The 70,196-nt window shown below is 52.6% G+C and overlaps 2 protein-coding genes across 3 annotated transcripts; both read right to left on the bottom strand.

Annotated features, from left to right (window-relative positions):
* Positions 1-7,380: 7,380 nt before the first annotated feature.
* On the bottom strand, positions 7,381-42,658 carry LOC148217954 (uncharacterized). The gene is made up of 3 exons (XM_088158331.1): positions 40,982-42,658; positions 40,631-40,897; positions 7,381-7,889 (listed from the first exon to the last, which is right to left on the bottom strand). The coding sequence occupies exons 1-3, from the start codon at positions 41,634-41,636 to the stop codon at positions 7,381-7,383; spliced, it is 1,431 nt and encodes a 476-aa protein (XP_088014457.1). The 5' UTR covers positions 41,637-42,658.
* A 6,473-nt stretch (positions 42,659-49,131) lies between these two features.
* Positions 49,132-55,158, bottom strand: LOC148217955 (class I histocompatibility antigen, F10 alpha chain-like). 2 transcript variants are annotated; one of them, XM_088158355.1, is made up of 8 exons: positions 55,015-55,158; positions 53,109-53,372; positions 52,573-52,845; positions 51,183-51,455; positions 50,986-51,090; positions 50,854-50,889; positions 50,703-50,734; positions 49,132-49,595 (listed from the first exon to the last, which is right to left on the bottom strand). In XM_088158355.1, exons 1-7 carry the CDS (start codon positions 55,088-55,090, stop codon positions 50,709-50,711), a joined length of 1,053 nt encoding a protein of 350 aa, XP_088014481.1. In that variant the 5' UTR covers positions 55,091-55,158; the 3' UTR covers positions 49,132-49,595; positions 50,703-50,708. The 2 variants fall into 2 exon arrangements, with proteins under 2 accessions (XP_088014481.1, XP_088014480.1); XM_088158354.1 differs by having other exon boundaries at positions 49,132-49,609.
* Between the last annotated feature and the right edge of the window lie 15,038 nt (positions 55,159-70,196).

Below are 70,196 nucleotides of genomic sequence, written 5' to 3' on the forward strand. Positions count from 1 at the left end.
GATTCATCAGAAACTAGCAGTGACCTTGCAACCCTATTTACAAGAGCTGGGACAGTATAGCCGCGTAGCCCGTGAAGCACTGCAGCGACCGCCATTGGACTGGGCCGATTGGCTTGAGATCCACGCCTACAGGGAAGAACAGCCCCTCAATGACCGTCCATGTTGCGCATGTGGGGGGTCGTGGTGTGAGGCTTGGGTGGCTTTAAAGTGTGGGCGCTGTGGGGACTGCTCATGGGTAAGGCAACAAGGAGTATATAATTTATGGTGTGCAAAGTGTCAGGGTGAAGACATAAGGCGTTCAGACTGGGGTACAGCCCTAGCGGAAGAAGCAGGGGTACCATATCCACAGCTCCAGAGTGTGTATGAGGCACCAGAACAGCTTATGTTAGCTTGGGCCCGATGGGCGACTGCTAAGTGGCTCTGGAGGCAACGCATTAACGCCAGATCTCGCATTGTTGCTGCCAGGTGTATGCATAAAGTGCCACATCTGCCTTTCCCTCGGGTAGGGCCAGTTAAGCCAGGTACTGACCCAGAAGAAGTATTAGATCAGTGCATAGAAGAAGTAAAGCAGTGACACATAGCAGCAGAAAATCCAAAGTATAGAAGGAAGAAGCTACGTAAGCAACGAAAATGATATTCATCACACTGCTTATGCTTACTAACTTTGCTTGCACAAATGCTTTTCCAATGGAGCACACACCTAGAGAAAATGTATGGGTAACATTTGCTAACATAACAAAGCAAGAATCAATCTGCTTGAGCTTGGGGGGAGCGCAGAATCCTTTCAAAACTTGTCTTGTAGGATTGCCAGTTTGGAAACCAAGAGAGTTTGCAGGGTATCTTAATGATAGCAACCTACCTACAAAAGGGGATAACGATTTGTTGCAAGGTTGTACTTTCCCTAGTAGTAATCCCTCACAACACGATGGATGCTGGCAATGTGAATTTGTCCTAGCTTTAGGCAAAACCTTAGCCTCCCCTCCGGAAGAGATTGACCTCTTCGGAAGCACTAACGCATCAATGGGAAGAAACACAGGAGGATGGTTTAGTTTTATGCCCCTAGAAGACAAAAACTTTGCAACCCTTGATTCAGCCCTTACTAGTCTATCAACAATTCACACTCAACTCTACCCCAAATGTAACGGTAGGTACATCACAAAGGCAAGAGCACTACCCCCAGGAATATTTTTAATTTGTGGGGATCGTGCCTGGAATGGTATTCCAGTGAGGCCACAAGGGGGACCCTGCTATCTAGGGAAACTAGCCATGTTTCACCCCAATGTAACTACTCTCATGCAACTTGCAAGCAATGCAAATAGAACAAAACGCAGTTTACACGATCTTGACTGCACCAGCATAGGGCAACCACACTTTTGGAGTGACTTTAGACAGGTAGCAACTGCTGTACTCCTCCCTCACGCAGCAGCCAGGAAAGCTATGGCCCTAGCCGAACAGTTAGGGTGCTGAGCAAAAGATGAATTTAACACCACCTCTCAGGTGTTAGACATGATGGCCAGGGATGTCTCAAGTGTTAACCATGCAGTACTGCAAAACAGAGCAGCCATTGATTTCCTACTTCTAGCGCAGGGACACGGTTGTGAGGAATTTGAGGGAATGTGCTGCATGAATTTGTCTGACCACTCTGAATCCATTCACAAAAAGATACAAGACATACAAAACAGATTACATGACCTAAAGAAGGAAAATGGTTGGGACATTGATGAATGGCTAAAAAGCCTGGGCCTTGGAGGATGGATTCGGACCATCATTAAGTATGCTATCATGATCTTAGGCGTATTCTTATGCTTAGCTTTGTTACTTCCTTGCTTGATAACTTGCTTGCAGAATTTCATCCAAAAAACTGTTAGCAAGGCTTGGCATACTAATCTTCTCGCTCAAAAAGAAAACGGGGGAAGTGTAGAGAGCCTGGTGCAGGAATGGCTAGAAGAGAGAGGCCATAGTCAGATCAATTTAGTCAGGCTGACAAAGCAGGCCTCAGCCTCAAGGGCACAGTAAGAGGGAAGGCACGTAGAATTGTGATAAGATGAACAAAGACAGACTGTAAAAGAAGAACTAGAAGAACTCTGTTAGCCATGAAATTGCAAAAGTGTAGCTACAAACTTAGACAATCAGCATAGTGACGCATATGGCAAGGCAACCAATGATGAGCTTAGCTTTTGCAATATGCATGAGCTAATTAAGCACTGTATTTAATCGCCACTCTAATTATCAATAAACGAGACTTTGCAGATGACCGAATTGGTGTCCGTGTCTCCCTTCTCCGACATACTGGGATCATACTGGGGTGACTAGACTTATACTGGGAGCAACTGAGACCATGGCAGGGGAAATGGCTTCATAGAAGGTGTGACTGGGTTCATACTGGAAGTGACTGGGGCCACACTGAACTCTTACTGAGAGGGACTGAGAGTGAAAGAAACCATACTGGGAATGACTGGGATCCTACTGAGAATGATTTGGAACATACTGGGAATGCCCAGGATCATACAGGGGGTGACTAGTGTTATGAATGATGTTCTATTTTTTCCAATTTATCAAGAACAAGATTAAATTTAATAGTAAGTTTTTAATAGTAACAAAATGAATACAATCAAAGTATTGGAGATGACAATTAAAGTATTGGAGATGAAACAATCAAAGTGCATATATTTAAGAATGTATAAAATTTGGCAGTAAGTAATTTAGTATAATTGAGGTTCGTATAAAGCATAAGCAAAACCGACCGGGGAGGGGCCCCCCTCCGACCGGGGATACGGGGAGTGGCTCCCATTCCTCACGTACCAAAGCATCCAGGCTAACAATCCCACTTATATACTGTAGGCTACAGAAGTTTCTAGAAAGCTCCTCCTAGTTTCTATTCCTAAAATTTACGTAACTATACTGCACGGGGCATGCTCTACTAATGGGTTAGGGGGTCTCTCATCCTTTTGAGAGTCTTATTTCCGATGAAGGCTCATCATCTTCATCAGTGACCGAGATGTGACCTTCAGGTAGCACAGGCGCCCTGTGTGACTGAGCAGATGTTTTCCATAACATGACTTTAATTGAGTCCCATGCCTGGAATCATCCCATTTTGGCCCATTTCAAGGTCGAAAGTTTCTGTTTCTAGATGCTGCTTGTCTGACCTACGTCCTTCTACTATTCTTGTCTGACTTTCTTCCAACCTCCTTCTTCGACTCCCAACATCTGGAAGATGTCTTTTGTCCTGTCTCACCCATCTCCCCCCTCACTCTGTAACAATTGTCTTCTATTGATCTAAATATAATTTTGTTAATGTAGTTACAATTTAATTAGCACGAATCACATTTATCACAAGCCTCATCTGGGAAACCCAAAATCCTTGAGAATTCTCACTTGGGACCACCCAAACCCTCCCCAGAACTCCCCAACCCCTCCCCCACCCCTAACCCCCCTTTCCTGTCCCCAGCTGTCCCCCCCTGCCCTCCCCTCCAAGCTGGCCCAGATGAACACCACATGGCGCCGAGCCCTGGTGGCCCTGGTGGCCCTGGCTGAGGCCTTGAGGACACCGAGCACCGTCCCCACGGCACTGGCTGAAGCCAAGGTCACGCTGTATCAGGCCCAAGTAGCCCTGGAAGAGCTAAAGGAGTCCAGAAAGGCCAAGGTGGCCCCGGCAGTGGCCCAGGGGACCCTGGGGGACGAGGACGAGCAGGAGCTGTGGCTCCAAGGGGTCCTGGCTGAGGCAGCAGTGATGATGATGCTGGAGCAGGAGGAGGAAGGGGCACAGCAGTGCCAGAGCTGGCTATGGGCTGGGCACAGGCTGGCCATGGGGCTGATGGTGCTGTGTGCTTCTGTGTGTGAGTAAAAACCAGTATGGACCAGTATAGACCAGTATGGACCAGTATAAACCAGTATAGACCAGTTTGGGTGAACTGGGCTCTGGGCCGGGCACAGGCTGGCCATAGGGCTGATGACACTGTGTGTCAGGAAAAACCAGTATAAATCAGTACAGACCAGTAAAATCCAGTATAGACCACTATAAACCAGTATGGACCAGTATAAACCAGTATAGACCAGTATAAACCAGTATGGACCAGTATAGACCAGTATGGACCAGTATAAACCAGTATAGACCAGTTTGGGTGAACTGGGCTCTGGGCCGGGCACAGGCTGGCCATAGGGCTGATGACACTGTGTGTCAGGAAAAACCAGTATAAATCAGTACAGACCAGAAAAATCCAGTATAGACCACTATAAACCAGTATGGACCAGTATAGACCAGTACAGACCAGTACAGACCAGTTTGGGTGAGCTGAGCTCCAGGCTGGGCATGGGCTGGCCGTGGGGCTGATGGTGCTGTGTGTGAGTATAAACCAGTATACACGAGTATGGACCAGTACAGACCTGTACAGACCAGCATGGACCAGTAGAGACCCTCCCCTGTCCCAGGATGGGGACACTGGGCTGGCACTGGGAGCACTGGGAGGGAACTGGTTTGGTGACATTGAGATGGTGACATTGGTATGGGGCTGGGATGGAACTGGTGGCACTGGGACACAACTGGGTGCACTGGGACAGGATGGGGGATATTGGGATGGGAGAGGGACACTGGAATGGAACTGGGAGCACTGGGCTGGTGACACTGGGACAGGACTGAGGACACTGAGATTGAACTGGGGACACTGGGGTGGTGCCATGGGTGGCACTGGTGACGCTGAGATGGCACTGGGGACATTGAGACAGGACCAGTGACACTGGATTGGTGACACTGGGACAGAACTGGTGGCACTGGGATGGAACTGGGGACACTGGGTTGGTGACAGTGAGCTGGCACTGGGAGCACTGGGCTGGCACTGGGAGCACTTAGCTAGTGACACTGGGACAGGACTGGTGGCACTGGGCTGGTGACACTGGTACGGGTCAATGATGGGGTGGCACTGGGCTGGCACGGGGACACAACTGGGAGAACTGGGACAAGAACACTGGGACAGCATGGGGGACACTGGGCTGGCACTGGGAGCACTGGGAGGAAACTGGTTTGGTGACATTGAGATGGTGACATTGGTATGGGGACAATGGGGTGGTGACACTGGGAGGGAACTGGAGACACAGATTGAACTGGGAGCACTGGGATGGTGACACTGGGACACAACTGGTGGCATTGGGATGGAACTGGTGACACTGGGACACAACTAGGAGCACTGGGACAGGGACACTGGGACAGGATGGGGGACACTGGGATGGACTGGAGACTGGGAGCACTGGGATGGTGAAATTGGTATGGTGGCAATGGGGCAGTGACACTGGGCTGGGAAGGAACTGGGAACACTGAGCTGGTGACACTGGGACAGGACTGGGGACACTGGGGCAGCTCTGGGGGCGCTGGGGTTGAACTGGGGACACTGGGCTGCTGACAGTGCGACTGAACAGGTGGCACTGGGATGGTGACACTGGGGCAGCCCTGGGGACACTGGGCTGGTGGCTCTGGGGTGTCCCCGGAGCCACTGCTCAGGTGCCACTGTGCTGGGTCCCCATGTCCCCGCAGTGTCTCTGGACTCGGCGCGCTCTGCCCTGGGGGTGGCCGAGGACAGTCACCTGCTGCTGGCCCTGGGCACGGTGGCCGTGTCGTGCCAGGTGGCCCTGCAGGCCTCGGTGACATCGTGGTGACACCTGGCCAGCAGTGCCCGTGAGCACCGGGCCATGGCCCAGCATCTGCGAGACCGCACCCAGCAGGTGGCGAAGGCCAGGGCCAGTGCCGAGGCGGCCGTGGCCACCAGCAAGGTCACTGCAGATGTCCAGGGGTGGCTGGAGACGGTGACATGGCACCTGGGGTACTTGGTGGATGCTGTTAACCGGGACATGGTGTTGACACGTGGGGGACACGACGACAGGGGGTCCCCAGAGGTGCCTGGGCCCTCGGGGACATCATAGTGGCCTTGGGGACATCGGTGGAGGGACACAAGGAGGTGACGCGAAAGCTGGAGGTGGCCCAGAATGTGGCGGCAGGGCAGGGGTAGGGACAGGGTGGGGACATGGAAGTGGCACTGTCACGCCGAGGGACACTGGGGACCTTGGTGTCCTTGCCTTGGGGACATCAGGGCCACCCTGAGGTCGCCTGTCCTGTTTTGGGTCACTACAATGTCCCTGCAGTGTCCCCACGTGACCGCAGTTTGTCCCCCTGAATCCTTAAAATCCGGAATAATCACGGACAAAGGCGCTGTAACTAATTAAAGTTACAAAGTGGTGTGTTTATTCACCGGCACGGGAGTCACCTCCCAAAGGCGTGACCGCCCCGAACAAGGTTCTTTGCCCTCTATTTATTGCCCAAGATCTTACATACAATACATGTGCATAACCCCAGCACCTCCCATCCCCATCCCATATTAAAATGAGCCCATTCGTCCTTCACATGTGCGCAGTTCTTCTCTTGAATTGGGTCGGTGCTCTCGAAATGGGTCAGTGGTCTCAATGGATGAAGTCAGGAGAGTCTTCATCAGGTCTCTGTGATCCTCTGGCACGATCCAAGGCCTCGTGCTTCATGATTAACGGTTTATTATTTTATGTTCTTCTATACCTAAGTTCATAAAAGCAGATAATTATACCAATTAGCTCTTGCCTAAGCATCAAGTAATTACCTACCTAACTTACATCTTGGCCATGGAAACTCCTTCTACCCTTAGCAAAAATCTTAACTCTTTCAAACCATGATTCAACTCTCCATGTCTGTGCCCCACCATGTCTTTGTCCCTCCGTATCCACACACATGTCTCAGTTCAGTGTCTTTATTTTCACCCGTGTTGGTTGTTTTAAAAGGATGAAGAGAAATGAAAAGCAAATCGAGGCCAAAAGAAAAGGATTTCCGTGTCTGTGTGAGCTGAGGTCCTATGTGCTTGAGTGAGAGGGAAAAACATTTTTTGGAGGACTTTCTACCCCACTGTCTCCAAAAGCTTGGTCATTGCCTCAGTTCATCACCATTTGGCTGCCGAAGACAATCTTAGGCAATAGGAAATGAAAATCCTGGAATCAGTGAGGTTGGAAAAGATCTCCAAGACTGTTCAGTATTCCTGGATGCGAACAGGAGATAGGATTGAACGCAGAAGATTTTCTGGGGATCAAAGTCAACAAATCTGCTCTCCACAAGGAATTTCCAATGCCAGTTTGAGCCCTGATGGGCGTTCCTGCCCCTGTGCTCATCCAGGTGCTCACAGGGAGACAGGATGATGCAGAGACCCCCCCCCCAGCCAGGTGTCTTCCCAACACGGATCACCAGGATCACGGATCACCAGGGCTGTGCCCAATGGGGGTCACTGGGGATCATCCAACACCGATCCTCCCATGGGGGATGGAGCTGGAGCAGAGCACGAAGCTCTTCCCACACTCGGGGCACTCACAGGGCTTCCCTTAGTGGTGACTCCGTTGGTGTCGGGTCAAGACTGAGTTGTCTGAGAAGCTCTTCCCACACTTAGGACACTCGTAGGGCCTCTCCCCAGTGTGGATGCGCCGGTGGACAGTGAGGGTGGAGTTGTGCTTGAATCCCTTCCCGCAGTCGGGGCAGCGGAAGGGCCTCTCCTCTGTGTGAATCCGCTCATGTCTGATCAGAGTGGAGCTTCTCTGAAACCTCTTCCCACACTTGGGACACTCGTAGGGCCTCTCCCCGGTGTGGATGCGCTGGTGGTATTTCAGGGCAGAGCTCCATCCAAAGCTCTTCCCACATTCCAAGCAGGTGTAGGGCCGTTCCCCTGTGTGGATCACCTGGTGCTGCATCAGATAGGAAATAGTGCTGAAGCTCTTCCTGCATTTCCCACACTCGTAGGGCTTTTCCCCAGCGTGGATCATCTGGTGTTGGATTAGCTCGGAGCTCCACCTGAAACCCTTCCCACATTCCAAGCACTTGTGGGGCTTCTCCCCTCCACGAGGCTTCTCCACCAGCTCTGAGCTCTGCCTGGATCTCCGGCCGCCTTCCCGGCTCAGGGAGGGTCTTTCCTCCTCGCAGCTCCCTGCGCTGGATTTGTAGCCCCGCTTCCTGTGGGATCCCTGGGACTTGTCCTCCTCCTCCATCCATCTACGCCTTGGGAATGACAAATCCTGGTTTGGAGGAAAACACAAGAGAGCACCTTGGGCTGAGGGTTCCTCCTTCCCAAGTGCAACTCAGGAAGTCATTGGGCATCTTGTGTCTATAAGAACCTCCAAAACACAATGATTCAGCACAAAAATTATCCAAACATCAAGACACAGATCAAAAACTCCCCAAAAAGCAAGTTTCAGCCCAAATCCCCTCCAAAATATAAAGATTCAGCCCCTGCAAAAAACCTCAGCCCCAACATTTAGCCCTATAAAGCTCACAAACACGAAGATTCACCCCTGTGAAAATCATGGATCATCCTCTTCGGACACTTGCTGCATGTGGGGGGAGCAACGCTCCTGGGGCTGTGGGAGAGGCTACAGATACAGGGAGGGGTGGAACCTTGTGGTGTTTCCCGTTTCTGCTACTCCTCGTCCTCATCCTGTGTCCCTACTGCCCCTCAGACTCCTCTTCCTCCTTCTCCTGCACAATCCCACCTGCTCCTCCCACATGCATCATTTGACCATTTTGTTCTTCAACCCTGCTTCTCCTTCCCTTCTCCTGCTGCCCCCAGGCCCAGCACCCACTGCCGGCTCCCTCTTCCCCCCAAACCCACAGCATCCCAGCGCAGGGGCAGCGATGGAGCTGGGGCAGCTCGGGCTGGGGCAGCGCTGGGCTCTCGGCCGCTCCCGCCCGCACTCGCTCCCCACTGCAGCCGCTGCCGCCACCACAGCGCGGGGGGGCCCGGCCTTGGCGCTCCCCCCCTCCCACCTCCCCAAATTCCCATCCAGGGGGGCGCTGGGGCCCGGGCCGGGCGCAGGTGGCTCCAGGTGGGCAACGCTGGGAGCTGCGGCTCTGCCTGGACACTGCTGCGTCATCACCGCCGCGCGCTCTCATTGGCTCAGCGCTGCCCGAGGGGCGGGGCTGCACCAAGCCGGGACACCCTGCTCCAGGGGGGATGGCCCCAAAACGGGGGACCCCCATGCAAGGAACAACAGCAAAGGGTCTCTACAAACACAGGCTGCGAATCCGCTTGGACACAGGGCCGGGGACGTGGACATAAGGAAGGGACAGCAGAAGCCATCAGGGTCAGAAAATGTTATTAATTGACCACACAGACTGCTGCTCAGCCAAGGTCCTGCTCAATTCATGAACTCCCAGAGAAGAACAAAGACTTAAAAGAGTCCTGGCCATCGTTAGCTACACAAAAGTGGCGTGCATATTAAGGGAGGGATGTAGTAGGTGCATTGGGAAGTCTGTACCTCTCAAGTACTTCAGCCAAAGGGGAAATGGAGAGGAATATGAGGAAGGGAAAGTTAGGATGAAGAGGAGGCTGTGTTCTCTAAGAATCGCAGACGCCATGGGAAATGGCCCATGGCCTCTCCCTTTCTTTCTAAATGAAATTACTTTTACAGGACTCCTCTGTCTTCTTTGTGCACAGAATCCTCTGGTGATGTGAATTTTTCCACACTTCTTGGGACTCGGCCGGAATTCCTTCCCCCATCCAGGGCGGGGGCAGTCAGTGAAGCTGAAGGTGCCTCACCCAGTTTTGGTGATCGGCTCCCCTGGGTGGCGGCAGCAACGGGCATGGATTGGGTACCCGAGAGTGACCAGGAGACAGACGAGTGACAGATCAGGGGGCTGGGAAGAGTCGGCAGCCAGAGAGCACTGAAAATCTCAGCAGTGACTACAGTGGCATCTTCGGGGACTAAACATGGCAGGGCACCCGTGGAGGGTACAAAGGAAAAGCCAGGAAGGGCTCCTGGCCAAAGGGATGATGATCCCAAAATATCTCTGAAGGGTCCCTTGGGAGCATGGTGAGGGAGTCTGCACATTCTACCAGAGGTAATCACGGACATGGACACCCAGGGGCGCAATAAGGGAAGTCCAGAAGGGATTGGTACAACACGGGGATGGATGGTGTTGGTGTGCTGGGAAGGGACTGGGTGAAGGGGAGTGTGCAGGAATATGGTTCAGTCAAGATGCAGCAGGAGCAATCTATGTGGGAAGAAAAATAATGATGGAAAAGAGGAGGAAGAGAAAAATACTGAGGATGGGGATGTTTTTCAGCAGGCTCTTATCCTCCAAAGTTGCCAGCTGATGCAGATCCTTTGTATCCCCGGTTGCCAGGACAGGCACACAAGGAGGTCAGGATTGCAGGGGGTTTCTCTGTGCTGGGCAGCGGCAGGAGCGGGCGCAGAGGGGCGGCACCGGGAGCACGGGCTGGGGGCCTGTGGGGAGCTGCGGGGCCGGGCCGGGGCTGTGGGGCAGCCGGGGCTCAGCGCCGGGCGCTGCCTGAGCCCAGCACCCCCCGGCAATTGCAGGCCCGGCAGTGGCCCCCGGCCCCCAGGAGGCTGCGGGACGCCCCGGCCGCTGCCCGGCCCCGTGGAGCTGCCGGCCCTGCCCGCCGGGGGGGCCGCGTTTGGACACTGCGGCAGGACAGGCACCGGCTCTGGGATACGGGCTGGCCACGGCAGCCACAGCACAAGGAGCAGCAGGACAAAGGAACAGCTGGGAAATGGGGATTGGACGTGCAAGCATCCAGATCAGCTTTTAAGCATTTTCCTTGGGTCACTGCAGAAAGGAATGATTTAGCAGAAAGCTCAGCAGCTGTCAGAGGATGAGCACCCCCAGGCACTGAGGGGCTGCAGGAGGGGCAGAAGAAGCCCCTGGAGCACTTGGTCACAAAGACACAGCAGGGGAATGCAAGAAGGGATGAGGAAAAGGCCAAGGGGAAGGCAAAGGCCATGGCAGAGTTTCTACAGCCCCTGAGGGATGAACCCCAGGGCTCAAGGGGGCCCCAGCACCCAGGGGCTCTCACATCCTTACACCATCTTCAACCAGGTGCCCTCCTCACACTGACACCATTCAGTCCTTGATGGCAAAGATGCTTTCTGGGGATGCCCACTTACACAGGATGGTAAACTGGATTTTGCCTTTGAGTGGGAACAAGAGGTAGAAGGGAAAATGAGAAAGACATGGACGGTCCTTCTGCAGGGATGCAGGGAAGCACCAGCCTTATTGGGGCAAGCCTTGCAGAAAATATCACAAGAATTTACCCAACCCCCAGGGATTGGGTTAATGCAGGATGTGGATGACTTGCTGCAGAGGACAAGAAGTGGTAGAAGAAGCCTCTGTGAAATGGCTGAATGTTTAGGCTAAAAAGCATTTTTGTCTATTTGAAATAAAAGAGGAAATGATGGAGAAAAGGGTTAAATATTTGCGACATATTTTGACTGAGTGTTTGTGGTGTATTGGCCCAGAGAGAGACCAGGGAATCTCAGAAGTAATCCAGGACTAAAAAGCAGGTGCAAGAATTCTGAGGATTAGTAGGGAATTGGAGAACCTGGATTGAAGATTCTCTGCTCTAGCCACAACATTGTATGACTTTTTAAACTCAAATATCCTCAGTGTTGTGGTATGGACAGGAGAAAAGGAAAAAAACCTGAGAAAATGAAAAATAACAAAATGATTGAACCACCAGCTATGTCTCCTCCAGACTGAGAAAAAGAAATTTGAATTCTATGTGTGTTATAATTGTACATTATATTATTGAGTTTTTGCAAATATTAAAATGAATGCCATATGCTGGAAAATACTGTTGTATGAACATAGTTTCTCTTAGTTCTGCAATTAACAAAACTTATAAATACAAATAAATATACATAAATAAACAAAAGTTATAATTAGTTTGTGATAAATATATTTTTGTTCCAGTATAATGTCATAATCTTATGTTCATGTAACAAACTTGGAGAATGGCAATAAAGATAATCAGGAAATTCTTCACATTCTCGGAATTATGGGACACCAAAACCCCAGGAAAGGAAAAAATAATGATTTACAGGTTGGAGGGGAATGATTCTGAATAATGCATGAAGGTCTATGAATATGCAACATGTTGCTGCATTTAGGAAGTGTTTTCTGAGTCAGTGTGTGCCCTTGGCTGAAGGCCAAGCATCCGGCCATTATAACCTTTGGCCAGAGCCAGGGCAGATATTCAATTATCTCCCTTGGAATCGATCTTTGCAATTCCTTACCCTGGGAATTCTCCACCTAGTGCGGGCTGGAGATAAGGGATGGATATTTCAAGCAGTCTGTGGCCAGAATCCTGTCTCTTGTGAAATCTCTGCCACAGGAAGCTGGGCTGGCACAGAGCCTGCCTTGGCACTTTGCTGTTCACAGCATCCACCCAGGACTCTGCCTCTCAATTACACTCACACACTGGGCTGCCTGCGATTCCATTGTTGGAAAGTATACCAAATTTACATTTTTTTACATTTCATTTTACTAGTCAGGCTCGGTTTGCCTTTCTCTCAGGAAAGAAATTTTAAAAGGTTTTTTTAAGGGATGTGGCACCACTCAAGAGAGATGAGTTTAACATCTCAACAGACTGGGAATAGCCCAAAAGATACCAACAAAGATAACAACATTCAACAAAACATCAAGGAAACATCAGCAAACATCAAGGAACACCCACCCCAGACACTGCCCCTGGCCCAGATGGAGACACCTGGTCTGGAAAAGACTGAAAAGGAAATCCAGGAATGTGGATCTAATTAACATCAGAAGAGGAGAAATCCATTTGCAATAGGAAACCAAATACTAAGAACTACACAACTTTAAAGCAATGAACACTAAACCAATGAATTTCATTGGGTTCCTACAGTAAAAAGTTTAGGAAAAATCTAGTAAAATTCACATCTGATGGAATGAATTTCTCTGCACACCCGGGCTATGTGTGGATGAAATTGTTTCTGTTGCACATCCTGACCAGGATCAAGTAATGCCTTAACTCTCTAACACTAAAGATATTGCTGGAGAGTTTTTATTGTCCCTGCCGTTTCAGTGACAAGATTACACCATGAGAAAAATTTTTCACATTAATCCTACTTTTAGATTGACAGTTAGGTTTGGGCCAGTGGTGTGACCAGCAATTTTTACTCCTAGGAGAAGAGGCAGAAAAGACTTGATTGCATTGGAATATTTTTCTATATATTTGTGGTGGCTCTTAATGACGGCAGAATTTCGGAATGGATCTTTAGAAGCTCACCTTTAAGTTGCATTTTGCAAACCTAGAAGAGTATTAATGGTGAGGCTTTAACGCATAAACTGTTAATAAAAAATCGATAGAAAAAAAATAAAAAAGAAAACTAAAGCAGATTGTGAGGGTGGACGTGTGAATCACCTAAAGGCTGCTCTGGAAGAAAATCCTAGTTCCAGGCAGCCAGGAGAGGAGTTTTAGAAATGCAAATTAACATTGCTCTGGAGAAGTGTGGACAATGCCCAAGGGCCTTCTTGCCAGGGGGAGGAATTTCCCTGAGTCCATCTGCCCCTCACCCCCAGCTCTGCCTGCTTGCACAGATGGAATTTGCACAACTAAAGGCAGAGCCCATAGTGAGGATATCTGACTGCAACAGAAATTGGTTAAGCTGCAAAGGGAAACAGCAAACGGAGAATATTGAGCAAATTTCATGAAAAAAGGTGTGGGGGGGATCATCCCTCTCCCCAAAGCAATGAGGTGTTTTTGCTAGTCCAGAGAAATCACTTGGGAATCCAAACATTTTATCATTTCTAAAGATAAAAGTGGTCAATTGATGCAGCCCTGGCTGGAAGGAGCACCCAAAAAAGGGAAAAAGATGAACGGCCACCAGAACAAATGCTACAACACCATGGACCAGCCCCTGGGATCCCTAACGAATTCATATCAGGACACAGAAAACCCATCCATAATTTGAGTGGCATAATTAGGTTAAAAAGTATCCTTGAAATAATAACCAAGCAGACAGCTCCAGCTCCTGACCTTCCTGCTGACCAAGCCGCTGAAATGAGGAACGAGACATTTCACCATGGGATGGAAAGAGATTATCTACTTACAGAAGAAGGAGGAGTTTGTGGAAAATTTAATGACGCAAACGGCTGTTTGCAAACAGATGATAACCGAAAAGTGGTTAAACAGATAGCAAAGGAAATATGAAAATATCTCGTATTCCGGAGAAAGGATGGGAATGGGACAAATTTTCGTGGTTCCCTGGAATACCATGGCTTAAACGAATGCTCTTCTTCCTCTGACGTCTGTAGTAACTCTCAGCGTTTTACCATGCACGACACCTTGCACCAAAGAGGATGCAGGAAAAGAAATTGAGTCAATGGAAATTAAAAGTTAGTAAAGGCAATTCTTGAGAATATGAGAAAAGGAAGGATTGAAAGCAGTAAGATTAATATCGTAGTAGGAGTGAATATTAAGAGGGACATGCAGTAGGCGGATCGGGAAGTCTGAACCTTCCAAGTATCTCAGCCAGTGGGGAAAGGGAGAGGGAGACGCAGCCTGGAAAATGAGGATAAAAAAGGAGGATGCGTTTTAGAGACCGCATGGCAAATGCCGCATGGCCTGTCCCTTTGTTCACGAAGAAAGTCACTTTTACAGGACTCCTCTGTCTCCTGCGGGCACACAAACCTCTGGCCACGGGAATTTTCCCGCACAGCCCCGGGCACAGGGCAGACACCTCTGTGCCACCCACAGCAACCGGGACGAGCCAGCGCTGCTCCGGCACCGGCTCCTGCCGAGGCCCCAGCGGGAAGGAGACCGCGGGCAGCCGCTCCCGCAGCGCCCTCAGCCCAGCGCCAACACGGGCCGGCACCGGCACAACCAACCCGCCAGAGCCCCCTGCCGCCCCCTCGGCCCGCAGCGAGCCCCGAGCCCCCGCACAACCGAGCGCGGCTCCCACCTGCGCTGGGGCCGCCTCCGAGCTCCGCCGCCGCCTGTGGCTGAGGAATTCGATGGGATGTGTTGCCTTAACCTTTCTGACCACTCCCAGACCATCTATGCCAGCACTCAAGCCCTCAAAGAAGGTGTGAATAAACTTCGGGTAGATAATGGGTACGACTGGCTGAACTGGCTCTTAGGGCACTGGGGACTCACTGGCTGGGTCAGGAATTTAGTTAAAATAGGTTTGCATGTATTAGGCATCATATTATGCATTGTAGTAGTTATTCCTTGTATTTTACAGTGTGTTAAGAATTTAATAGACAAATTGCTGAAGAGTGTATTTTTAGTTAAAAGAAACGGGGGAGGTGTGGATATGGGTAATGCAAATGAGACTGATAATACTGCAGATTTAATCAGCAAATGCAGCCTGACAACGAGGAAGCCTGGCAAGAGCAAACAGAGACCTGACTGCAAGAGGACTGGATCAAGTCTGGGTTATGGGAAATAAGATTTTACTAAGTCCCAATGTAAAGTTTGTCTATGTGAGAGTTTGTCTATGTAAGGTTTGTCTATGTGATTGCAGTAAAATATTACCAGCCTTCCTGTAAATGGTATATAAGCACATGTAGTGCTCAGTAAAAATTGGATTTTGATCACCATTCAGTGTCCCCTTCTCTCTCTCTCTCATGGTCGATAGTTCAAGTACTCCCAGTGGGTTCCTGGAAAGAGAATGGCGGCAACATCTACTGCCTGCTACCCCCTCTAGGCAATATTCAACTGTTTCGTTCACAGACTCATCTTCCAGCACTCTTAGTGGGGTCAGCAGAGCCACTTCCCACTGGTGGGGGCAAAGAGCACCCTCTGTGCCTTTGTGGTGGGAGCAGACAGTGTTGTCTCAAAGGAAAGGTCAAAGAGAGACCAAGCTGGACCTCTGCCTCCTGCCCCTCACCCCACAAGGGAAGAAGGGCACAAAACTGAGCACTTGTAAAATTTTTTTCTGTCCTGTCATTTCCAGGAGCTTGACTAGCTCGACGGAGAGGATTCGAAGGATTCCTTGAGGATCACTGCCAGTGCACAGCACACATGGCATCCCTCACTCCTTACATCATCATGACATGGAGGGGTAGGAACCAACAACAGCCCTACCCCACTGCTCCAGAAGCCAAAACCCCCATGCAAGCATTTCGTTATGGCCTTCTTAGAGAACCACATTGAGAGGAATGTTGAATTTTTTCTTTACAAATGAGCTGTGGATCTGCTTGTAAATAAGGCTAGCACTGAGAGATAAAAGAAACAATGGGATGGATTCCACTGATTGATGAATGGAAAAAGATATTTGCCTTTACAAACAAACTGTAGGGCTGCTGATAAATGAAATTGGATATCGAAAGATGAAAGAAGCAACGGGGGAGAAAACTATGAATTCTGTAAGAATTAAAAATTAAAAGGGAGGGTTATACATTAGAGGGGAATTTCAGGTATCAGGCGTTCCGGGAAGTCTGTGCCTTTCAAGTACCTCAGCCAATGGGGAAAGAGAGAGGGAAATGAGGCCAGGAAAATAGGATAAACAAGAGGCTGCGTCCTCCAAAAACTGGAGAGATCCCAGGGGAATGTCCCATGGCCTCTCCCTTTATTCCAATAATGTCTCCTTTTTGGACATAAAACTCTGGTGTTTGAGGATTAATTTTCCTGACAGAAAGAACTTGGGGATTCTTACTTGCACAAGCACGTGCTGTGCCTCAGTCATAAGTGCCTCAGAAATATCAGAAGTGTGTCTTCTTCAGAGTGTGGTCACAAGGGTTCAGAGTTGGAGCCAGTTCTGCGGGCAGGCTGATGAATAGTCTGGGGCTCCTCTGCAGAGCCCCATTCATTCTGGGGCTGCTTTCTGCTGGTTCTGCTGGACTGGCTCGAGTGAAACACACACCCAATTAACAGCAGTTAAATTACTCGGGCATGAAACAGTGGGGAACAGGCAGAGCAGTGAAGGGCAGCATGGACCAGTTGTTCTGGCAGGTCTGACGAGGTCTGGTTTGATACAGAACTCTGCTCCACCTGCGACACTTCCACTTGCAGTAGATGACTGTTCCTCTTCACAATATCCAGCAAGGCAGGTCAAAGACACTTTTACCATTTTCATCTTCAAAAGGGAGAGGAAATCAGCAGCAAACATGAAGTAACCAGTCAGAGCTCCTGGGCAGAAACAAAAGAACAAAGAGTGATGGAAAAAAACAGGTGGAGCAGTGATCCTTATCTGTGTGGGAGATATCCTCTGCTAATGGGCCATCTGTTAAAACCAGGTGGGGCAGTGTTCTTTATCTTTTCCACAACCCATCCTTCCTCCAGGGAGATATCTTCTGTTAATGGGCCATTGAGTGCCACTGCATGACTGATAAAATTCCATCATCCCATTGGGAGATGCTCCAGCCAGGGGGAGGAGCCAAGCCTTTCCTACCTAGATAAAATCTGAGATTTGGAACACTAAGGCAGCCCTTACCCACTGGTTTCCAGAGGACAAGAGCTACCAGACCTTTCTACAGCATCACTACTACAACAAGACCACTTCATCGGGACTGCTACCACCACCCTAACTAGCGGGGTGTCAGGTTGTATTCTGATTCTGTCAGTTGTTTTCTTTTCTACTGCTGCATGTATTTTAATTCTCTTCTCTTTTTTCCTATCAAATTGTATTTCTGACTTGGAGTCTCTCACTGGTTTTGCTTTCAAACCAGCACAATTTTGGAGGGTATTTTGGCTGAATCTTGATATTTGGGGAGTTTTTGATCCGTGTGTTAAAGTTTGGAGGATTTTGGATGGGAATCTTGGTGTTTGGGAGGTTATTACAGACACAAGATGCTCAATGACCTCCAGTGATGAACTTGGTCAAGGAGGAGCACACAGTTTATGGAGCTGTCTTCTTGTTATTTCCCCCTAAACCAGGAATTTTCATTCCCCAGGTGTGCGCAGATGGAGGAGGCAGAAAAGCCCCAGAGATCTCTCACGAGGAGGGGCTGCAAATCCAGCCCAGGGAGCTGCGAGGAGGAAAGACCCTCCCTGAGCCGGGAAGGCGGCCGGAGATCCAGGCAGAGCTCAGAGCTGGTGGAGAAGCCTCCTGGAGGGGAGAAGCCCCACAAGTGCTTGGAATGTGGGAAGGGTTTCAGGTGGAGCTCGCATCTGATCCGGCACCAGGTGACCCACACTGGGGAAAAGCCCTATGAGTGTGGGGAATGTGGGAAGAGCTTCAGAGACAGGTCCCATCTGATCCGGCACCAAAGGATCCACACTGCGGAAAAGCCCTACGAGTGTGGGAAATGTGGGAAGGGCTTCACAACGATTTCTCATCTGATGGAGCACCAGGTGATCCACACAAGGGAACGGCCCTACACCTGCTTGGAATGTGGGAAGAGCTTTGGGTGGAGCTCTGACCTGAGAAGACACCAGCACATCCACACTGGGGAGAGGCCCTACGAGTGTCCCAAGTGTGGGAAGAGGTTTCAGACCAGCTCCCATCTCCTCCGACATGAGCGGATTCACACAGAGGAGAGGCCCTTCCGCTGCCCCGACTGCGGGAAGGGATTCAACTGCAACTCCACCCTCATCAGGCACCGGCGCATCCACACTGGGGAGAGGCCCTACGAGTGTCCTGAGTGTGGGAAGAGCTTCTCCAGGAGCTCTCACTTGACCCAACACCAACGGAGGCTCCACTAAGGGAAGCCCTGTGAGTGTCCCGAGTGTGGGAAGAGCTTCGTGCTCTGCTCCAGCTCCATCCCCCGTTGGGCAGAGCCCTGGTGGTCCGTGGTCCTGATGATCCCCATTGTGTGGGGGGAAGTTGTTGGAGAGATTTCTCTCTCTTTTCCTTCTGTTGCTATGATTTGATTGGGAATAAATTCCCTCGCTGTGCCCACGCTGTGTCTGTGTTGCCCATTTTGCTGTTTGGTGTCTTTGCTTGTCCCGTCTTAATCTGATCCTGGAGCTCCTGGTTAAACTCTATCTTCCTTTGCAGCTGGAGGGGCAGGGTCAGAGTGGCTTTGGTGGGTGCCTGGCATCAAGCCAGCATCACCCAGGCCATGGGCACCCCTGGGATCCCAGTGTGGTGAAGCATTCCCCCACTCCTAGAGAAAGTGCCCACCCAGACTGAGGCTGGGATGAAACATGGTTATGACTGGAGCCCACTCTCTTGTGACCCTGCCAGCAGAAATCCAAAAGGAGACCTTTGAGCTCTCCTGGGCCACCGTGGGCTGTGACCAGCAGTCTCCCTCTGAGAGGCCTCTCAGAGCCAGCAAACCCTCGGCTTTGCTGTGCCTGGAGGATCGCTGAAACACGACGTGTCCTGGGCCCATACCCTCACTGCTCAAGGCCCATCCTTCGGCCAGTGAGAGATGCAAAATCATCTGAAAGGAGGATTTCACTGAGCTCTCGGGGGAATTGCCTGCACTGACTGTTCCTGTCTGTGTGTGTGCCCCTGCACATTTGCTATAGCAAATCTGGGAGAAATACAGCTTTCCTAGATGTGGAAGTACTGTGGATATCTAAGTTAGGCCTGTAAGCAAGGTTTAGTTATAGTTATGAACTTACTTTAATGCTGTAAGTGTTAAATGTTTTGCTAAGTTTTTAAATGTAATCATAAGCTAAGTGTTGTTCTTCCATTAAATTACTAAGTACAACATGGAAGTTATAGCTATAAGTTAGGTTAAATGCTGTTAAGTGTTAGTGCTTTTTTGAATTGTTAATGTTAAGTTATAAGCTAAGTCAGGTATTAGTTCATTGTTGTACCTCTGTTGGATTGCTGGGGCTAAGCTATAAGTTAAGTGACAAATTAAGAGAGAAGTTAAAGTGCTGCTTAGTGTAGATTAGTTTTTAGGCTGCTCCTTTTAATCCTTGCCTGCACTCTCTTTTGTTCCATGCACCTAAACACAGCACACACCCACCCACACTCCCCTAGAGAGTTCTCAGTTCATTTCAGTTTTGGTTGCCTGGATTTTGTTTGGTTTTGTTGTTGCTTGTTTTCCCTTGTTGTGTCTCAGCTGTCCTGTAGGCAGTAGAGTAAATCTTGCCAACAAACTTGTTGTATTTTGTCGCTCAATATTAAATCTGACTTTTGTTCATGCCCTTGTCACCGATTTTTAAGCGATCTCAAACGCTCTCATTCATGACAGCACCACAATGTCCCGCATCACCGAGGGCCCTGACACACGCCCGTGTCACAAAGGGCCACCCCCGGCACCCAAGAGCAGAGGGACAGCCTGGAAGCGGCCCGGAGCAGCCCCGGCCTCGTGGCCTCGTAGCCCCTGGCGTGGCCAGAGCCCTGGGAGGCTTTGGCCACGGTGGGAGCCGGCAGCCCCAGCCCCGGCCTGCAGAGCCCTGGGGCTGCAGCCCGGGCTGGCCGAGGCAGGAGGAATTGGCCGGGCCGGACGTGCCAGGGCCTTGTGGGCAGTGGCTCCGTGTCCCGCGGGAGGCCGGGGACGAGGGATGTCCCTCAGGGCTGTGCCCGGGCACCGGGGCTCGTCAGTGCCTCGCTCAGTGACACCCAGGGGCACCGAGCGCAGCCTCGGCGCCTTTGCAGGGCACGGGGAGCTGAGCGGGGCAGGGGCACCACGGAAACACCGAGTGCCTGCCCGGGGCAGAGCCGGGGCAAAGCCGGGCTGGAGAGCCGGGAGAGGCTGCTCAGAGCTGGCCCGGGCACTTGGGCACCTGGGAGACAGAGCCCGGCTCGGAGCTGACACCGAGCCCAATACCTGAGAAATCACAGCCGGCTTTTCTAGACACTCTTCATTATTCTGTATTTTCTCAATGTGACTTTCTATCTTTTCCAATGTTCATTTTACTTTATTTTTTACCCTTTAGAAAGAATTCCATTGTATTTTGTTATGTGTGAGGACGGATGGGCTGGGAAATGTTGTGGGAGCTGTTTATTCAATATATTTTGAACTCTGAGATGTGACAAGTCCAGACTTTGACTCCAGCAGCAGTGTCTGGTTCCAGACTGCTCTGCTTTTCACAATGACATCTCAGTTCATTGAAATCCAGCATTCAAGGCCCTTGAAACACGGAAAAGCTGGGAATGAGGTTAAAGACCTTGGAGTGTTTGCTGTGTCCGTACATTCCCCATCTCCCCTGGTGTCCGTTCATCCTCTCCACTCCTGTCCTAGAGCACATTGCTGTATCCAGAGTGCAGTACATGCTTTTACAGATAGATACATGTGATTATTGTGTACACGATTCTCTTGCAGTGAGTTACTGTGATGGTAATTCCATGATGCTCTGCTTTGTGCCCAAAGAATGGTTATTGTATCTAAACCCCGGCAGCCCGGGAGGGGATGTGTGCGGGGCCGGGGCGGGGAGAGGCTCCTTGTTCATTCCGCGGGCGTTTTGAAGCCTCGCTGCTCGGGTTTTCCGCGGCTCTCTCTGTGCACCGTGGGTTTCTGTTTGGCTGAAAAGCGGTTTTGCCCCAAGCAAACAAAGGATTTTTTCCCCTTTTCTTGGCTCGGAGAGGCTGCAGGGGCAGCCTTGCCGTGCCTGGAGGCGAACTGAGCAGCTGCTGTGTCGCAGCCCGGGGGCTCCGCGCCGGCAGGAGCGGAGCGGCGCCGCTGCAACCCAAAGCCGCTGCGAGCCGGGCCGAGCCGGGAGAGAAAACAGCCCGAGGCTTCAGCCCCGCTGCTTCGCCTGCCGGGACCGTGCCCGCGGAGCCCGGCTGGGGAGGAGTTCAAGGGCAGGCGAGCCCCGGGCTTTCCTCTCCTTCGGGACAGCCCCTGGTTGGTTTTTCCCCTGGGGGAGAAGTCGGCGGCTGTACCGTGTGTTGTGAGCGGGGATTTCTCTGGCATTTTGGGTCTTTTGTCCCAGGTGTTTGTGTGGGATAAGATCTGACAATTTAATATCTAGCAATTATTTACATTTTTTTCCTTGCCTTGTGGGCTTACTGCTTGTTAATAAAGTGTTGGAGTTTTTTCCACTTTCATCTATTAATATTAATTTCGTATTTGTGGAAAGGGTTATTGAAACCCTGTAGAGGAGATGATACTCACTCCAGAGTGTCCTCTTAAAAATCACAACTCAAACTTTGACACCCTACAAGAGCTTAGAACATGGAATGAGCTCCACCCTGAGCTCCCACTTGATCCAGCACCAGGAGATCCAAACTAAGAAATATCCCTGCTGGTGCATGGAAGGAGGGAAGAGATTCAGCAAGAGCCCCCACAGCATGAAGAACCTCAAGATTCACGCTGGGGAGAGGCCCTAGGAATGCCCCGAGCGTGGGAAGACCTTCATGCTCTGCTCCAGCTCCATCCCCCATGGGAGGATCGGTGTTGGATGATCCCCAGTGACCCCCGTTGGGCAGAGCCCTGGTGATCCGTGGTCCTGGTGATCCCCGTTGGGTGGGGGGAAGGGGCTGGAGAGATTTCTTTCCCTTCTCCTTGTGCTGCTGTGAGTTGGTTGGTAATAAATTCCCTCGCTGTGCCCAGGCTGGCTCTGTTGTTCCCGTGCCGGTGCTCGGGGCGGGATCTCTCCTGTTCCTTCTCTCACTCCCGGGCCTCCCCTCAGCCAATCAGAGAATGCGATGAAGAAGATTCAGCCAATCAGAGAGAGCAGCTGTGATGACTCACCGCTTGCCGGGCAGACCCGCAGCACCCAGTGTTCCCCACCTGGACCCGCCCTCCCCGCCCAGTCACGATCCCCCCGCGGGGTCCCCCCAATTTCTCTCCTGTCCCTCCCCACACTAAACGGCACCGGAGCGAGCTGGGAAACTTTACTGGGAACACTGGGAGCAGCCAAACTGGGGCAGAGTGACAGCAGGGCTGGGGGGAACACACGACCCCCCCAAAATCAGCGCGGGGACGGAGCGGGGGGTCCCGGCCGCACCCGAGGCCATGGGGAGGGGCTGCAGCCGCTGCTGGGTCAGGAGCTCTGTGGGCAGAGAAAAGGGGGCAGCACCTGACTGGGGGCCCCATGGGGAGCGCACACGCTCCGGGGTCGGAACACGACCCCCAGGACCCTCCCCTCACCCTTCTCGCACAGGTAGAAGCCGAGCCCCAGCTCCAGGAAGACGAAACCCAACAGGGAACCCCCGATCCCCATCAGCACCTTGCTGCGGGCGGTGTCTGGCGGCATCTCTGGGGGTCCACAGGCGTCAAGACCTCCCAAAATCTCTCACAGACACCCCAAGCTACTCCAATCACCCTCCCAGTGATCTCTAGCCCACCCAGGACTCCTTGAATCCTCCTCCCAATCTCTTCCCGGCCTCCCCAGGACCCACCAACGCTCCTCCTGTCCCTCTCACGATCCCATAACCCCCTCCCAGTTGCCCCCCACCACCTCAGGACTCCCAAACCCTCTCCCAGTGCCTACCCAGTCTCACCAGGACTCACCACAACTGCTCCAAGTCTCTTCCCATCACAGCCAACCTTATTCCAACCGTTGCTTTCCAGTTCCTGGTCCTTTTCCATCCCCTCCAGGCTCACTCGAATCCCTCCCTGTTCCCCCCAGCTGACTCCAGTGTGTCCCCACTCTCTCCCAGTGCCCCCCAGTGTGTCCATCTCACTGTGGCCCTTGAGCTCCCAGCCCGGCCCAAGATGCCTGCTCTGCTCCAAGGATTTCTACCCTGCTGAGATCCGGGTGAGGTGGTTCCAGGGCCAGCAGGAGCTCTCAGGGCATGTGGTGGCCACCAGGACCAGGACTCCAACAGGAGAGGGCTGGTGTGGCACTGAGAGGGACTGGGAATGAAATTGGAGAGAGTGGGGGAACACTGGGAGAGAGTGGATTGGATTGGGGCAATGGGAGAGAGGGTGGAGGTTTGGGATTGAACTGAAAAGGACTTGGAAAGGACTGGGAGGAACTGGGGGGTCATTGGGGGAGAAGGGAGAGATTTGAAGGGGCACTGGGAGGGCACTGGGAGAGAGGATGGAGGTTTGGGAGTGGAGTTAGAAGGACTGGGAGTGGACTGTGGGTGGAATGTCTGTGGACTGAGATGAATTGGGAAGGACTCTGGTGACACTGGGAGGGACTGTGAGGACACTGGGAGATACTGGGATGGAGTGGGAGAGACACTGGAGTCACTTGGGGTGAGGGGGCAGGAGGCCCCGGGGTGGGCACAAGAAGGGCTGACGTGTCTCGGGTGATTCCCAGGGAGGTTTTGAGGGGCTCCAGGGTCATTCCCAGGGCAGGGCCCGAGGGGACACGCTCTGCCCCACGCTCACCTCTGCGCTCCACGAGGAACGGGCTGGACAACTCGTAGTTGTGCCGGCAGTGCCTGTCCACCGCAGCCCGTCTGTACTCCATCCATTGCGGGTCGCTGTTCCAGTGCCTGGCAGCCTTGTCCCCAAAGGAGGTGTCCCCACGTGCAGCCCCACATCGCTGCCCAAGTGCAGGAACTGCTCCCGCTTGGAGATGTTCCTCTCCACGAACCTCAGCCGGTCGGTGCCGTGAATGAAGTGACACTCGGACTAAACCATCTCCTGGAACAGCGCTGTGTGTGCAGGACACAGGTCCGGGGGTGTCCCCCCAGCAGCCCACAGTAGCCAAGAGCTCCGGGGCAACCCCGACTCGGCACCCCCAGTGCCCCACGGCCGGCATGCGACCCTTCTTCCCACAGTCACAGTTCCTCTTTTCCAGGCTTCTCTGTATTTTCCTCCCCCTTTCCCAACATTCCCCAGTCAGCAGCCCTCTCCAACATCTGTTTGGGGGTCCCATCTCCCCATTTCCCTTTGTCTCCTCACCGTTCCCACCACTTCCCTTCCCGCCTCTCCCGCTCACCCGAGAGCTCCGCGCCCCCAGCCCGGGGGGCTCCCAGTGGCACCAGTAGGGCCCCAGCTGCCCCACACGCCCCATGGCTAGCGCCAGGCAGGGTCTGACACCTCCCCCTGTTGGAACCCTGGAAACTGAGGGGTTTGGGCTTTCTGTGCTGACAGGCACTGACCCCCAGGAAAACACTGCTTTTGACCTGAGCCTGTGAAGAAGGTTTCCAGAATTGACTGATAGAACTGGGATCACTGGTGTGTTGTTGTAATAGAAATGTGCAGTGTCACATAGTGGAAAAATAAAATTTGTGATTTTAGAATGTAGTAATATATATTAAATAAGATGGATATTTTAGCGCGGAGGTTTCTTTCTTCTTCACTCTCTTCATGGCTCTAGGTGGTACTTTTGTAATTAGATAGAAAATTCCCCATTGCAGGTCACGGGTGATTGGTTCTTGGGCTATTATGGTGTCTTTTTTAAATTGGACTCATTGGCCCTTAAAAAGCCTTGTAGAGAGAGGTACGTCGCCATCTTTAGCCTGTTAGCTGTAAGTGCTGTAGAACTCACTGTAATATAGATAAGAATTAATAAATATTTGAGTCCGAACACGAAATTCCGTCTCTCGAGCATTTAATCCTGACTCTGGAACAACAAAAAAGAAGATAAAACGCGATACCCCCCTCCCCAAATTCTCCTGGCAGGGGGCGCTGGGGGCGGGGCGCGGGTGGAGTCCAGGTGAGGAGCTCTGGGCGCTCTGGGACTGCCTGAGGAGTCATCAGCGCCGCGCACTCTGATTGGCTCAATTATTTTGGTGCCTTCTCTCATTGGCTGAGGAGAGGCCCGGGAGTTGAGAGGAGGACGGGGAGATATCCTGCCCCAGGCTAGCGGTGGAAGAACATCCAATTAACAAGGCATGCAGATCCTTTCCCAGCGGTGCCCACACTCCTGTAGGAACTAAATGCACCGAGGATCTCACGAGGGTCACCAACTCTCTGGCGGCCAAATCCAGCCCTGCGCTCCCTGCGGGTGCGGGCACTCTGGGAAGGGCTCAGCTGCAGGTCAGATGGCCGGAGAGTGGCTTGGTGGTCACCTCGTGTGTGAGGCAGTGATGGGCTGGGGAGATGCGTGGACACTGCAGATAATCACTTCCAAGCAAAAACCATTCCGGGAAGGAGTACCAGCTTCTGACAGAGACCAAGTGTTGCCACCAGGTGCTCCTGCCAACAGCCGCCTGCAGAAAGGAGCACACACACCAATGCACGTGGGCTTTGGCTGTCCTCTGGCAGAGAAGTCCCCAGGGGACACAGGTCTCTGTGGCAGGAGCAGGCACCAGCATTGGCAGCCCTTGGGGGCGGCAGGTCTCCTTTGGCAGGGACTCTGCCACACCTGCTGATTTCACTGCTCCCAGGGCTCAGAGCAGCATTCGTGCCCTGGGCCATACGTCCCGTGTCTGTGTCACACTCCTGTGTGTGTGACGGCCACCCAGCACGGGGTCTTGTCCCAGAGATGGCCCCGATGCCCTTCCTGCTGCAGCTGCATCGGCAACCGTGGGGGCTCCTTCTGCTGCCCTGAGCAGGCAGAGCAGAGGAGCATCTGCTTGTTGTTTGAGCCATTCCTAAAATTCCGGTTGGGCTGTCCTCGAACCTTGGGGGAACGTCGTCCTTGCAAGCTGGGCCACTTTGGGGGTGGGTGGGGGTGTCCCCAGGGCACGTGGAGGTGTGTCCTAGGGCTCTTTGTGACACAGTGCACCGTGGTCACCGTGCAATAGGAAAGGGACAGAGCGTACAAGGGTGACCCTTTGTGACACGTCGTGACATAGGTGCTGGCGGTGACACGGCCACACCACAGTGCTCGGTGCACTCGTCGGGACAGGACGGAGAGAGCGGTGCTGTGAGGAGCCCCCACACAGCCAGCTTGTTCCTTACTGACCCGGAGCCTGTCCAAAGCGTTTCCTCTGCAGGTGACCTCGAGGACAGACTGCAGGACACGGTGTCCTGTAGCCTTCCCAAGGCTTCTCTGTTGCAGCTGCCTACAAGGCACAACTGCAGCACTTGCTCATCTGGAGCTTTTCCAAGACATCTCTCCTGCAAGCAGTCCCAACTCCAAACAGTGACATGGAGCAGACACCACCCAGAGTGCCCAAGCTGGCCTGGGTGAAGGAGGAGGAGGAGGCTGCAGCTCCCTCAGCACAGCCGCCTGAAGAGCTGGAGCAGATCCAGCTGCTGCAGGAGGGTGAGTAGCAGAGCTGGGCCACAGGGCTGGTGCCTGCAGCCAGCTTAGCCCCATGCCATCCCATCCCATCCCATCCCATCCCATCCCATCCCATCCCATCCCATCCCATCCCATCCCATCCCATCCCATCCCATCCCATCCCATCCCATCCCATCCCATCCAACATGCCCATGGATAGGACAGAAGAGGAGCTGGGGCTGAACCCCCTGGCAGCCACACCCTATCCCTGGAGCATCCCAGGGCTGTCCCTGCCTGGGAATGCAGGGCTGGCCTGTGTTCTCCGGCCTCTCCCACAGCCCCTCAGCCCTGGCTGCGCTCGCTCTTTGCCAGGTGCCGCCATGGACCCGACACAAGAGCAGGACCCTGCCCGTGGCCGCTTCCGCAGAACAGCGCAGGTACTGCAGCCATCCCCACCTGGGCTGGGCCTGCTGTCACTGCTCAGCCCAACACCGTGCTTGGAGCACTCCATGGATTCTCCCTCTCTTCCTGCCCTTCTCCTGCAGATGATCTATGAATTCATCATGTGCATTTGGTGGGGAGAGACCACCGGTGTGGGCACTGGGCTCTTGGCAAACTTTCCCCTCTTCACTGCTGAGACCGGGGCTGCCATGCTGGATTTGCTTGTGGAGAAGGGTGTCTCCAATCCAAAGCAAGTAAGCAGCCTGTGGCCAGGGCTTGATCACCCCAGGAATTGTGTGGCAACTCAAGCCAGCTCTGCTGGGTTCCTTCAGTCTTTGAGGCCCAGCCCAATAGGCTGGGAAGGGCAGCACTTCTCAGGGGAAGCTGGGGAACCTGCTGCTCGGGCAGGTATCCAAGTCTCCCCGGGCCTTCTGCAGGTGCCAGCCATGGTGAGGTACATCCACAAGTGGCTCACGGCCAACGAGTCTGCTGGGCACAGGCTGGACAAGGCCCTTCTGGAGCTGACCAGGGAATACCCCTGCGATGTGCTGATGACTCTCTTGCGCTGGGCCCCATCGGGTGACAGGTACGGCAGCCCCACCTGCCTTGAGGGTTTAGGGTTCCCTGGCCCGTTACCCTGTAGAGCCTGTCCCTGGTGACTGCCAGACAGGGGGACAGTTCCAGGAGCCTCTGGCTCCTCCGTTTGCCAGTGCTGCCATGTCAGCCCCTGAGCGTGCTGCCACGCTCCCTCCCTGCCCCTCAAGATGCCTGCACCCCCGTGGGCTGGCTGGGTGCTGCCAGCGAGGGCCGGTGGGCAGAGGCAGGGCTGACGGCCAGCGCGGGCCCCTGCAGCAGCCCAGGCCACAGTGCTGTGGCCCAGACCCCCCTGACACAGAGCTCTGACCCCACAGAGCTGCTACGGCCATGTGGGGAGTGATCATGTCCTCCACTGGGACTGCGGAGCCGGCGCTGCAGATACTCCTCAATGTGCTGAACGCCTGGCCAGTGGACAGTGTGTACACCTCCGATGGGGACAGCACAGGAGTCTTTGCCCTGGCTGTGAGTTCCTGCAACTGACCTTGGCTTGCCCCTAGGCCACCTCTCCAGCAGCTAGCTCTCTGTCCTCCCCCCAGCTGCATCTCTCTGCCTCAGGCACTGCGCTGAAACCTGCCTTAGGGGCAAGGTTCAGGGGCACCAGGCTGGGTGACCCCGAGGTGTCTCCCCCGGCCTCTCCCTGGCATGCTCGGGCCCTGCCACACGGATGTCTTGGCACTGAGTGTTGTCTCTGGGTGGTTCATTTTTTGCAGGCAACCGTGACACTGTGGAGGGTCTTCAACCTGACCTGGTGTCCACCCATAGTGTTGGAGTATTTTCCCCATCTCTTTCTTGGTCTGCTCTTCCAAGTTTACATCAGCGCACTGGATACGCCAGAGGAGGTTGATACCTTCTGGAAGGGGTGCCAGGAGCAACTGGGCCTTGCCACCAACCCCCAAAGGTGCTCCATCCCAGTCCTCCCAGTCTCCCCATCCCTTCCAAGGCAGGAGCCAGGGCTGCCAGCATGACCTGGGCTTTGCTCTGCACACAGGTTTGCGGTGCAGACCCTGAAGGTCCTGCTCTGCCGAGTGCAGTGTGAGCGTGTTGTGGTAGCCATGGAAGGCAAGGCTGGCTGGGACACGCTGCTCTGTACTGACACCCACCACTATGCAGTGGGACTCCTGGCCAGGTGAGACCCCCTTCTCCCTGCTGCCCCCGGCACTTGTGCCCAAGGTGCCCCACACAGTTCCCATGGGCATGGGTGAGAGGGCTTTGTCACAAAGAGACGGACGAGCAGACTGGAAAAGGCTGGCACAGGAGGGTGCCCGGGAACAGCCGCCTCCCAAAGCGCCCACGGGGTGCTTGGGAAAAGACCAGAGCTCTGTGAGTCAATCCTGGGAGAGCTTTGCCCTCCCGGCTCAGGGGCAATGATGCCTTTTCCCCCCCACCAGGGAGATGCGCTGTGTCTCCATGATCTGGTGTTGCAGCTTCATCTCCTGCCTCTTGGAGCTCCTCAGCCAAGACATTTCAGACTGGCAGCTGCCCGCCATGGCATTCCTTGTGGAGGTGAGCCCCATGGGCAGCACAACCTCGCTGAGCTGCCTCCCACCTCTCTGCCCTCTCACAGCCGCAGCTGCCTAGGACGGTGCTCGTGCCCTGTGCTGCTGCCTTGGCTCAGGCCTGTGCAGTTCTGAGCTCCTGCCAGCTGGGCACCCCGGTCACTGCTTTGTGCATTTCAGGTCCTGGACCTCCTGGACATCAAAGAATGGGGTGACAGCCTCCTGGAGATCATGGCAAGGCGCCTGCAGAGCACGTCCAGGGAGATGCGTCGCCTGGTGCTCAGAGGCCTCGTGCAGCTCAGCAAGGACCCCTCGATGGTGAGAAGACAGCAGCGGCGGAAGCTGTGCGGGCAGCGTGGGGCTGGGGAAAGCAGCCCCTTGGGCTTGGCTGGGCTTTGGGAGCTGTGGCAGCTGCTCCCAGCTCTCCTGCGTTGCTGTTCAGCTGCCCGAGTGCTTCAGGACAGCCCTTCGGCCCCTGGGCTCCACGGCAGCAGCAGCAGCAGCGTGGGCTTGCCCTGCCTTGTCTTCCCTGCAGAACATTAGAATGTACAGCCTGACAGAAAGCCTTGTGGACCTGTTGCGGGATGCAAATGAAGACATCGTTGAGATGACCGTCGCGGTGCTCAGCTTTCTGCTCTCGCACAGACACCTCGCAATACCCAGCCCCATCGCCCTGCGGCTGGCTGGCGCGCTCTGGCCACTGCTGGACAACGTAAGGCTCTGTGCCCCCAGCCACGGCCACTGGGTGCTGTCCCCAAGTGTGGGGCCCCGTGGATTTTTGGGCCAGTGCACAGAGGGGCCTGGAGCAGCTGATGAGGAGGGCTTTTGCTTCCTTTCCAACAGGACAACCGCCATGTGCAGCTGCTCTCCATTCGCCTCTTCCAAGAGGTGATGAGGTTGGTAGCGGCCAAGGGTAAAAAGCCCCTCAAGATGCTTGTGAGCAAGAACCTGCTGCCACTCTTCTTCAACTGCCACGATGAGAACATGCGTGTGGCAGAGGTGAGGACTCCTGGGCGCTGCTGTCCTCCTGGCAGGGGGCTCAGCTGTCTCCCTGCACCCGGGCACCTCATGGGCTCCAGCCTCCTCCTGGCCTTGGCACAGGGAGGCAGGTCCTGTGCCCTGGGCTGCGGTGCCATCTCTGGGTCTCTGCTGCTCTGCAGGCCTCTTGTGAAACGCTGCTTTCTGCACTAAGCTTCCTGAAGAGGAGAGATCTTGAGCACCTGCTGATGGCGGATCAGATGTGGAGGTTTGGCGAGTGCTTGGTAAGAACGCTGCTCCCTTCCCTGGGCTGCTCACGCGGGCTCTTCTCCAGGCTCCTCTGGCCCCAGGGCCGGAGCTGATGGAGCCCCGAGCTCCATCAAGCCCGCGCCTTGCCGGGCCCTCTGCCCCGCTCAGGGCTGTGCGGGCAGGGCAGGCCGGGGCCAAGGGACAGAGCCCGCGCCAACCCTTCCCTCCGTGCCCTGCCGCTCTCTCCAGCTGGCACAGGACAGGAGCCGAGCGGCCGAGCTGCTGCGCCAGGCGCTGCCGTACCTGCGGAGCCCACAGGAGCCCCTGCGAGAGGCGGCCCTCAGGTTTCTTGGTGAGCCACAAGCCCGGCTCCCTCCCCGCCCCGCCGCAGCTCGGCCCCAGCCCCGCCTGCTGCCCCGGCAGCGCCATCCGGGCCGGGGCTCTGGAGCCCCGCCTGCCCTCGGCGCCGCTGCCGCCCTCTCGCAGCCGTGTCCTTGGGCGTCAGGATGCGGCGAGGGCCGGGCCTGAGCCCTGCAGGGGAAGGCGCTGCTGTGGCCGCAGGGCTGGCAGCGCCGCTGCGGGGCAGCTGTGCGGCTGGGGCCGTGACAGGCTCTGTGTTGGCAGGGATGGCCGGGCGGTTCCTGAGAGAGCAGCAGCGAGAGTTGCAGCTCATGTGCAGGGGTGAGTGAGGCCAGCGGGCTGTCAGCGGGGGCTGGCGCTGGCAGCTGCGTTCCCTGCCCCGGCTGGGAGGGCTCTGCTCCCTGCGCGCACGAGGGGCGGCGTGGGCAGAGCACAGAGACCTTCCAGGGGCCTGCGGGAGGGACATTCGTGGCCAGCGCCTTCCAGCTGATCCTTGCTGTCTCCTGCTTCCTCCAGGCTATGGCAAGAGCTGCCGTGTGGGAGGGATGGGGCAGGAGGGTCTCCCCAGGTCCCTGCAGATTCAGGCTCTGACTGTGGCTCTGTTCCTCTCTCTTCTAGCCCTTCAGGACATGACAGATGACACCAGCCCTGCCATCTCATGCCTGGCTCTTCAGACTCTGTACATCACCAGAGTTGTACAGAGCATTCCCTCCTCCCGACTCCAGCAGATGCGAGATGGATTCCGCCGCCTCTGGAAGTCACGGCCTTCCCTGTGTCGCAGGGGCTGGTTGTCCTGTGTGAGCACCATGGAGAACTGATCTGGGAGGCTGCGTCTGCTGGGGCCACCTGAGCCTGCAGGGAACACCTCTGCTCTGCAAGCACTTTATTTCACCCCACTGTAGGATTAGTAAATTGCTGTTGTCATACACAGTGGTCCAGGAGCTTTCTTTTGGTGCCCAGAGTCTTCAGGCCAATGGGGAAGAGGGCAAGAAGGGTGCTTGTGCTCGCCAAGTTGGCCAAGCGTGCGGTGTGGAAGGGAAAGTGGCCAAAAGGCCCTTGGCCTTTGGTGGTTCTGTGGAAGCCTTAAGGCTTCCGACAGAGCGGGCGGGCAGAGGCCGGAGCTGCGGCGGGGATCCCTGAGAGACCGGTCCCTGGAGATGGGCAGCACCCCTCTGCCAGCCTGGAAGCGCCATCTGTGTCCTGCCCGTGTGTTGCTGGCTGGATTGCTGAGGGCTCTGAGGTGCCTCTTGATGCGGCTCCTCTGGAGCTCCTTCAGCAGCCAGGCAGGCCTGGGGGAGGCGTGGAGGGCACGGGACAGTGGGAGGCCATGAAGGGCTGCGGTGCTGCCAAGGCCTGCCCGGAGAAGGCAGACCCCACTAAAAATTCTGTCCCATCTTTTTTACAAGTCCCCTTAAGGTGCTGAAAGGCAGCAATCAGGTCTCCCTGGAGCCTTCTCTCTTTCATGATGAACATCCCCAGCTTCCCAGCCTGTTTCCAAAGCAGAGAGGCTCCAGCCCTCAGTTCATTTTGTCCCTCCTCTGGACTAGCTCCAACAGGACCATGTCCTTCCTGTGTTGGGACCCAGAGCTGGATGCAGTACTCCAGGTGGGGTCTCATCAGACCAGAGGGGTGGAATCACCTCCTTCAACATTCACTCCTTTGGATGTGTCATTGCTGGCTCATGTCCACCCTCTCATCTAGCAGCACCCACAAGCCCTTCCCGGCAGAGCTGCTCTCCATCCCTTCATCCCCCAGGCTGTGAGATCAGCTGGGCTGGGACTGTGTCACAGGCCTTGGACAGAGCTGCTGGGCAGGATGAGCTCCCTCCCAAAGAACATAGATCCCACTCCCCACAAAATTCCACCCTGGCCATGAGGTCACAGCAGGCTGAGGTCACAGCAGGCTCTGAGGTCCCAGAGGTGCCAGAGCCCCGTGGTTGCACAGCACCACAGGCACCGAGCAGTCAGGCCTTGAGCACAACTGCTGCGGCAGCAGCGGCGGCGGCGGCAGTGGTGCTGACATTGGGACAGCGGTGTCAGGACAGCGGGGGCAGCAAGAGCTGCGGGACTGGCACAGGGCAAGGCACCATGGCCCTTGCTCTGCGCCTCTTCCTCCTGCTCCTCCTGGCACTGGCCCTGCCTGCCAGGGCTGCCCAGGCAGCTCCGTGGAGAGCACAGGGAGCAGGTGAGCTGGGGGCCTGGCTCCCCTTTCCTGGGACAGCGCTCCCTTCTCCCCAGGGAGCGTTGGGGATGGTTTTCCATAGGGCTTTAGGGAGGTTTTCCTCTGTGGGAGGGAGAGAGCCTGCAGGGGCCCTGGGCTGGCCTGGTTTCCCCTCCAGGGATGTTGAACAGGGCATGGAAAGAGTGTGCAGAGTGACCAGAGCCAGCCCAGAGCTCCCCAGGCCCCTCTGCAGCTTTGGCCATGTCCATTCACATCTGGCTCCCACAGCCTTACCCGATCCCCTTGCAGTGCCCAGTTCCCTAAGGCAGAAGGGGATCCCAGCACACCATGGAAATGGTTCTCATCTGTGTTTCCTTCTAGGCTGGGATCCTGAGATGGATTATTTTGAAAAACTGGCGAATGACAGGATGAAGGTTCTAGAGCATGGTGGAGGCAAGTTCTCAGTGTGCCTTTCCTGACAAAATAATCTCTGTCACTGTGGCAAGAGCTCATTCCTGTCATGTTTCCCTTTCCATAATCTCAGGGTTGAGGCATTGTGGAAACCTTGCCCTGCTCCCTTCCGGAGCCCTGACTGATCCCACAGGATCGCTGTCAGTGGGAGGAAGGAGCATTTAGCTGTCAATCCTCTTCCCATGTGCAATGCCAGTGTCTCTTTCCGTGTGCTCTGTGCAGCCACGGAGAAGAGCAGAGAGGGAAGGGAAGGCCCCAGGGCTGTGCCCCGGGGCTGTGCCTTGTGTGGCTCCTTTGCCGGCCCCAGGCAGCCTGAGCTGCTCCCGCTGCCCTGGCCAAGCCCTGGCTGGGGCTGGGTTCAGAGCTGCTGGCAGCTCCAGGGAGTCCTTTCTCCCCTGACTGCCCCACAAGGGGCTCCTTCCATCCCAGTGTGGGGCCACTGCAGGCATGTGATCCCTCTGCCCTTGCTCCTGAGTGGAAGGCAGAGCTGGGGGAGTGCCTTGGAGCACTCTCTGCACTCACTGCCACTGCAGCCTGAAGAGAAATGGAACTACTTTCCCTTCAGGTCCTCCTAGATGGAAGAACCAAGGCGTAGGAGAAAAGAAATCCGTAGAAGCATCCAAACTGCTGGACCAGATGCTGAGTGATCTGCAGAGACGCCGTGGTGGGTGCATTTCCCTCAGCCTTCTCCTGACACTCAGCAGCCGGGGGCTTTCTCTGCACATCTGGACACGCCATGCCCGGCACAGCGGGAAGGGATCCATGGCAGCCTCGCTGTCCCACTGCTGCTGTCACAGCCTGCAGGGCTGTTTCCCAGCCTGGCCTGGCTGCAGCTTCTCCCCAGCCTCTGCAGGAAGGCATTTGGCATCATCTGACAGGGAGCCCAAAGTGTCCCACAGGCCATGCACACCCTGAGATCCCTGAAATTTCCTGGCCTCAGGCTAGATCAGGAGGGGTGGCTGTTTGGAGGAGGGAGGGCCCAGTGGCAACCCCAAGAGCCTGGGCCTTTTCCAGATCCTTATCCATGTCTTGGACAAATATTACTTACTGAAGATGCCACCTCCCCAATGGGGAACGGTTCCATCTGATCCAGCTGCGCCTCTTCCTTTCTCCAGAGATGGACCAAAAGGCCTTGGTGAAGGCAGCGCTTCCTGGAGGAAGCAATGGCTCCGTGCCAGCCCCTGGTACACAAAGGGAGGAGATGCCAGGCAGAGCCACAGAAGGTGATTGCTGTGCCAGGCTCAGCCAGGCTGAGCAATCCTGCTGGGATCCCTCCGTGGGAGACACCGCCCAAAACCTGGGAGGGGCTGGAAGGGGTGACCATGGTGGGGAAAGGGCAGAGGGGGAGAGCAGGGCTCCAGTGTGTCCTGACAGGGCCTGGCTCTGTCCCCTTGGGCTGGGGGAGCTGTCACGGGGCAGGGAGGGTCGGGGCTGGCAGTGGCTGCTCAGGGATGGGTTGGGCGCGGCTCCCTGGAAGCAGCGACTGCCCAAGCAGCTGCGCTGGCCCCGGGCTCTCCTCCCGGCCTCCTGGGCTTTGTTGGGTGGCACAGCCTGTGCCAAGGGGTGCCAAGGTGCCTGCAGGCCCCAGCTCTGGGGCAAACAGAGAACGTCCTGGCCGTATGCAGCGAGCTGCCAGCTCAGCAGTGGAGCCCAGCACGGGCTCACGCTCCCCATTGCTCACACAGATGTTATCCCTGAAACAGGAATAGATGCTCAGGATCCAGAGCGCCTTCCAAGAATTGTCTGCCCCCAGGATGTGCGCTGGTCCTGCATGATCGGCACAGCAGTGACAATGTTCACTGTGCCACTTGTCCTGCTCTGCTGCTATTTTGGCATTCGGAAGCTCTATCAGATAGGACGGTAAGTTGCTGATTTTTCTCTGCAGTTTTATTAAAACTCTGCTCATTGCATTGGTAGCCTGGCTCATGGTCATGCTGCTGTGGAGCTGTGGCAAGTCCCTGTTGTCCAAATAACTCTGATAAGGGTTCTGCTGCTGCCCAGTGCTTTAATTGGCCTCTTAATTGCTGGGCCTTGTCCTGGGGAGCCCGCTGGGGCTGCAGCCAGTGCTGGCTCCCACTGAGGCTGCGTGGCCAAGAGCAGCCCCAGGAGCAGCGGCAGAGGCAGAGCAAGTTCACAACAATATTTGGGAATGCATTTCAGGATGGGAATGTGGTTATTTAGCAGCTCATGTAAAGTTTCATGGTAATAATGATGTTACAGGATGAGCAAATTTTCTACAATTCAGTGTTTAAACAAATCCAACCTGATGGAGGTTTGGGCTTGGCCTTTAGACTTTGCTCTGTGTGTGAGCCCTGTTCTCGACTGATTTTGGATTCACTTTTGGGTGAAGGCTCATCCCAGCCCTGATCCTTGGCAGCTCTGGGTTCAAAGGGACAGCTGAGGCTGCACTGCACATGACTGGGGTGCAGGGGTCCATTATCAAAAGGCTTTGAGAAGTTTAAATTACTGTATTTTTACTACATGGTTTTGTTTATGAAATTAATCCACTTTTTTAAACCTAGCTTTAAAAAATTTCTTTTCTATTGCTTTTACCAGTTATTTGATGTAGTGAATTATGGCATAATTATCCCATGGCTGAATTAGAAGACTGTAAGTACTAGAAAATGAACTAATTTTTACTCTTCTGTCTTTCACAGACTTATGCTGGTTTGATGTGACCAACAGAAGAGGTTTTTGCTTGCTTTGAATTCAAACAAGGAGCAAAGCTGGAACCTGTTGAAATGAGTCTCTTGACTTCACAGCTAAAGCAAACTGCCAGGGTTCTTTTTTTTCAGCTTTGGGTGGGGATATAAAAATATACCAGCAGCATATACTATAAATAAATATATACTAAATACATAGCAACAAATAGTCCAGTAAAGTAACAGATCTAAATGAGGGGTTTGGTGTGTTTGCTCACTAAGCCCTGAGTTCCTCAGAGCTGCAGCTCCCTGCTCTCTGTGCAGACAGAGGCTGGCTATGGGTGACAGTGCTGTGTCTGGCCTGGTGCACACCAGCTCCACACAGGAGCTAAGGGATTATCCTTGCACACTCCATCCTGGAAGAACCGAGTTCATTGATGAATCTGACACAATTTATGGCATGGCAGGAAAATAAAAGAAGGTTAGAATTGATTCCATTCCAAACACTTTACATTTTGCTGTGTGTAATGCAGATAGGAACTACAAGTTTCCTATTCATGCACAATTTGTTAGAGCTCACAGTCCTCAAAGTCACAGGGCCTTGCAGAGCTGTGTGTGAGATGACTTTAAAAACAAAAACAACCTTTATGTGCAACACCTGTCTTCAAAACTTTACAATCCAAATCACAAGCTGATTCCTACTGGTAACTGGAAAAAACCCCAACCAAATAACAACACCAAAACTGTCACCCAACAAAACAGGCAAACAAAACAACCACCAAGAAAAAATCAAAACCCATACAAAATCGCCCACAAATCCAGAAAATATAAAAATCAGGTGAAGAAGGCAGCGATCAAAGAGCGACAAATGGGCAGAGGAACTACAGAAAGGACAGATAATTAGAAAGGACAGGTAATCAGTGGCTATGGCACCAAACTAGCCAGGGGATCTGAGATACAGTTCTCACCCTTCTGAAAACAAAATAAACAGAAAATAAATGATGATGATTGTGAAATGGGACTCTGCCTGTTTAGCTTTAATATATCCATTGTGTGTAAGTTCTATGTGCCTTGTTAAGTCACATCCTCTGGCAAAGGTGTTTTTCTGTTCAAAGAAAAACACTGCAGTGGAAGAAGAGGCCAGCTTGGAAAATATTAAAAGCAAGAGCTAAAAATAAAGTTTTTAATATGTTGTTTGTTTGGTTTCTGTTTGTTCATGGGGTTTTTTGTCTGTCTTTGAAAGCAACCTCTTGGATGTTAATGCAAGTAACAAGTCCTTTTTAAAGGGCTGTCTTTGCAAAACATCTGCCAATTTTGTGATGCAAGACAGAAACAGCTTCCCTTGGGCTACAGCTGGAAGGCTTGAAAATGTGTTCCAGGAACTCGTGATATGACAGAGTCTGATTAACACAGTTTAATGTATGAAGTGCAAGATGTAAGTTATCAATAAAATACTCAGAGTGTACTCTAACTTTGGGGTCTGTGACTCGCACTGGTGCTGCTTGGGAACTGTTCCTCCTCCCCTCCTCCCTCATCTCCTCTTGGAGGCTCACAATTACAGCAGAGACATGAGCCTGCATCGAGCTTTGATCATACTCTCAAAATTTCTAAGCTTGTTTGTTGCTTATTAGCAACAGAACCCACTGTATCTTGGTTGTTATCAGCATTAATTGTTGCAATGAAGGTGGTGTATTGAGATGGCCCCAGGTTTGCCAGATTCCACAACATCTGCCCTGTGCACCTGACCTTGTCAGGGTCATTGTCATGCTGTCCATCCCTCCCAAAGAGCACCTCCAGCACTGCCACTTCTCTCAGCTCTTGGATCCCTTCCTCAAGGGTCTTCCAGCACATTCTATGGTGGTGCTCCTGCATTCTCTCTCTGTGGACAAATCTCTCTCTCACACTCATTAAAAGTCGCTCCCAGAGGGAAAGGGACCCTGTCTCCCTTACAAATACCTGGTCCACACCTGAGTCCTGGGTCACGGGTCCCAAATTCCTTGCCTCAGGACCATCCAGTTGGACGCCTGTACCCATAAGGTCCCAGACCCAAAGTAACCAGGTTGTAAAAGCCTCGCTGCCCCATCATACAATGTCTTTTCACAGACTAGAGAGACTTTCATATGACAGGGACTCGGTGATGATCTCAACCTCTGTCTCCCCTGCTGCTTGTGAGGGCCCTCCTTTCTTATTATCTAGGTGCCTTGTTTTCATCTTAGACTTCTTTGTTTCCACAGGGACGACTATTGCTGGCTGTGATTGCCCTTGCAGTTCAGCTGGAACCTGGACAGATGTAATGTCTGTGGGTTCCACTGCTGCACCATCAGACTCTCCCTCTAAGGCAGGAGGAGTTTCTCACCAGCTGGGGAAAGGTACTCCTTCAGCATCTAGCTCATCTCACACATCTCCTTCACTAAAACACCCACCCAATCCGGGTGTTTCCTTTCTGAGGCAGGCTGTGGGGCAGGGTCAGTCTCTGCAGCAGCATCTCTATTTCCTGGGGTAGGTACCAGAGTGGTTATCCAAGCCAATATTCCCTTATCTCTGACTGCTAAATAGAACAGGCATATCAGCAACACCAGCCACTGTATGATATCATTAGCATTTAGAGGACATTTTATCCCTTCAGAAAATGGTGGGGTAGACCCAAAAAACTGGGTAAAGGGTTGGGAGAAAAATCTTCCCTGGTGTCATTCCCTCACAGTAGGTACCATTGTTAAAGTAATCCAAATAACACATTTAGAGTGTGATAGTCCTGAATCCATGTACCCGCCTTCCAAAGAAGTTAAAAATCCATTAATTCCTCACCTTATTAACCCATAAAGCAAACTGGATAACAGCCACAGTAGCTTTAGTTATAGGGCCTGCAAATGGGAGGAATACAGCCACGACCACGTCCCACCTGAACCACAGTAAGCTAGACCACATGGTGCCACCCAATGAGGTTTCTATATCCAGCACACAAAAAAACAGGTTACCCAGGAGCTGTTATTCCTTCTTTCTCCCAGTGCCCTCAGACCCCACGTTGGGCACCAAAATCTATCTTGGTTTGAAAGAAGGTGTCTGCCAAGAAAGGCAGAAGCCTCTTTTTAAAATGGAGAATCTAAACTCCCACCCTCCAAATTATTATAATCTTGAAATTAAGAGGCTCTCTGGCAAAGGTATGGGAATAGGCATAACAGTTCTTTACTAGGAAAATTAAAATAGAAATACAGTATCAGAGAGTAAAAGCCCAAAAATAACCCACTGACAGTCAGAATACAACCTGACACCGTGTCAGTCAGGGTGCTGGTAGCAGTCTGATTGAATGGTGGCTGTAGTCCCCCTCGATGACAGATATGGTTCAGTTGAAGCAGTGCTCCTGTAGAAACGTGCAGTTCTCCTCTGAAGGTCCAGTATTGATGTTGAAAGATCCAATTTTTCACTGCAATCCAGTGGAGAAAGACTGCCTTGGTGTTTCAAATCTCAGTTTTTATCTAGGTAGGAAAGGCTTGGCTCCTCCCCCTGGCTGGAGCATCTCCCAGTGCGATGATGGAATTTTATCATTCATTCATTGGGAACGGAAGGGATGATGTAATTTTATCAGTCATACAGTATAACTCAATAGCCCATTAACAGAAGATATCTTCCTGAAGGCAGGATGGGCTTTGGAAAAGATAAAGAACACTGCTCCACCTGATTTTAACAGATGGCCCATTAGCAGAGGATATCTCCCACAGAGATAAGGATCACTGCCCCAGCTGATTTCAACAGATGGTGATAGAATACATACTTTTTGTCCCATCCTGTATTGCAGCCTAAGACCAGGGGTCCTGGGGGGATCATGTGCCACCTCTCTTGGAGTGTGTGTGCTCCCCGTGGGGCCCCCACTCGGGTGTCACCTCCTTTTCTGTTCCCACAGAGCTGCTGAGCTGGCAGCAGCTGCAGCCCTGCCCCGTGGTATCAGGCTTGGGCAGGACCTCTGCTTTGTCCCCACACTAATTTTAGGGGGATCATGTGTTACCCCCAGCCCTGCTGCCACTCTGCCCCTCCCCAGCTGCTCCCAGTGTTCCCAATAAAGCTTACCAGTTCACCCCAGTCACGTTTATTGTGTGGAGGGACTGGGGAAGGACGTGTGTAAGTGCCACAGGGGGTTAGTGACTGGGTGGGGTCCAGGTGGGGAACACTGGGTGCTGTGGATCTGCCTGGACACTGCTGTGTCAACAGAGCTGCTCTCTCTGATTGGCTGAATCTAAATTACATTATTTGATTGGCTGAGGAAAGGCCCAGGAGTTGAGAGAATGAACAGGAGAGATCCCACCCTGAGCACCTGAAGGGGAACAACAGACTGAGCCTGGGCACAGCGAGGGAATTTATTACCAACCAAATCACAGGAGAATAAGAAGGGAAAGAAATCTCTCCAACCCCTTCCCCCGACCCAACGAGGATAACCAGGACCACGGATCACCAGGGCTCTGCCCAACGGGGGTCACTGGGGATCATCCAACACCGATCCTCCCATGGGGGATGGAGCTGGAGCAGAGCACGAAGCTCTTCCCACACTCGGGGCACTCACAGGGCTTCCCTTAGTGGTGCCTCCGTTGGTGTCGGCTCAAGGTTGAGCTCTTTGAGAAGCTCTTCCCACACTCAGGACACTCGTAGGGCCTCTCCCCAGTGTGGATGCGCCGGTGGACAGTGAGGGTGGAGTTGAGATTGAATCCTTTCCCGCAGTCAGGGCAGCGGAAGGGCCTCTCCTCTGTGTGAATCCGCTCATGCATGAGGAGATTGGAGCTGGTCTGAAACCTCTTCCCACACTTGGGACACTCGTAGGACCTCTCCCCGGTGTGGATGTGCTCGTGTTTTTTTAAGCTGGACATCCACGCAAAGCTCTTTCTACATTCCAAGCATGTGTAGGGCCTGTCCCCTGTATGGCTCAACTGATGCTGCAACAGGTAGGAACTGTTGCTGAAACCCTTACCACATTTCCCACACTCGTAGGGCTTTTGTCCAGTGTGGATCAGCTGGTGCCGGATCAGATTGGAGCTGTAGCTGAAGCTCTTCCCACATTCCCCACACTCGTAGGGCTTTTCCCCAGTATGGATCATCTTGTGCCGGATCAGGTTGGAGCTGCTGCTGAAGCTCTTCCCACATTCTCCGCACTCATAGGGCTTTTCCCCAGTGTGGATCAGCTGGTGCCGGATGAGATGGAAGCTGACTCTGAATCCCTTCCCACATTCCCTACACTCATAGGGCTTCTCTCCAGTGTGGATCTGCTGGTGCCGGATCATGCTGGAGCGGTAGCTGAAACCCTTCCCACATTCCAAGCACTTGTGGGGCTTCTCCCCTCCAGGAGGCTTCTCCACCAGCTCTGAGCTCTGCCTGGATCTCCGGCCGCCTTCCCGGCTCAGGGAGGGTCTTTCCTCCTTGCAGCTCCCTGTGCTTGGTTTGCAGCCCCTCCTCCTGCGGGATCTCCGGGGCTTTTCTGCCTCCTCCATGTCCTCACGCCGTGGGAATGAAAAATCCTGGTTTGGGGAAAAAACAAGAGAGCTCCATAAACCGGGAGTTCCTCCTTGCCCAAGTTCATCTCTGGAAGTCATTGACCATCTTGTGTCTGTAATAACCTCCCAAACACCAAGATTCAGCCAAAATCCCCTCGAAAATTGGGCTGGTTTGAAAGCAAAACCTGTGAGAGACTCCAAGTCAGAAACAGAATTTTATAGAAAAAAACAAGAGAAAAAAATATAATACATGCAATACAAAAGAAAACAACTGACAGAGTCAGAATACAACCTTACGCCCCTCTAGTTAAGGTGGTGGTAGCAGTCCAGATGACGTGGTCTTGTTGTAGTAGTGATCCTGTAGAAAGGTCTGGTAGCTCTTGTCCTCTGGAAACCAGTGGGTAAGGGATGATTTGGTGTTCCAAATCTCAGTTTGAATCTAGGTACAAAATGTTTGGCTCCTCCCCCTGGGTGCACAATCTCAAAATGGGATGATGTGATTTTATCAGTTATGTATTGAACTCAATGGCCCATTAACAGAAGATACCTGATATCGTCCTGGAGGAAGGATGGATGGAAGGAAAGATAAAGAACACTCCCCCACCTGTTTTCTAGCATATGGCCCTTTGACAGAGGATATCTCCCTCGGAGATAAGGATCCCTACCCCAGCTGGCTTCAACAGATGGTGATAGAATACATAATTTTGGGCACATTTTACATTGTAATCGAGGAAAAAAATATGAAGATTCAGCACCCACAGAAAAACCTCAGCCCCAACATTTAACCCAATAAAGCTCAGAAACACCAAGATTTACCCCTGTGCAAATCATGGATCCTTCTCCCTCATCACCTGTGGCACGTAAGGAGGTGCAACACTCCTGGGGCTGGGAGGGCCTGCAGATACAGGGAGGGGTGGAACCTTGTGGTGTTTCCTGTTTCTGCTACTCCTCGTCCTCATCCTGTGTCCCTACTGCCCCTCACACTCCTCTTCCTCCTACTATTCCTCCTTCTCCTGCACAATCCCACCTCCTCCTCCCACATGCATCATTTGATCATGTTGTTCTTCAACCCTGCTTCTCCTTCCCTTCTCCTGCTTCCCCCAGGCCCAGCACCCACTGCCGGCTCCCTCTTCCCCCCAAACCCACAGCATCCCAGCGCAGGGGCAGCCATGGAGCTGGGGCAGCTCGGGCTGGGGCAGCGCTGGGCTCTCGGCCGCTCCCGCCCGCACTCGCTCCCCACTGCAGCCGCTGCCGCCACCACAGCGCGGGGGGGCCCGGCCTTGGCGCTCCCCCCCTCCCACCTCCCCAAATTCCCCTGCCGGGGGGCGCTGGGGCCCGGGCCGGGCGCAGGTGGCTCCAGGTGGGCAACGCTGGGAGCTGCGGCTCTGCCTGGACACTGCTGCGTCATCACCGCCGCGCGCTCTCATTGGCTCAGCGCTGCCCGAGGGGCGGGGCTGCACCAAGCCGGGACACCCTGCTCCAGGGGGGATGGCCCCAAAACGGGGGACCCCCATGCAAGGAACAACAGCAAAGGGTCTCTACAAACACAGGCTGCGAATCCGCTTGGACACAGGGCCGGGGACGTGGACATAAGGAAGTGACAGCAGAAGCCATCAGGGTCAGAAAATGTTATTAATTGACCACACAGACTGCTGCTCAGCCAAGCTCCTGCTCAATTCATGAACTCCCAGAAGAACAAAGACTTAACAGAGCCATGAATATCACTAGCTGTACAAAAGTGGAGTGCATATTAAGACCCAAGCACCCAGGGGCTCTCACATCCTTACACCATCTTCAACCAGGTGCCCTCCTCACACTGACACCATTCAGGAATTGATGGCAAAGATGCTTTCTGGGGATGCCCACTCACACAGGATGGTAAACTGGATTTTGCCTTTGAGTGGGAACAAGAGATAGAAGGGAAAATGGAAAAGACATGGAGGGTCCTTCTGCAGGGATGCACGGGAGCACCAGCCTTATTCGGGCAAAACTTGCAAAAAATATCACAAGAATTTACCCCACCCCCAGGGACTGGGTTAATGCAGGATGTGGATGACTTGCTGCAATCAGGAGGACAAGAAGTGGTAGAAGAAGCCTCTGTGAAATGGCTGAATGTTCAGGCTAAACAGCATCTTTAAATATTTGATTAAAAAAAAGGGCAAATGGTGGAGAAAAAGGTAAAATATTTGGGACATATTTTGACTGCAGGCTTCTGGTGTATTGACCCAGAGAGAGACCAGGGAAGCTCAGAAATAACCCAGGATTAAAAAGGAGTTGCAAGAAGTATGACGACTAATAGGAAATTGCAGGATCTGGATTGAGGATTCTCTGTTCTAGCCAGAACACTTTGTGACTTTTAAACACCAGATAGTCTCAATGCTGTGGTATGGATACAAGAAATGGAACAAAACTTAAGATAATGAAATAAACAAATGATTGATGCTGCAGCCATGGCTCTACCAGACTCAGAAAAAAAATTTTAATTGGATGTGGATGTTAAACAGGGCCATGCCAAAGGAATTCTTCTGCTAAAATGTTTAGCCCAGTGGCCAGAGTGGCCTCATTGTCTGCAGAACTGTGCAGCCACAGCTTTAATGGGACCTGAGGCCCAAAAACTGATGGCAGCAGATCTCCTGTTGTTCAAGTCTGGCAACAAGTCAAAGCTTTGATAACCAAAGGAGCCTCTACATGGATGAGCAGTGCTCGGTGATTACAGAATGAAACTTGTTCAGTGGCACAGGAGGATTTAGAATTGAGGACAGGGCAAGGGTTTAACCCAGGCTCCTGTTTGAACAGCCTGCACAGGGGGCTGGGAACAAACCCATGACTGCATTCAAGTGACAGAGCTCCAGAGCCAGGCTGGGAGAGATTTAGGGGAAATTCCCTGGCCTGAGGGACAAAATGTGTTTATGGATGAGTCTTCAAGGGCAGGAGAAGGGAAAAGAGCTCCAAGACACGCTCTGATGAAGGAAAGGGAATTAGACCAAGCTCAGGTTACCCCTGCATGGTCAGCTCAACCGGCAGAGCTGGGTGTGCTTGGAAGAGCCTGGCACTGAAATGCCCTGAGCAGGAAGGCTCAAATATCTGCTGGTGACAGCATGGCAGCTAACAGGATGGCAAACGCAATTCTGACTTCTTCTGTTGAGTCGACTGCTGCTGTACTTGAGACAGAAAACACAGCACTCTCTGATCCTTATGAAAAAGTCCTCTTTATTTTTCTGACTTCTTCTTAAATATCTTTCTTAATGTTCCCAGGTAAGCGCCTGTGATTGGTTCCAAGTTTAGGCTGCTCAGCCCTCTGACCAATAGCCCCTGCAGCTTAGGACAGAATTGAAGACAGACAAGGATGTAACCCAATGAGTTCCAGCCTATCTCTGTTCTCTGGGGGCCTGCTGTTAGGCCAGGCCACTTCTCTTAGCAGAGGCCAAATTCACTGCCCAGTGTAAACCAGCTAACACTGTGACACTCTTCAGCAACCACTGGATCGTTTATTAAGGTATTTCTAAAACAACTCCAAGATAAAGAATTGTGGAAAAAACAGACTCTCAGATGGGGAACTCATTTTACAGCAAAGACCCTTCAGGGCGTTATGGCTGCTTTAGGAATACAATGGGACCTCCACAAGCCCTTGCACCCCAAGAGCTCAGGGCAGGTAGAAAGAAGGAATGGGGAAATAAACAAACTCCTTTGGAAGCTGGTGATAGAAACCAAGATGCAATGGATACAGCTTTTGCCATTGGCTTGGGCAAGAATAAGAGCCAGACCCAGGGCAGATATTCAATTATCTCCCTTGGAATTGATCTTTGCAATTCATTGCCCTGGTAATTCTCCACCTAGTGCAGGGTGGAGATAAGGGATGTATATTTCAAGCAGTCTGTGGCCAGAATCCTGTCTCTTGTGAAATCTCTGCCACAGGAAGCTGGGCTGGCACAGAGCCTGCCTTGGCACTTTGCTGTTCACAGCATCCACCTGCCTAAGGAGTGCAAAGAAGCACCACTGGTGGCCAAGTGCCGTGGCCCATTCCAAGAGTCCCTGAGCACAGAAACAGCCGCCAGCACAGCTCAACACGGGGGGACCCCTCACCCTGGGCTCAGGGGCTCTCAAGCCCCGGAGATTTGGAATTCCCGGCTGCAGGAGCAGCATGGGAGGGCACCACTGACCCTGCACTGAAGGCAACGCAGCAGCAGCCAGGGCTCCACATCGGGCCAAGCCCCTGGGCCTGCCCACAGATCCTCTGCTGAAATCCTCTGCCTGGGCACCCTCCTTTGGCATCTCCACACACTGGGGCCAATCCTTGCTGCCACTGCTGGAGCTTCGCTGCTTTCTGTGCCTGCACTGCCACAGCTGCTGGGGAAGACAACGGCACAATTCCACTCTGCCCCTCAGTTACACTCACACACTGGGCTGCCGGGGATTCCATGGTCGGAAAATACACCAAGTTGAAAAATGTTTTCAGAATTATTTCTCTAGGCAGGCTTGACTTGCATTTGTCTTGGAGAAAGGAATTATTAAGTGTGTTTTTAAAGGGATGTTACACTAAATGAACGTGAGTTTAACATCTCAACAGACTGGGAATAGCCCAAAAGATTCCCACAAGGCTACCAAACATCAAGGAAACATCAGCAAATATCAAGGAACACCCACCCCAGACACTGCCCCCGGCATACATGGAGGCACCTGGTCTGGAAAAGGCTGAGAAGGAAATCCAGGAATGTGGATCTAATTAACATCAGAGGAAAAGTAATACGGGGCCAATAGGATACCAAATATTAAGAACTATCCAACTTAGAAGCAATGAACACTAAATCAACGAATTCCAAAGGGTTTAAGACTGTATAAAGTTCAGGAAAAATCCAGTAAAACTCACGTGTCATGGAATGATTTTCTCTGCACACCCGGGCACTTATGTGTGGATGAAATGATTTCTGTTGCACATCCTGCCCAGAATCAAGTAATGCCTTGACTCTCTAACACTAAAGATATCAAGTAAAAAGCAGATTGTGGGGGGCCACATGTGAGTCACACAATGTCTGCTCTGGAAGAGAACCTTTGGTTCCAGGCAGTCAGAAGAGCTTTAGAAACGCAGATTAACACTGCTGGGGAAAATACCCATTTATCATTCGAACTACAGGACTAGATGACAAGATGTCCTCGAAATAATAATGAAGCAGGCAGACCCAGCTCCTGACCTTCATGACAACCAAACCACGCCAAAGATGAAGGCGACATTTGTGGAAAATTAGATTATTCAAACTGCTATTTGCAAACAGATAATAACGGAAAACTGGTGAAATAGATAACAAATGAAAGTAGAAAGTAGCTCATATTCTGGTAGAAATGTAGAAAGGATGAGAATTAGACAAGTTTTTGGGGCGCCATGGATTAAACGAATGCAGTTCCTCCTCTGATGTGCTGCAGCAACTCTTCTTTTTACCATGCACGACACCTTGCTGAGTGCAGCTCATTCAGCAGGTGAGCAAGGGGATGCAGGTGGCAGCCAGGCCTCCTGATCCAGAAACAGCTACAAAAGGACAGGCAGTGAGGTCACTGAGAATAATCCCAAACCAAAGAGGATCCAGGAAAAGAGACTAAGCCAATGGACATTAAAGTCAGTAAAGATAATTACTGAGAAAATAAGAAGAGGATTTGAGTAGAGTAAGATGAATATGCCTGGAGATAGGGCCAGGGATTTGTATAAAAGGAAGTAATGGGAGAAACCATCGTTTTCAGAAACTGTTAGTAATTTCCAGAGACAGCTGCTCAGCCAAGATCCTGCTCAGTGCCTGACCTTCGAGAAGGAGAAACACTTAACAAAGCCATGAATATCGGATGTTATACAAAAGGAGAGGTACATATTAACGAGGACATGCAGTAGTCGGATCGGGAAGTCTGAGCCTTCAAAGTACCTCAGTCGGTGGCGAAAGGGAGAGGGGGAATGCAGCCGGGAAAATGAGAATAAAAAGGAGACTGCGTACTACAACAACTGGAGAGACCGCATGGCAAATACCGCATGGCCTCTCCCTTTGTTCATCAATAAAGTCACTTTTACAGGACTCCTCTGTCTCCTTTATGCACACAAACCTCTGGCCACGGGAATTTTCCCTCACAGCCCCGGCCACAGGGCAGACACCTCTGTGCCACCCACAGCAACCGGGACGAGCCAGCGCTGCTCCGGCACCGGCTCCTGCCGAGGCCCCAGCGGGAAGGAGACCGCGGGCAGCCGCTCCCGCAGCGCCCTCAGCCCAGCGCCAACACGGGCCGGCACCGGCACAACCAACCCGCCAGAGCCCCCTGCCGCCCCCTCGGCCCGCAGCGAGCCCCGAGCCCCCGCACAACCGAGCGCGGCTCCCACCTGCGCTGGGGCCGCCTCCGAGCTCCACCGCGGCTTCACCGGACTTGGGCAGCTGCCGCCGCTGCCGGGCCCACACAAACTGTCCGACAATGGCGCCTTTGCTGCACCCCGCCTAATGGGCGGGGCTTGTCCCCGCTCTGCCCAATCAGCGCGCGAGAACCAGGAGTGACATTGGCACAATCAGCCAATGGCAGCGAGGGCCGGGCTCTGCACACGGCCCAGCCTCGGCCCGCGCTCTCAGGGCCCCCCGGGCTGTGGGAGGGCAAAGGCGGAGATGAGGAACAGCCCTGGAACGGGCCCGGGCCCGAGCCGCCATTGGCCTGGAAAGACAAACAAAGTTCTCCGCAGAGAATGTTGGGCACCAAAATTTCTTTCAGTTTGAAAGACATGTGTTTGCTAGGGAAGGCAGGACTCTCCCTCGGACTGGAGAATGTAAACCCCTCCCTCTGAATTATTATAATTTTGAAACTAAGGGGGTTTTAATCGAAGATATGAGATAGGAATAACAGTTTCTTACTGGTATGTATAACAAGGCAAGAAAACAACAACTATGGAATTAATAACAAACAGAACCAGGGAGCCTGTGACAGCATTTCTGGCCGAGATGGGAAAGGATGGAGGAGAGGATTTGCTTCTCAAAGCCCTGGGGCAGTCAATCCCAGTGCCCCTGCAGGACTCTGAAGAGCACTAATCTAGAACAGCAGGAATGAACAAAAGATGTTGGGCTGGTGGACGAGATGTATCAGAGAGTTTTTCGGCAGGAGTTGGAACTGCAGGACGTCCCAGCAGGGCAGGGCAGGGCGGGGCTTCAGCGCAGAGAAACTCAGAGCAGCGCTGAAGGAGCAGCGGGCAGCGGCAGCTGGGTGTGAGCAGAGGGTGATCGGTGCCTCTTTTAGTGAGGAAGGGGTTAATAAGGCCTTAGGTCAGTGGCTGCTCTTACGAGCAGAGGCTCACCCCAGAGGAGAAGGAGCAGCAGCTCTGTGCTGGGTCATGGGGACTTCCTCTCCTTGAGCAAGAGCAGCTCCAAACGTGTCTTCCAAACCCAAAGCCTTGAGTAGCTGCCCACCCCCGCCCTCCTTTTTACCTGGGCCAGGCCAACCTTTTGTTTTCTAAAGCACCAACAAGTAGCTGCAGTTAGAATTTTCTAGCAATTCATGGGAAAAATTCTATAGGTAAGAAGGAACAAAAGAAAAGAAACCTAACCCCCAATAAATAGATAAATATGTAACAACAGTAAATATCTAACAGTAAATAAATATCTAATAGATAAATATCAAACAACAGTAAACATCTAACAACAGATAAATATCTAATAATATATAAATATATAACAGTAAATATCTAACAGTAGTAATGTCTTGCACAGTTGGCTATCATGCAAAGACGAATCCTGATTATTACAAACAGTTCTTTAGGCACAGAAGAGGAATAATTTAAAACATATTTTTATCTGCATCAGTCTCTGTATTTTCAGTTGTTTCAGGAGCAGAACCCTTCTTAACTCTGGAGCAGTGAATCCAAGGTCCTTTGCCAGCAGCTTTGACTGAGGTGAGGGTGGTCAGCAGGACTTGGAATGGTCCTCTCCACTTGGCTTGCAGATGATCACTGTCCCACCACTTCACATAGACCCAGTGTCCAGGCTGGAAGGGATGTGCAGGTGTGTCCAGTCCTATGGGTCTGGATAGCAGGATGTAATTCTGGAGCTTCTGCAACGTGGAACCTAAAGCCATTAGATATCTCTGTAAATCCAGTTTCCCCTTCATGTGAATTTAACCTGGAACATGTGGAATCTGATATGGCTGCCTGTTGTAATGCAATGGGGTTTTTCCCTTTGTGACAACTTCACCAGCCTGACTGGGTTACAGCGTGGCTAGTAATAATAATAATAATAATAATAATAATAATAATAATAATAATAATAATAATAATAAGTGGGATGGGAATGATGGTGTGCCTGTGATATCCTTTTAATCCATGTGTGAACATGTGATCTGAGAGGCTGCATCCAAAGACCAGGGGGAGGGATATACACAGGGATACCCGAGGGCAAAGGTCCAAAGACAAATGAGAATTAGGGACGTGCCTAGGCATGCCTGACATGTCCTTACAAATCCCATGGTTTTAGGCTAAAGCCTCTGCATCTGCAGGGCAGGGACCAGACCTAATGTCTAAGGCCTTGCTTTTTAACAGCCTGCCTCCCAAGGTCTTAAATTTGTGCTTTCTTTATAGGGAATTTGGGCTAAATCCCAGTCCATCTCAGCCAAATCGACTACCACAGGAAGGGGCTGGATCCAGCTCTGGGGACTGCTCAGGCAGTGATTCCTGCCGGGATGAGAGAGGGTCACGGTGTCACCCTGTCCCTGTCCCCATCCCACAGGATGGACCTGGCTGGAGCCCATGGAGAGTGAGAGCTGCTCCGGAATTCCACCTGATCCTGCCTCAAACTTGCTCCATCCATCCAACTGATCCTGCTCTGGAACACCTCCCTGATCCCACTTCATCCATCCCACACCAATCCTGTTCCATCCACTCCACGTAATCCCGCCCCACCCATCCTGTCCCAATCCCTCTCTGGAATTCCAACCAATCCTGCCCCATCCATCTCACACAAATCCTGCCCCATCCACCCTGCACCAATCCTGCCCCATCCATCCCACCTGATCCCGCTCCAGAATCCAGCTGTGATCCCACTCCACAATTCCATCTGATCCTGTTCTGGACCCCTACTCTGATCCAGAATCCCTCCCTGATCCCAATCAGTCCAATCCTGCCCTGATCCCTCTCTGGAATCCCACCCTCATCCCGCTCCATACCTGTGGTCAAGCCGTTGTTCCCACATCATTTCCTGCAGAAAGAGAAGATCCATGAGATTCTAGCACGGATCACACACCAGGATTAACCCCAGCATCCATCCTGGGATCTGCACAGAGGGGATCCAGAGCTGGATCCACCACTGGTACTCACGGGCTGCCATGCTGTATTCATTCCTGTCCCTCCTCCCTGTGGAGAAACAGTGGGATCAGCGTTGGTGGCACAGGATTCCCAGAACAGTGCCGGGTGGATCCGTGCCCCTTCCCGACCCCCATCCTATGTTACCGGATTGGCGCTTCCAGACAACGAATCCAATGAGGACAATGAGGATGATGATGGCAGCGACGGACACAGAGACCACCACAGTGAGATTCCTGCCAGCTGTCGGCTCTGGGAAACGAGGGATGGTGAGCAGGGGGAGGGGGATCCCCATTTGGGCATTCCAAATTCCCAATTCCCACATTCCACATTCCCAGCCTCACCCCAAGCGTAGATCCCAGGCTCCAACATTCCGGGATGCTCCACCCAGCACCGGTACTGCTCCCGCTCCTCCGGCCGCGCCTCAATCCTGGCCCAGGTGTGGAAGGTGCCGTCACTGTTGGGAACGATCCCGCCCCACTCCGTCTCCTGATCCCAGATTTCATCCCCCTTCATCCAGTTGACTGCGATGGAGCTGGGGTAGAATCCGTACGCGTGGCAGGACAAGATCAGCGTCCTGTGTTCCTCTTTTCCAGACACATGGACATCAGGGGGCTCTGGAATGGGATAATGGTAAGAGACATCCATGGAATTCCATGGGAATGGGATGGGGGTAAGATCTAACCATGGAATTCCATGGGAATGGGATGGGGGTGAGATCTGCCCCTGGAATTCCCACTGGAATGGGATGGGGGCGAGATCTGCCCATGGAATTCCCCTTAGAATGGGATGAGGGAGAGATCTGCCAATGGAATTCAATGGGAACGTGATGGGGGTGAGACCTGCCCATGGAATTGTCATAGTGCCTGGTTTTATATTGTGTTAATTGGTTTGTACTTAGTTCTACAATGGTTCACTCCTATGTTACACCCCTAGTTTGATATGTTTTGGATTCTCCCCTTCCTGCCTCTACCCATGTCCATCATCCCCGAACCCCTCCTATATTCCAGATTCTTCCCTGCTCGTCACCCTAGCCCCAACCCACATGGCTGTCAATCCCCCTTGGCCCCTCCTATCTTTCCAGCATATTCTGTATCAGTCATCCCCTTCTTGGTACATGATTCGATGTTGCATTATAGTCTCCGCCTATGTTTCCCTCTATTGGTTGTATGTAAACTTAGTCCCGCCTTATGTTACACCCCTAAGCTGTAGCGGTTGGTTGCTGTATTGTACCCTCCCATGGGGGAGGGCCCCTATTTAAGTTGCTGCAAGTCTGTGTTCCCTGCCTTCTGTGGTTCCTCCTCCGTGACCGTGGTTGGTTCTCTATCCCTCTCCAATAAATCCTATCCTGGAATTACAAAAGGACTCTCCTGCGCTCTTTTCCTTCCCTTGGACCGGTATCATCGCAGCAAGAGCTTGGAGCTCTACCTTTATCTCGGGTTCCCAGGATCCTGGGAAAAGGCCACTCTCGGCACAGGCTCGTCTTGGAGCTAGCAGGGCGACCCTAGCTTGAGTGGGCAAAGGGGAACTGTGTCAGAATTCTATGGGAATGGGATGAGGATGAGACCTGCCCATGGAATTCCATGCGAATGGGACGGGGGTGAGACCTGCCCATGCAATTCCCACTAGAATAGAACGGGGGCAAGATCTGCACATGGAATTCTCACAGGAATTACCATGTTCCCAAGTTCTCCATTCCCAAATCCCACATTCCCACAGGAATTCTGCTCCCACCTTTGTGGTCCAGCTCCTTCTGCCCATATCCGACGTATTTCTGCAGCCATTCTGGACATTCGTGCTCCAGGGTATTCGTCAAACTCTTAGCATAATTTTCATGTTCCCAGTACCTCCTGGTGACCTCAGCAGCGCTGTTGGCCGTCACAAATCTCCCAGATCCCAGGTCAAAGGAGATGAAATCTTGCCCATCGTAGCCACTCCGGTAGGATCCCCGGACGCTCCCGTCGGACAAGAGATCACAGCCGGTAACTCGCAACAATGTGTGGAGACCTGCAGGGATTGTACCCACAGAGACCCATGGAATTGTCTCCTATCCCCACAGAGCCCCATTCCAACCCTATGGAGCCCCAGAGTCTGATGGAGACCCACAGAGCCTCATCCCAGCCCCATGGATCCACATCCCAACCCATGGATCACAAGATATCCCATACCAGCTTAATGGATGTATCCCCATCTCAGCCCCTTTGGCACCCTGTGAATCCACAGCCAAATCCCATAAATCTCATCCCAGCCTCACAGATCCCCCCACTCACCCCTGCTCTGGTTGTATCGGTCCTGCAGTGTCTCCAGGTTCCCAGCAGTCACGTGCTGGCCCCTCTCATAGAACTCGGTCTGGCTATCCCAATATTCCGGATCGGCTCCATCCTTCATCCACTGTGTCAGTGGCTCCATCCGGCCCCGCTCGCTGTCATAGCGTGTGAAGGGGATCCCATCCAGGTACCCCATGGACATGAACTGGGGGATCCCCGGGCTGGGCTCCGACACCCCCACAGACAGGAAGCGCAGGGAGTGGAGAACTGGAGGGACACGGAGATTTGGGGGGGTTGAGGGGGTCATGGATTAATGAAAGAGGAACTGGGAGAGCCGGGAATGGGGTGCATGGGGCCCCAGTGTCCAGCAATGGGGGCTCAGGGGACTCCCTGTGCCAAGGAAAGGGAGATACAAGAACTGGGAGAGGTGGGATGGGGTTCCAGGGTATCCCTGTGCCCAGGAAAGGGGGATACAAAGTTTAGGAGAGATGGGATGGGGGTTGCAGGAGATCCCTGTGCCCAGGAAAGGGGGTCCAGGGGTCCCCAGCCAAGGAAAAAGGGGTCACAAGGTGGGGAGACCTGGGACAGCTGGAATGGGGAGCTCAGGGGTCCTTGATGCAGAGGGAAAGGAGGCCTGGGGGGCGGAGAAAAGTAGGAATCAATGTCCAGGGGGTCTCAGGGTCAAGGAAAGGGGGAGTCTGGAAATAGGAAAGGCAGGATGGATGGGAAAGGGGGTGCAGGGGGGATTGGATAAGGAAAGGCAGGGGGCACCAGTGCTCAGGATTAAAAATTCAGGGGGTGCCCAGAGCCCAGAATCCCCCCGGGACCCTCCACGACCCCCCAGGGCCCCCCCCGACTCCCTGGGACCTACCACAGGACAAGCAGGGCGTGGAAAACTGAGGGGACGCAGAGACTGGGGGGGCAGGAAGCGGAATGTAGAGAGCCTTGGAAGGGTCCAAGGTCAAGGAAGGGACTGGGAGAGGAGGGATCGGGGATCCAGGATGTCCCTGTGCCCAGGAAAGTGGTCCAGGGGTCCCGGGTGTTGCGGGAAAGCGGGGTCTGGGAGCTGGGAAAGGCAGGAATGGGGGTTCAGGGGGTCCCTGGGTCACGGGAAAGGGGGGGTCTGGGGATGGGAGAGGCGAGCGGATCCCGGAGGCGCAGGCTGGGAGACGGGAAAGAGACCGAGGGAGAGCGGTGGGGGAGGGGATGCGGGAAAGGGGGAATTCCAGGGAGTTCATCTGGATCCCATTGGATCCCCGCTGCGACCCCCCTGAGACCCCTGGGACGCCGGGGACCTCTTGGACTCCGTTTCGGGAAGCGGCGGGAGTGGAAAACGGGGAGGACACGGAAAGCTGGGAGATCCGGGGGGTCCAAAGGTCAAGGAAAAGAGCGGGAATGGGGTCTGGGAAAAGCGGGATGCCGGAAAAGGAGGAGCAGGGGGGTCCCAAGGCCGGAAATGGAGATTCAGGGGTGCCCAGGAATGGGGGTTCAGGGTGGTCCCGGTGCCAGATAAGGGACTACAGGGGGGTCCCGGTGGCCGGAAATTGGTGCTCAACGGAGTCCCCGTGCCCAGAAATGGGGGTACAGGGGATCCTAGCGCCGAGGAAGGGCTTGTGGGGGGTCACAGGACCCAAAATGGGCTATGGAGGGGTTTCCCGTACCCGGGAATGAAGGTTTGGGGGGTCGCGGTGCCCGATATGGGAAGTTCAGGGGGGTTCCCGGTCCGCGATTCGGGGTTCAAAGGGTTCCTGATCCTCAGCAATGGAGTTTCAGCGGGGTCCCGGTGCCAGATGAGGGGGTACAGGGGGTTCTGGCGCTGGGGAATGGGATGGGGGGGTCACAGGACCCAAAATGGGGATACCGGTGGGAGGGTGTACAGAGTGGTCGCGATTTCAGGGGTCCCGCTCACCTTTCGTCGCGTCCCCCGGATCCCAGAGGAGCCCCAGGAGCCCCAAGAGCAGCCCCAGACCCAGCGCTGGAGCCATCGCGCTGCTCCGCTGCGGGCCCGTCCCCAGCACTGGCCCCGCCCCCAGAGCCGCCGCCGGCCACGCCATTGGCGCCGATATTTCCTGTCCACCAATGGTGGTTCGATGTCTCAGTGACGTCATCGGTCGCCGGGTAGATCTCAGTCTCTCAGGTTTGGACGAGGAAACGAAAGAAACCGAGGGAGCGCGGTGGGGGAGGGGACGTCGGAATTCCACAGAATTCCTCTGGATCCCTCTGGATCCCCGCTGCGATCCCCCGGAGCCCTCTGAGAACCACCTGGAACCCCCTTAAGAAAATGCCGGGTAAGCCGTTTCGGATCCTTGTTATTAAAAATGTATACATTGAGACCCAAAGCAAAATTGGATTAAATGATCTGCTGTTACTGTCAGAGACAAAAAATAATTTATTGGGGAAGGATTAAATAATAGCATTGGATTTGAAAATTGAAGTATCCCGAGGGTAACTTAAAATTTATGCCTTAACCAAAAACATGAGGAACAAATATGTCCTGAGGTGTGGTACACCCCTGGGGAAATAGGGAAGTTAAAAATGAAATCTATCAAAGTGACAATCACTGATCCTGATTTGCCAATCCGAGTTTGTCAATATCCAATATCAGTAGAAGGGAGCTCGGGCCTTCAGCCTGTCATAGAAAACCTTTTGCCACAAGAGGCTTCAGAACCATGCATGTCCCCACATAATACTCCTATTCTGCCTGTCAAAAAGACAGACGGGAATTACAGATTGGTACAGGATTTGAGGGCTATAAATCAGCGAACTGTTACCAAATTTCCTGTAGTAGCAAACCCTTACACTCTCTTAAGCCAGCTGTCCCCTGACTACACTTGGTATAGTGTAATAGATCTAAAAGATGCCTTCTGGGCATGCCCGTTAGAGGAAAGTAGCAGAGATTGCTTTGCCTTTGAATGGGAAGATCCTGATAAGGGCAGGAAACAACAACTGCGTTGGACACTATTGCCTCAGGGCTTTACAGAATCCCCCAATCTCTTTGGACAAGGCCTAGAAGAACTGATGCAATCTTTTGAGCTACTAGAAGGGGTGAAATGGTTACAATATGTAGACGATCTATTAATTGCAGAAAAAAGACCAGAAGTCTACTAGAAATGGGACTATATGGCTTTGAAACTTTTTGGGACAACGGGGTTTGAAGGTATGCAAAGCTAAATTGCAATTCACAGAACCAGAAGTAGAATATTTAGGACATTGGTTAAGTAAAGGGAAAAAGAAATTGGATCCTAACAAAGTCTCTGGAATACTAAGCCTAGGACTCCAAAGACTAAAAAAGAAGTGAGGAAAATGTTGGGACTGCTGGGATACAGTCATCAATGAATAGTGGGATTTAGTGAGAAAGTGAAAATTCTATATAAAAAACTTACCAGTAATCGCCTGAAATGGGCAGAGGAGGATGACAAAAGTTTTGAAAAGGTCAGACATGCTTGAATTCAAGCCCCTGTACTCAGTCTCCCAGACTTGGAGAGACCATTTCAGTTATTTGTAAACACCTCTGATCAAACAGCATATGGGGTACTCACCCAGGAATGGGCAGGCAGTCGAAAGCCAGTGGGATTTTATTCTAAACTGCTCGACCCTGTCAGTCGGGGTTGGCCCACATGCCTCCAGGCCCCAGTGGCCACAGCACTTTTAATTGAAGAAGCCTGAAAAGTCACCTTTGGGGTGACCCTAGTGGTCCACACCCCATAATGTGAGGGGAATTCTGAATCAAAAAGCCAAGAAATGGCTAACTGATACCCGAATATTAAAATATGAAGCTATTCTAATCACTTCCCCAGACTTAGAGCTAAAAGCAGCAACTGCTCAAAGTCCTGGACAATTCCTGTATGGGGAACCAGGAGAAAATTGTGATTGTGAGGACATTAGTCCTCACGGAAAAGAAGCGATAAATAAATTAAAGGTAGAACGGTATAAGGATGAATAGGTTTTACCAGATGGCAGGGAATTTTTACTCAAAACCCAAGCCAGACAAATTATTTAACAATTACATCAATGAACTCATTTTGGAACCAGAGTGCTAGCAGACCAATATTTAAATTTTTTTTGGATGCATTGCCATTTTTGATATTGCAAAACGTAGCATTCAGGATTGTTTAACTTGTCAGAAAATTAATAAAAAGTTATGCTACAAGGTCCATCAGGAGAACGGAAATTTGCTTACAGACCCTTTGAAAGAATACAAATAGATGTTACAGAATTATGAAAAATAGGAAGATGGAAATATTTACTAGTAATAGTAACCAGTTAACCCAGTGGGTAGAGGCATACCCTGCAGCTAGGGCCACATCACAAGTGGTAGCCAAAATATTGTTGGAACACATAATCCCAAGGTATGGCCTGGTTCGAGCCATAGACTCAGAGCAGGGGACGCACTTTACATCAAAGGTGCTGCAGTCACTGACCCTGGCACTGGGCATCAGCTGGGAGTATCACACACCTTGGCACCCTCAGAGTTCTGGCAGGGTTGAAAGGATGAATCAAACATTAAAACAACAGCTGTCAAAATTAATGATTGAGACGAAAATGCCATGGACAAAGTGCCTCCCACTAGCCCTGTCTAATATACGAACAATGCCAAATTCAAAAACAGGGATTTCACCATATGAAATGCTGTATGGTATGCCTGACCCTAAAGGAGTACACCTTGATCCGACCTTAGTTCAGGACCCTTCTCTTCAGAATTACATAATAACAATCAGCAAAAACTTGGAAGAATTAAGAGAGAAGGGGATTTTAGCCCAAACTGTCCCTCTAGGATTTGCCATACATAAAATTAAGCCAGGACAACATGTGTTAATTAAAGTATGGAAAGAAGAAAATCTAGATCCAAAATGGGAAGGACCGTATTTAGTTCTGTTGACAACTGAAACAGCTGTGAGGACAGCTGAAAAGGGATGGACACATGTGAGTAGAGTCAAGGGTCCTGTAACCCCTCCTACCGCAGGTTGGGCAGTGACATCTGAGCCTGAAGACCTCAAAGGGCGAATTCGGAAGACTTGATGTCAATATCGGATCAATTCGTCTCGAAGGTCTCCTAATCAGGACTGAAAGTCACCTGCCCCAAACCCGGCTGTAGCCTGTTCATCAAGAAAAGGTGTCCATATTGTACTGAGTTGTTGTGGTGTTATTCCTATGGTGGGTATCCCCCATTCCCATTATGTGTCCAGTGTAGAACAAATGAATGTAAGGAAACTATTAAAGTATTAATACCCTATCAGCACAAGGAAAAATCGAAATTGATGATCATAACTGGTGGGAGGAATAAGGAAAAAAAGAGAGCCAGAGCAGAGGTATTGGCAAAAGAGTGCTGAAAATGGTTGTGTATACCAAGCTGTTACTGCTGTACCTCCTACTGGAATGTTAAAGCTAAAAGCTGGGACAAAATTAAGAAACACTACGAAAAGAGAAAGACAAAGTGGGAGAGCCCAGGACATATTCCCTGCTGCCGAGAAGATCAAACAAACCTCGGCTACTGGCAGCAACCCCGTAGGCCTTGAGGGAGGCAGAGGGATGAAAATGGTCATGGGAGTCATCCTATTGCTAATGATGATAAAAGGAAATAATGCTGATGCTTGTTCCAAGTGTCACCAGACAATTGGGTACGGGGATGCACGGTATCCACCCTTGCCTTCCACACACACATCAATTCGGCCTGCTGTAATAAACACATTATGCACTATTATGGAAAGAAGTGGCCACCAATTTGGGAAAAGGAGGGTGGGCTCCATCAGCATACCAAAGTTGCCCAGTAGGAGAGACACACCTCTGCTTCCCAAAAGAAGGTATGTGGGGATATTCAGATCAGGGAGGAGTGCAAGATCACTACAAGGAGGAATTGATTAAAAAAAAAAAATAACTAAAATGTTCAAGGGAAAAAGGACAAACCGTGGGGGAAGTTTTAACTTGTATGAGAGAATAAAACAAAAACTCAGCGAACGGGAATTACCCACTTCGGGAAAAAATATTTGTAGAATTAATGAAAGAAATTACTACTGAACTTAACTCACTGTTGGATCTGTAGAGGAATGCAGATGACTGAACAATGGCCATGCAGGGCGGGGGAGGATTAGGGCCAGAGCAGTTGCTACAGTGAAATCAAACAGAAATATCGAGGGGGAGTGTGTGGGAAGTTTAATAATTCTGAATGCTGCTTAGAAATTGATGATAATGGTCAAGTAATTACTAAAATTGCAGAAGAAATAAAACGAATAGCCCATGTACTGTACAAACCTGAAACAATATGCTTAATGATAATTGGTGGAATAACCTGTTGGGGGGGAGCTTGGTTGAAAAAATTAAGGTTTATGCTAACATGTGCATTATTAGGACTACTGTTCATCCCTTGTCTTGTTCCATGCTTCATTCGACTAATCCAGTCGGTGGTTCAAGGAATGCAAGTTGCTACAATACCAAGAGACCCTGAGAAGGCAACAAAATTAATGACAGTACATGAATTAAATCTAGTACAAGAGGTACTGACAAAATTTGAAACCAGAACACGAATCAATGGGATAAAAAAAGAGAAGTGGGGAAATTGTGACAATTGATAAAAGATTCGTGTTAATCACAAAAGCATTGTGGTTTGTATAAACCAGAATACTAAGCTCTGAAATGAAGCATGGACACTAGACAAAGGAAATTATATTATTAAATAATTCTGTTTAAAATCACATTGTTATGTTATATTATGCTGTATTATCTTACATTATAATATATTATGTTATGTTTTTCAAATAAGTTGTATCGACTACCAGCTTGCAAAATCAGACTTCCCAAAAAGCCCATCCTGCCTTTGTCTAACCAATACTGCCTATCTCAAGGACCAGACTCCCAGAACTTCTCTGGTGCTTATCTAGAAGGACCGGATGGCTATCTGTGACTGATTATCACCCAAAGGCTTTGTGAATTTGTGTACAACGAGAAACCACAGTATAAGAAGAGGCTGCAAACCAAGGTTGGGTGGAGCGTGGAGTGGGCGGTGACCCCTCACGTTCCCCAGCGCTGCTTCCTCTTTCTATATCAAATAAAGCAATCTAAATTTTGCTGAATATCGAGACTTTTGTCTCTCATTTATAACAGGGTTCACCTTTTCCTCCTCCATGTGTAACGTCGTCTGGAGCACAGAGGTCCCAGGAGCTGCTTCCTCCTGAGCCAGTGGCACTCCTGGCCCTGGGCAGCGCAGGGCCCTGTGCCCCGTATATACCCCTGCAGGGCGGGGCTGTGCCATGTCACCAGGACAACAGAATGGCCAACAGCACCCAGGAACCCGATAGAACGGCCCTGTGTCACAAAGGGCCCAGCCCAGCACCCCTTCAGCAGCCCAAGCCCCTGGAAGTGGCACGGAGCAGGTGCCCAGCAGGTGCTGGCTTTGCAGGCTGGGCTGTGCGGGGCCAGAGGAATTGGCCGGATGGACGCAGGCAGGGAGTTGTGGTCAGCGGCTCCATGGGCGGCTGCAGGCCGGGGATGAGGGGTGTCCCTCAGGGAGGGCTCTGCCTCGGCCCCGGGGGGGCCCAATGCGAGGGCGAGGGGCTGGGGGGGCCATGGAGGCGTTCGATCAATGGGGAGGGCCCGGGGAGTGCTGAGAAGGGGGTGGTGAGTGGGGGGGAGGGAGGGGTCCCATGGATTTGGGGGGAGTCTTGATGAGTGTGGGGGGAGTCCCATGGATTTTGGGGTCCTGGTGACGGGGGGGGAGCGGTGAGTGGGGGGGGTCCCATGGATGGGGGAGGGGCGGTGAGTGAGGGGGGGTCCTGGCGCGCTGGGGTGGTCCCAAGTATCCGGGGGGTCCCAGCGCTTTGGGGCGGTCAGTGAACGGGGGGGCAGTGAATAGGGGGAGCCCCGGTAAATTGGGGGGGTCCCTGGTGATAACCGGAGGAGGAGAGGGGGGGAAAGGAGCGAGCCCCAAGGGACTCCCCCCGGTGCTGGGGACACCCCGGTGCCCCCCCAGCGCACGCCCCCCCCCCCCCCCCCCCCCATTCCCGCTCCTGTTCCCGGGGGAAGTCAAAGGGGAGGGGCGGAATCCCCGGGATGGGCAGGGGGGGCACAAAGGGGGGTCCGGGCCCTGTGCACCGGAGGGTGGTCGGTACACGAGGGGGGGGTCCAGTCCCGGTGCCCGAGGGGGCGTCCCGGTGCCCGGTGATTCGTGAGGGGGTGTCCGGTGATTCCTGGGGAGGTCTCCGGTGGTCCTGGTGCATGACGGGGGGGTCCCGGTGACTCATGGAGGGGTCTCCGGTGATCTCGGTGTCCGAGGCTGGCGATGTTTGAGGGGGGGTCCGGCGGTCCCGGTGCACGATGAGGGGGTGTCACTGCTCGATGGGGGGGGAGTCCCGGTGCACGGTGACGGTGCTGATTGATGGGGGAGGTCCTCTGGTGGTCCCGGTGCCCGGTGATTGATGGAGGGGGTCTCCGGCGATTCCTCGGGAAAGGGGGGGCGGTCCGGTGATGCCGGTGCACGAGGAGGGGAGAGAGGAAACTCGAGGGTCCTGAGGGGGTCCCGGTGCACGAGGACGGTTAAATTCGGGGGTCCTGGTGCTCGGAGGGGGGGTCTGGTGTGTGACACACAGAGAGACCCCGGTGACACTGGGGACCCTGGCATGGGGCTGGTGATACTCAGGGGCTCCGGGTGGCACAAGGAGCTGGGGGCATCTGGTAACACAGGGCTCTCGGTGTCACTCGCAGGCCTCTCGGTGACACGAGGAATCCCCCCGTTCCTCCTGGTGGCACTCGAGGAGCTCTTGGTGACACTCGCGGGGCTCTCAGTGACACGAGGAGCCCCCAGATTCCTCTGGGTGACACAAAGAGCTCCCCAAACTGGTCTGGGTGACACGAGGAGACGGTGGCACGAGAGGAGCCCTATGAACGAGGATCCGGCGCAAGGGGACCCCCAAAATTCCTCGAGCGAACCCCCTCGAAATCCTCGCGCGGGACCCCCCACTCAGCGCGAGCCCAACCCTCCCTCCCCGCTCGTCACCCCGGGGGTCTTCGGGTGATCCCGTCCCAGGTCCTCCCCTTTCCCACTTTTCCCCCAGGACTGGGAAGGTTGGAGGGACTGAAGGGGGGGTGCAGGTGCGGGTTTTTTCGGGGGGGTCCCGGCGGCCCCCGGGGCGGGGTCAGTGCTCAGCAGCGGGGCCGCGTCGCTCGCACCCGTTGGCCGAGATCGGGGGGGGCGGGGGGCGACCGGGGACACCCCTGGGTCCCCAAATCACACCCGGGTCTGCTGCTTTAGTTCTGTGCTACCAGCGCTGATTTTTCTCCTAATTCAGTCTTTTAGTGTATTATTATGCTAAAGTTTAATAAACCTATGAGACTTTTAAAAACCCCCAAAACAACAGCGTCGTTTGTCATAAGACCTTTATTATATTTTGTTAAGGTTTCAGAAACCATTAATATTTTAAAAAGTGAGCGTCGTTTCTGCACTGCCGGGGTAGGAGATGAAGCTGGAAGGAGGGATGGGTAGAGGAAAGCTGGTTTAAAGGGTCTTCATTTATTCTTATTACACTGCTCTGAGTTTTTGGAGTTTTCTGCCAGAAATCTCTCCCCTCTCCCACTCATCCACTGGGGTTTGGGGCAGTTTTACCTTTTTGGGGGAAAACAAAGCCATACACTGATGCTTCTAATTAGGGGTAGCGGCAGTGAGGCTCCAGGGCTTCCCGCTGAGCCGGAGGCAGCGAACACACAGGGCTGGGAAAGGCGTGCCGGGAGCTGCGGAGAACTTTGTTTGTGTTTCCAGGCCAATGGCGGCTCGGGCCCGGGCCCGTTCCAGGGCTGTTCCTCATCTCCGCCTTTGCCCTCCCACAGCCCGGGGGGCCCTGAGAGCGCGGGCCGAGGCTGGGCCGTGTGCAGAGCCCGGCCCTCGCTGCCATTGGCTGATTGTGCCAATGTCACTCCTGGTTGTCGCGCGCTGATTGGGCAGAGCAGCAAAGGCGCCATTGTGGCAGCGTCTGTGCGGGCCCGGCAGCGGCGGCAGCGGCCGGAGCCCGGGGAGGCGGCGGCGGAGCTCGGAGGCGGCCCCAGCGCAGGTGGGAGCCGCGCTCGGTTGTGCGGGGGCTCGGGGCTCGCTGCGGGCCGAGGGGGCGGCAGGGGGCTCTGGCGGGTTGGTTGTGCTGGTGCCGGCCCGTGTTGGCGCTGGGCTGAGGGCGCTGCGGGAGCGGCTGCCCGCGGTCTCCTTCCCGCTGGGGCCTCGGCAGGAGCCGGTGCCGGAGCAGCGCTGGCTCGTCCCGGTTGCTGTGGGTGGCACAGAGGTGTCTGCCCCGTGCCCGGGGCTGTGCGGGAAAATTCCCGTGGGCAGAGGTTTGTGTGCCCGCAGGAGACAGAGGAGTCCTGTAAAAGTGACTTTATTGATGAACAAAGAGAGAGGCCATGCGGCATTTGCCATGCGGTCTCTAAAACGCCGCCTCCTTTTTATCCTCATTTTCCCTGCTGCATCTCCCTCTCCCTTTACCCACTGGCTGAGATACTTGGAAGGTTCAGAATTCCCGATCCGCCTACTGCATGTCCCTCTTAATATTCACCCCTACTACGATATTAATCTTACTGCTTTCAATCCCTCCTTTTCTCATATTCTCAAGAATTGCCTTTACAAACTTTTAATTTCCATTGACTCAATTTCTTTTCCCGCATCCTCTTTGGCGCAAGGTGTCGTGCATGGTAAAAGCTGAGAGTTGCTGCAGCACGTCAGAGGAGCAGCAGCATTCGTTTAAGCCATGGTCTGCCAGGGAACCACGAAAATTTGTCCCATTCCCATCCTTTCTCCGGAATACGAGATATTTTCATATTTCCTTTGCTATCTATTTAACCACTTTTCGGTTATCATCTGTTTGCAAACAGCCGTTTGCGTCACTTAATTTTCCACAAACTCCTCCTTCTTCTGTAAGTAGATAATCTGATTCCATCCCATGGTGAAATGTCTCGTTCCTCATTTCAGCGGCTTGGTCAGCAGGAAGTTCAGGAGCTGGAGCTGTCTCCTTGGTTATTATTTCAAGGATACTTTTAAACCTAATTATGCCACTCAAATTATGGATGGATTTTCTGTGTCCTGATATGAATTCGTTAGGGATCCCAGGGGCTGGTCCATGGTGTTGTAGCATTTGTTCTGGTGGCCGTTCATCTTTTTCCCTTTTTTGGGTGCTCCCTCCAGCCAGGGCTGCATCAATTGAACACTTTTATCTTATGAAATGATAAAATGTTTGGATTCCCAAGTGATTTCTCTGGACTAGCAAAAACACCTCATTGCTTTGGGGAGAGGGATGATTCCCCCCACACACTTTTTTTCATAAAATTTGCTCAATGTTCTCCGTTTGCTGTTTCCCTTTGCAGCTTAACCAATTTCTGTTGCAGTCAGATATCCTCACTATGGGCTCTGCCTTTAGTTGTGCAAATTCCATCTGTGCAAGCAGGCAGAGCTGGGGGTGAGGGGCAGATGGACTCAGGGAAATTCCTCCCCCTGGCAAGAAGGCCCTTGGGCACTGTCCACACTTCTCCAGAGCAATGTTAATTTGCATTTCTAAAGCTCCTCTCCTGGCTGCCTGGAACTAGGATTTTCTTCCAGAGCAGCCTTTAGGTGATTCACACGTCCACCCTCACAATCTACTTTATGTTTCTTTTTAATTTTTTTTAACGATTTTTTATTAACAGTTTATGCGTTAAAGCCTCACCATTTGTACTCTTCTAGGTTTGCAAAATGCAACTTAAAAGTGATCTTCTAAAGATCCATTCTGAAATTCTGCCATCATTAAGAGCCACCACAAATATATAGAAAAATATTCCAATGCAATCAAGTCTTTTCTGCCTCTTCTCCTAGGAGTAAAAATTGCTTGTCACACCACTGGCCCAAACCTAACTGACAGTCTAAAAGTAGGATTATTATGAAAAATTTTTCTCATGGTGTAATCTTGTCACTGAAACTGCAGGGACAATAAAAATCTCTCCAACAATATCTTTAGTGTTAGAGAGTTAAGGCAGTAGTTGATTCTGGTCAGGATGTGCAACAGAAGTAATTTCATCCACACATAGCCCGGGTGTGCAGAGAAAATCATTCCATGAGATGTGAGTTTTACTAGATTTTCCCTTAACTTTTTACTGTCCGAACCCAATGAAATCCATTGGTTTAGTGTTCATTGCTTTAAAGTTGTGTAGTTCTTAGTGTTTGGTTTCCTATTGCAAATGGATTTCTCCTCTTCTGATGTTAATTAGATCCACATTCCTGGATTTCCTTCTCAGCCTTTTCCAGACCAGGTGTCTCCATCTGGGCCAGGGGCAGTGTCTGGGGTGGGTGTTCCTTGATGTTTGCTGATGTTTCCTTGATGTTTTGTTGAATGTTGTTATCTTTGTGGGAATCTTTTGGGCTATTCCCAGTCTGTTGAGATGTTAAACTCATCTCTCTTGAGTGGTGCCACATCCCTTAAAAAAACCTTTTAAAATTTCTTTCCTGAGAGAAAGGCAAACCGAGCCTGACTAGTAAAATGGAATATAAAAAAAAATTAAATTTGGTATACTTTCCAACAATGGAATCGCAGGCAGCCCAGTTTGTGAGTGTAATTGAGAGGCAGAGTCCTGGGTGGATGCTGTGAACAGCAAAGTGCCAAGGCAGGCTCTGTGCCAGCCCAGCTTCCTGTGGCAGAGATTTCACAAGAGACAGGATTCTGGCCACAGACTGCTTGAAATATCCCTCCCTTATCTCCAGCCCGCACTAGGTGGAGAATTCCCAGGGTAAGGAATTGCAAAGATCCATTCCAAGGGAGATAATTGAATATCTGCCCTGGCTCTGGCCAAAGGTTATAATGGCCGGATGCTTGGCCTTCAGCCAAGGGCACACACTGACTCAGAAAACACTTCCTAAATGCAGCAACATGTTGCATATTCATAGACCTTCATGCATTATTCAGAATCATTCCCCTCCAACCTGTAAATCATTATTTTTTCCTTTCCTGGGGTTTTGGTGTCCCATAATCCAGGAATGTGAAGAATTTCCTGATTATCTTTTTTACCATTCTCTGAGTTAGTTACATGAACAAAAGCTTTTTGCATCAAAATGTTGTAGTCCAAAAAAATATATTTATCACTATTATTTATAAATTCTGTTAATAGCAAAGCTAAACTAAACTGCTCATGCAGCAAAGTTTTCCAACATAGAGCATTTATTTTAATATTTTCAAAAAGCCAATAATATAATATGTCCTTAGAACACAACTAGGATTTAAATTTATTTTCTCAGTCGGGAAGAGCCATGGGTGGGGCACTAATCATTTTGTTATTGTACATTTTCTCAGGTTTTCTTCTGTCTATACCACAGCCTTGAGGCTATTGGGGTTTAGAAAGTGATACAATGCTATGGGTAGAAGAATCCTCAATCCAGGTCCTGAAATTTCTTATTGAAGCTCAGAATTCTTGCACTTACTTTTCAGTCCTGGATTACTTCTGAGATTCTCCAGACCGTCTCTCGGTCATTACACAGCAAACCTTCAGTCAAAATATGTCCCAAATATTTAGCATTTCTCCATTTCCTCCCTTTTTTCAAATACTCAAAGATATTTTTTAGCCTGAACATTCAGCCATTTCACAGAGGCTTCTTCTGCCACTTCTTGTCCTCCTGATTGCAGCAAGTCATCCACATCCTGCATTAACCCAATCCCTGGGGGTGGGGTAAATTCTTGTGATATTTTCTGCAAGGCTTGCCCCAATAAGGCTGGTGCTTCCGTGCATCCCTGCAGAAGGACCGTCCGTGTCTTCCTGATTTTCCCTTCTACCTCTTGTTCCCACTCAAAGACAAAATCCAGTTTACCATCCTGTGGAAGTGGGCATCCCCAGAAAGCATCTTTGCCATCAAGGACTGAATGGTGTCAGTGTGAGGAGGGCACCTGGTTGAAGATGGTGTAAGGATGTGAGAGCCCCTGGGTGCTGGGGCCCCCTTGGGCCCTGGGGTTCATCCCTCAGGGGCTGTAGAAACTCTGCCATGGCCTTTGCCTTCCCCTTGGCCTTTTCCTCATCCCTTCTTGCATTCCCCTGCTGTGCCTTTGTGACCAACTGCTCCAGGGGCTTCTTCTGCCCCTCCTGCAGCCCCCTCAGTGCCTGGGGGTGCTCATCCTCTGACAGCTGCTGAGCTTTCTGCTAAATCATTCCTTTCTGCAGTGACCCAAGGAAAATGCTTAAAAGCTAATCTGGATGCTTGCACGTCCAATGCCCATTTCCCAGCTGTTCCTTCGTGCTGCTCCTTGTGCTGTGGCTGCCGTGGCCAGCCCGTATCCCAGAGCCGGTGCCTGTCCTGCCGCAGTGTCCAAACGCGGCCCCCCCGGCGGGCAGGGCCGGCAGCTCCACGGGGCCGGGCAGCGGCCGGGGCGTCCCGCAGCCTCCTGGGGGCCGGGGGCCACTGCCGGGCCTGCAATTGCCGGGGGGTGCTGGGCTCAGGCAGCGCCCGGCGCTGAGCCCCGGCTGCCCCACAGCCCCGGCCCGGCCCCGCAGCTCCCCACAGGCCCCCAGCCCGTGCTCCCGGTGCCGCCCCTCTGCGCCCGCTCCTGCCGCTGCCCAGCACAGAGAAACCCCCTGCAATCCTGACCTCCTTGTGTGCCTGTCCTGGCAACCGGGGATACAAAGGATCTGCAGCAGCTGGCAACTTCTGAGGATGAGAGCCTGCTGAAAAACATCCCCATCCTCAGTATTTTTCTCTTCCTCCTCTTTTCCATCATTATTTTTCTTCCTACATAGATTGCTCCTGCTGCATCTTGCCTGAACCATATTCCTGCACACTGCCCTTCACCCAATCCCTTCCCAGCACACCAACAGCATCCACCCCCGTGTTGTACCAATCCCTTCTGGACTTCCCTTATTGCGCCCCTGGGTGTCCATGTCCGTGATTACCTCTGGGAGAATTCGCAAACTCCCTCAACATGCTCCCAAGGGACCCTTCAGAGATATTTTGGGATCATCATCCCTTTGGCCAGGAGCCCTTCCTGGCTTTTCCTTTGTACCCTCCACGGGTGCCCTGCCATGTTTAGTCCCCGAAGATCCCACTGCAGTCCCTGCTGAGATTTTCAGTGCTCTCTGGCTGCCGACTCTTCCCAGCCCCCCTGATCTGTCACTCGTCTGTCTCCTGGTCACTCTCGGGTACCCAATCCATGCCCGTTGCTGCCGCCACCCAGGGGAGCCGATCACCAAAACTGGGTGAGGCACCTTCAGCTCCACTGACTGCCCCCGCCCTGGATGGGGGAAGGAATTCCGGCCGAGTCCCAAGAAGTGTGGAAAAATTCACATCACCAGAGGTTTCTGTCTACTAGGAAGACAGAGGAGTCCTGTAAAAGTAATTTCATTTAGAAAGAAAGGGAGAGGCCATGGGCCATTTCCCATGGCGTCTGCGATTCTTAGAGAACACTGCCTCCTTTTCATCCTAACTTTCCCTTCCTCATATTCCTCTCCATTTCCCCTTTGGCTGAAGTACTTGAGAGGTACAGACTTCCCAATGCACCTACTACATCCCTCCCTTAATATGCACGCCACTTTTGTGTAGCTAACGATGGCCAGGACTCTTTTAAGTCTTTGTTCTTCTCTGGGAGTTCATGAATTGAGCAGGCCTTTGGCTGAGCAGCAGTCTGTGTGGTCAATTAATAACATTTTCTGACCCTGATGGCTTCTGCTGTCGCTTCCTTATGTCCCCGTCCCCGGCCCTGTGTCCAAGCGGATTCGCAGCATGTGTTTGTAGAGACCCTTTGCTGTTGTTCCTTGCATGGGGGTCCCCCGTTTTGGGGCCATCCCCCCTGGAGCAGGGTGTCCCGGCTTGGTGCAGCCCCGCCCCTCGGGCAGCGCTGAGCCAATGAGAGCGCGCGGCGGTGATGACGCAACAGTGTCCAGGCAGAGCCGCAGCTCCCAGCGTTGTCCACCTGGAGCCACCTGCGCCCGGCCCGGGCCCCAGCGCCCCCCGGCAGGGGAATTTGGGGAGGTGGGAGGGGGGGAGCGCCAAGGCCGGGCCCCCCCGCGCTGTGGTGGCGGCAGCGGCTGCAGTGGGGAGCGAGTGCGGGCGGGAGCGGCCGAGAGCCCAGCGCTGCCCCAGCCCGAGCTGCCCCAGCTCCATCGCTGCCCCTGCGCTGGGATGCTGTGGGTTTGGGGGGAAGAGGGAGCCGGCAGTGGGTGCTGGGCCTGGGGGCAGCAGGAGAAGGGAAGGAGAAGCAGGGTTGAAGAACAAAATGGTCAAATACTGCACGTGGGAGGAGCAGGTGGGATTGTGCAGGAGAAAGAAGAATAATAGGCGGGAGTGTGAGGAAGAGTAGGGACACCGCAGGAGGGTCAGAAATGAGAAGCAGCACAATGTTCCACCCCTCCCTGTATCTGTAGCCTCTCCCACAGCCCCAGGAGCGTTGCTCCCCCCACATGCAGCAAGTGTCCGAAGAGGATGATCCATGATTTTCACAGGGGTGAATCTTCGTGTTTGTGAGCTTTATAGGGCTAAATGTTGGTGCTTTGGTTTTTTGCAGGGGCTGAATCTTTATATTTTGGAGGGGATTTGGGCTGAAACTTGCTTTTTGGGGAGTTTTTGATCTGTGTCTTGATGTTTGGATAATTTTTTTGCTGAATCGTTGTGTTTTGGAGGTTCTTACAGACACAAGATGCCCAATGACTTCCTGAGTTGCACTTGGGAAGGAGGAACCCTCAGCCCAAGGTGCTCTCTTGTGTTTTCCTCCAAACCAGGATTTGTCATTCCCAAGGCGTAGATGCATGGAGGAGGAGGACAAGTCCCAGGGATCCCACAGGAAGCGGGGCTACAAATCCAGCCCAGGGAGCTTCGAGGAGGAAAGACCCTCCCTGAGCCGGGAAGGCGGCCGGAGATCCAGGCAGAGCTCAGAGCTGGTGGAGAAGCCTCCTGGAGGGGAGAAGCCCCACAAGTGCTTGGAATGTGGGAAGGGTTTCAGGTGGAGCTCCGAGCTAATCCAACACCAGATGATCCACACTGGGGAAAAGCCCTATGAGTGTGGGAAATGCAGGAAGAGCTTCAGCACTATTTCATATCTGATGCAGCACCAGGTGATCCACACAGGGGAACGGCCCTACACCTGCTTGGAATGTGGGAAGAGCTTTGGATGGAGCTCTGCC

This window comes from Sturnus vulgaris, unplaced genomic scaffold (genome assembly GCF_052056855.1).
Source record: "Sturnus vulgaris isolate bStuVul1 unplaced genomic scaffold, bStuVul1.hap1 Scaffold_198, whole genome shotgun sequence".
NCBI classification, from domain to species: Eukaryota; Metazoa; Chordata; class Aves; order Passeriformes; family Sturnidae; genus Sturnus; species Sturnus vulgaris.

Bases quoted from the DNA above. Each gene is read 5' to 3' on its own strand.
- LOC148217954 (XM_088158331.1), bottom strand. From the start codon at position 41,636: ATGACTTCCAGAGATGAACTTGGGCAAGGAGGAACTCCCGGTTTATGG. The intron at 40,898-40,981 runs ATCAGTTGAGCC...GCTTAAAAAAAC, and splicing joins CAGTTCCTACCTGTTGCAGC to ACGAGCACATCCACACCGGG. The intron at 7,890-40,630 runs ACTAAGGGAAGC...AGAAGCCTCGTG, and splicing joins CCGACACCAACGGAGGCACC to GAGGGGAGAAGCCCCACAAG.
- LOC148217955 (XM_088158355.1), bottom strand. From the start codon at position 55,090: ATGGCTCCAGCGCTGGGTCTGGGGCTGCTCTTGGGGCTCCTGGGGCTC. The intron at 51,456-52,572 runs GTGGGAGCAGAA...ATCCCATTCCAG, and splicing joins GAAGGAGCTGGACCACAAAG to AGCCCCCTGATGTCCATGTG. The intron at 50,735-50,853 runs GTGAGTACCAGT...CTCTTTCTGCAG, and splicing joins TGAATACAGCATGGCAGCCC to GAAATGATGTGGGAACAACG.